Source organism: Euphorbia lathyris, chromosome 10 (assembly GCF_963576675.1).
Source record: "Euphorbia lathyris chromosome 10, ddEupLath1.1, whole genome shotgun sequence".
In the NCBI taxonomy this organism is placed as follows: Eukaryota; Viridiplantae; Streptophyta; class Magnoliopsida; order Malpighiales; family Euphorbiaceae; genus Euphorbia; species Euphorbia lathyris.
This window is the reverse complement of record NC_088919.1, coordinates 14952231-15024319: the sequence shown is the minus strand read 5'-3', so window position 1 is coordinate 15024319 and position 72089 is coordinate 14952231. Positions and strand designations below refer to the sequence as shown.

Here is a 72089-nt window from a genome sequence, read left to right as displayed (position 1 = left end):
ATCCTTGTGGTTTGTTAACACAAAAAAATGACTGTGGTTTGCGCTGTTACCCGAGAAATGGAAAATGACTTAACACTGTTAAACTGTTGATGTGGCACAGGGGTAAGGTTGGAAACGATTTTTTTTATTTCTTTTCCCTCTTCTTCTTCTTTTTCTTCTTCTTCTTCTTCTTCTTAATTTCCGATTTTCAGATTTCTTCGAAAATCTGGAAATTTTCTAGATTTCTTCGAAAATCTGGAAATTTTCCAGATTTCTTCGAAAACCTGGAAATTTTCCAGATTTCTTCGAAAACCTGGAAATTTTCCAGATTTCCGGCGGAAATTAATCTGGAAAATTTTCAGAAATCTGAAAATTTCCGAAACTTTAAAAAAAAGAAAAAAAAGAAGGAAGAAGAAGAATGAGGAAGAAGAAGAAGAAGGAAGAAGAAGGAGGAGGAGAGAAGAAGAAGAAGGAAGAATAAGAAGGAGGGGGAGAGAAGAAGGAGAAGGAAGAAGAGGAGAGAAGAAGAAGAAGGAAGAAGAAGCAGGAAGGAGAAGAAGAAGGAAGAATGAGAAGAAGAAGGAAGAAGAGGAGAGAAGAAGGAGAAGAAGAATGAGAGGAAGAAGGAAGAAGAAGAAGGAAGAAGAAGCAGGAAGGAGAAGAAGAAGGAAGAAGAAGAAGGAAGAAGAAGGAGAGGAGAGAGAGAGGGAAAAAAATAAAAAAATTCGATTTTCTGATTTTACCCTTGTGCCACGTCAGTACTTTAACGGTGTTAAGCCATTTTCCGTTTTTCGAGTAACGGCGCAAACCATAATCCTTTTTTTTGTATTAACAAACCACAAGAGTTTTTTTAGAAGAACATGAAACCACAGTTTTTTTTTTTGGAATTTACCCTTATAATTTTGACTCGATCAATAGTAAAAATGATCAAAATTAATGTCCGGTTTCGAAGTTTAGAAGAATACAATGAGGGCAATTCTAGAAAGTGAATTACTATACCCAGCCATGAATTCCCACCCCTAGCCCCGTGAAAAGACCAAACTACCCTTTACCCAAAATTTGAAAAAACACAAAACCTCTCAAACACTCTACACACTCTTTGATCAAATCCTGACTAATTTGTGAACCAAAACATGGAGTGTAACAACAACCGTAAAGGGAAAGCGAAAATGATAAGATTTACCGTTTTTGTTTTTTGATTTAAGCTTAAAAATGGAATCTGTGGGCGATTTTTTAAAAATGCCGGAATCGCAGTCGGGCGTATGAACATCACGCCCGACCTACGGTTCCGGCGTATGAATATCACGCCCGACCTGTGGTTCGGGCGTGAGGCTATCACGCCCGCACCATAGATCGGGCGTGATGTTCATACGTCCGACCTATGGTTCGGGCGTGATGTTCATACGCCCGAGGGGTTTTTGTAATTTTTTTAAAAAAAATTATATTTACATTTTAATTAAATTGTTAAATATTTAGATTAATTTGAGGTTTAATTTATATGTTAAATTTTGATATTAATTTGATTATAATTTATATGTTAAATTTTTTACGGGTTTAATTCAACAACGGACTAATTTTTTTTACGTAACAGGCATTTACAGGTTTAATTCAATAGCGGACTAGATTTTTTTTTCCTCCCGACACGCGGGCGTGTGGCTATCACGCCCCACCGTGAGGTCGGGCGTGTGGCTATCACGCCTCACCATGTGGTCGGGCGTGATAGCCCCACGCATCACCTTGTGGTCGGGCGTGTAGCTATCACGCCCGACCACACGGTGAGGCGTGGGGCTATCACGCCCGACCACATGGTGAGGCGTGATAGCCACACGCCCGAGTGTCGAGAGAGCAAAAAAAAATAGCTTTTTTCCACCCTTAACTTAGGAAAGGGCATTTTCATCATTTCACGGGACTAGGGGTGAGAATTTGAGGCTGGGTATAACAACACACTTCTAGAAATCATGTAAATTAAGGCCCCAACCTAAAGTTAAATGGGCGGATATTGGTATTAGAAGAATATAAGGAGGGCAATTCTGGAAAACATGTAAATTCTCAAGGAGGGGAAACCCTATTTTATGTGGAAATTACTAAAAGAACCAAAGCAAAGAGGAAAAAAGGGTTTTTATAGGGTTTAGGTTCCCTGCTCTTGACTATCGAAAAACTTCATAGTTTCTTCTGTTTCCATTTCATTTCGATTCAATCATTTAGGTTTTCTGTTTCTCATCAGCAAAACACCAGTCATTCCTCATGTGGGCTCTTCGTCGTGCTTCCAATCAGCTCAGGTAGTTCTTCTCTTTGTATCAAAATATGTATGTTTTAATTACTCGCTCTTGCTGTATCCTTCTCTGTGCTTATGTTCGTCTACTTAACTGGATTATACTTTATCTTTCTTTTGAAACGGGATAAATTAGAAGATAAAGTATATGGGATACTGATATTCTGAGGGGAGTTGGTGATGAGATTTTTTTTCAAGACATAAATGTTTTGGAGGGGTCCTTATGTTTTGATTTAACATAGCATGAATGGAATTTTTTCAAGATAATATAGAGTGGAAATAAAGCGCGGGATTTGGTTTGGACAGAATGCTTATCGGGGTTTGAGTTATGACACTTGTATTTTTTTTTTTAATTTTTTTTCAATTCGCAACAAGTATTTGCAGTGTAGAACAATTGTAAGGGCCTTATTATTGTTATTTGAATTTTCAAGTGTTTTTCTTATGGAAAGTTATGAACTTAGTCTATTGACATTTCTTGTGTTAGAAATGCATGCAGTCAGTTGTTATGCTGTGGTCCTTTGGCCTGTTCTCATTTTCTGTTTCTGCTTTCACAGTTTCTGAGGGATAATTATTGTTTGTTGCATTTTCAGGCTGCGAAGCTTGAATGTGGGGATTTCAAGAGTTTCTTTTGCTAAACTAGAAATTTCAGAAGCTGAAAGTGGTGTAATTTCTGATTCTTCCCAGGCATCACTTGAGAGATGCCTGTTTAACCAAACCAAAAATGTCTGTTCCAATATTTTCATGGGAGGGCGTAGTCTTTCTTCACAAGCTGGTGCAGAAACTAGCGAATCAGATTCAGAAGATGATTTGGAAGATGGGTTTTCTGAACTTGAATCACCAGCTGATGTCGATAAAATTGAAGTAAACAATGCACCAGCTGGAAATGAGGAGGAGTTAGTTTCTGAACCTGAGCTCAGTGATGATGAGGATGATGATGATGATGTTGTTTCTCAACTGGAAAAGGCAGATTCAGGTGAGAAAATCCAAAAGAGAAAGACCTCAGAATTGTTTCAGGCCATATTATCTGCAAATGTGCCTGTAAGTAATGTTCTGGATAAGTGGGTTGAAGAAGGAAAAACTTTGGATAGGTCAGTTATATCACTGGCTATGTTTAGTCTTCGTAAACGGCGAATGTATGGGAAAGCTCTACAGGTAAATTTACAAGATGCTTTGTTTGGCTGCCATATATTTTATCCAGGTAACAGTGTCAGTTGTATAAGGGTATTAACCACATTAGAAGTTTAATGGTGTTAGCCATAAAAATTTTTACTTATGATTTTAGTTGAAGTTAATGTTCATGTATTTGTATCCACACACATGCTAACTTTCAGTTTCAAATTCTGGTTTTTGTGATTGTCACTTATTTAGTTTCAAATATGATAAATTGATGTCAATTGTGGTAAATCTCTAAACGGCGAGAATGCTGTTGTAGTCAGGATATGAAAAGGAATTAATGATATTGCATGCACATTGATATTATATCTTAATCGGACCTTTTGTTTGGGAAAAAAAATATGTCAACAATAATTTTCAGGATTTTGTAGATGGAATTCGATATTTGTGTTGCACTTGATCTGTAAAATTTGCATAGACAGAAGTTCATTTTTATTTTTTTTATGGAAGTAAATAAAGAATGTGGTTTATTTGATGCTATTATGCTGTTTAAAATATAATATTCGTTACGAGCTTGTAACCAGCAATATCATGATACTAATACTACAATACTCTCCATGTCTCACCAATATAGGCATAATTCTTTATTATGGTTCAATCTCGTTGGAGATCTGAAAACCGCCTGACTTTTCCCTTTCATATATTGTTGGCGTATGCTTTTTTTTTTTTATCAACACGTAAATTTTCCCCTTAGAGTTAGTGATTAAACTGATTATTGAGAATGTTCTATTGTTATACTAATTCATATTCCAAGTCCTAAAAGCAATCTTACTAATACTTCTATAGTATTTTATAGTATTTTTAGTATTGGCGATGGAGTGAATTCTGCAGTAGAGTTACTGTATTTAGTTTTTGAATTATTATTGAGATTTTTAATTATATATTTACATAAAAGAATTGAAATTGGTATGTATTATTAACACCAATTTAAGTTAGAATTTATTAAGTTTACATCTATTTGTTATAACTTTTTGGGATGGAGACCTATTTATTGTATTTGTTCATAGTATTTTGAAATCATCATTGGAGAATTCTTTTCTAGCTTTACAAGATTGACTATTATATTAATGGTTTCTATGGTCTCTCTAATTTTATGGAGGATTTGTGATTAAGTTTTACATCACTAAGAAATGTCTGGTTCAGCATCTTTAGCTTACATGTCCTTTAGATCGGATGTAAAACTACGAACTTCCTATTACTGCTGTAGTGGCTAAATATTTGTGATCAGTTAGCGTGGCATTTTAAGTCTTTGCTCTTTAAGTTCTAAGTTATTTGCAGTGGCATTATATTTGTTAGATTGTTTTCATTAAATTTATGGTCCTTGTGTTTGTAGTTGTCAGAGTGGTTGGAGACCAGTAAGCAATTGGACTTTATTGAGAGAGATTATGCTTCTCGTCTTGATTTGATTAGCAAAGTGCGTGGTCTCCAGAAGGCAGAGCAGTACCTTGAGAAAGTTCCAAAATCCTTTAGAGAGGAAGTAATCTACAGAACTTTGTTGGCCAGTTGTGTTTCTGCTGGCAATTTGAAGAAAGCTGAAGAAGTATTCAACAAAATGAAAGACCTTGAATTCCCGATCACAGTATTTGCATGCAACCAGCTACTGCTCCTTTATAAGAGGCTTGACAAGAAGAAGATTGCTAATGTGTTATTATTAATGGAGAAAGAAAGCGTCAAGCCTTCCCTCTTTACTTACAAAATCTTGATAGACACCAAAGGCCAATCCAATGACCTAACTGGGATGGATCAAATTGTAGAGACAATGAAGGCTGAAGGCATTGAGCCTGATGTCAACACTCTTGCAATTATGGCTAGGCACTACGTTTCTGGTGGCCTCAAAGATAAAGCCGAGGCAATTTTGAAAGAGATGGAAGGAGGAAACTTGAAAGAGCATCGTTGGGCTTGTAAGTCATTGCTCCCTCTCTACGCTCAACTAGGAAAAGTTGAAGAAGTAGGGAGAGTTTGGAAGGCATGTGAGTCAAAACCCCGGATTGACGAGTGTGTTGCTGCCATTGAAGCTTGGGGAAAGGTGAATAAAATTGATGAAGCCGAGGCAGTTTTTGAAAGGATGCGAACAACATGGAAGAAGCTCAATTCAAAGCAATATTCTGCACTTCTCAAGGTTTACGCAAGCCATAAGATGCTGACCAAGGGTAAAGAACTAATCAAGCAAATGGCAGATAGTGGTTGCAGAATAGGACCATTAACTTGGGATGCTCTTGTTAAGCTTTATGTTGAAGCAGGGGAAGTGGAAAAAGCTGACTCGATGTTGCAGAAGGCAGCGCAGCAGAACCAGATGAAGCCGATGTTCAGTTCTTACATGTCTATTATGGATCAGTATGCAAAGCGGGGTGATATACATAATGCAGAAAAAATATTTCACAGGATGAGACAAGCTGGTTATGTGGCAAGACAGAGGCAGTTCCAAGCTCTAGTCGTGACATACATAAATGCCAAATCTCCAGCTTACGGGATTAGGGACAGGATGAAGGCAGATAACATATTTCCGAGCAAAGGTTTGGCTGGCCAACTGGCTCAGGTCGATGCATTTCGGAAAACAGCTGTGTCGGATTTGCTCGACTGATGATTTTAGGTGTTTTGTTACTTGAGGATTTGCTAGAGGGAATGATATGAGGTGGTATTCCAGACTATTATATGTATGGACAGCCATTATCTGTTATTAGTAGGTACAACGTTTCTGTTGCTAATGTAGCACTTGGATCCTCTTTATGGTATAAGGTTTATTTTTGGTTACTATTCATCACTTGTTTTCTTAAATTCTTCCTTTCCAAATGCTATCTTTTTTGAAGAAATAAATTGTGTAAATATAATACCTTCTGACTTCTTTAGAAAAATAAGAAAACGTATGATGAATATGTTCAGCTCTTGCAGTCGCATCGTAGGCATTACCACTAACTTTTAAGCTTTGTATTGCAGTCTTCTTTGTTTGTTCAATATTTTGGGCTTTGCTATTTGAATAGAAACAAAACTTGGTTAAAATGAGTTAGGTACAAAACTGGCATTGACATATACAGTAAAACTTCTGTAAATTAATACTCGATAAATTAATAAACTCTTTAAAATAATAATTTTTTCTGGTCCCGATTTGTATCAGTTCAAAAAATGATCAATTTTAATAAATTAATAAAATAATAATTTTTCGGAACAACCCTTTATAAATATATTGTATTATTACCTCTATAAATTAATAATTTCTCAAATACATATGCGAAATATATATATAGATATACATACTTAGGATAATTTAGCAAAATATGAATCTATAGTATTTTGTTTTTTCTTGAAATTTCAATCTAGTTGAATTTCATCTCTAACTATTCTCAGTTCATTCAAAAATTCCAGTGTATCATTGTCAAATTGTAACAAAAAAATTGTAAAGAGTGGATGATGCTATAATTGCTTCATTTCCTTTGATTGGTTTCAAAAGTACCGAATACGTTAGATTCTTTAATATAAGGATCTTCCTATTCTTTATACTTCACATTATTTATATAAAGATATATTTTTTAATAAAATAGTTATATGACAAGTCGATTTGAAACAACACTCCATATAAATTTATATATAGTAATTCATTAATTATGATACATCGAATATTTTTAACATTAATATAATGAACTTCCAAGTTCAATTAACTTATATAATGCATATGTAATTTTATTTGTTCATTGATTTTAGACAAAAACTTTATTTAAATTAGTAATTTAAAAATTATTTAAAATAAAAATAAAATCACTCTATAAATTAATAACTATTAATTTATCGATTAATTAATAACTCTATAAATTAATAAAATTTCATGGTCCCAACATTATTAATTTATAGAGATTCTACTGTATATATATATGTTTGTTTTGACAATATGTTTGTTTCGGAACATATGTTTGTTTCTTTAATTTGTTTTGACAATATGTTTGTTTCTGAACATATGTTTGCCGTTAATGATTTTGCTCTGCAGAATTGTAAACTGTAAAGGGTTTGGCTTCACAGAATCGTAAACTGCGAAATACAAGCCTTCGCAGTGCGGAGGTTGTAGGATTATGGAATAGGGTTTACATAATTGCAAAGTAATGTGAAACAAATTGTCTTCTCAGGTTTTTGGAGTTGTTTCGCAGTTGTTTGAACTACGAAAATGATATAATACTTTTGGCTGTTTTTCTTTAATTTGTTTTGACAATATGTTTGTTTCTGAACAGTAGTAGTATATCAACCGACCATGTTTTGTATGTGAGACGTGGAATGGTCAATGGAAAATGGAGGGAAAAGCCATGATATATGGGGGTGGTGAATCAAGTTGCTTCAGCTTTCAACAAAAATCAATTTCGAGATTTTACAAGAGAGAGTACACTTTTGCGTGTGTTGATTCAATCTCATTTGAGTGCTTCATATAGCATTGCCGAATGAATGCAAGCGATGTGATCCTACTATATGTTACTTTTCAACTGCGGACAAGATGCACAACTATTGCGAGTTATGAAGAAGAAGAATGTCGGGACGAGTAACCTCCCAGGACGAGTTCAATCAAGTTGTGATCCCACCATTGAAGTTGATACTCATCGGCTTGACAAAGAAAAGATCACGGATTTCAACCTCACATCCAATCCCGGTTTAGATGATATAAGCGAGAATCCATTTTTTGGTCCGAAAGAAACAATATATGAAGGAGATATTTGTGGTCATTATAACCCAATGATGATAATGATGATGATGATGATGATGATGATAATAATAATGATGATGAAGAATAATCTATCTGGCGGAAACAACCTCATCGTGAAGGTGTTCCCGAAACAAATGCACGAGTTGACCATGTCTCATTAAGTATCTATGAGATGGATGATGAAGAAAGAAGGAGGACTGATCCATTTTGATGGTTGCCAGAGGTTCATGATATACCTATGATTCCTATTGTATTGAGCGTATAAAAAGGGTGCTAGTTTAAAAGTGCATGATATATTCTCAAACAAATGAGAATTGCAAGGTACACTTGGAAGATAATAATATGTTCGAATGGAAAGTAAGTATACAAATCTAACAAGTCATTGTTTGAAGTTAGATGTAAGCATGATGATAAATGTAAATCTAACATTGTTTGAAGTTAGATGTAAATATTAAGTATCTATGACAAATCTAACTAGTCATTCAGACCCCCTTTTGTCTCTGCCTCTGATTTAAACATTGATTTTTTTTATTTTGATTTTCAATGTATTCATGTGTTCTGAACATTTCAAAACTTATTCTCCAACCATTATATGTGATGGTTTTTTTTTTTAAAATTAACCAGTGTAAATTCAATAATTTGATTCTATATTAATTGTATTTTTTTAATTTAAATGAAACACTTTAAAATTATTTATATAGTAGAACCGCATATAACACTTGTATATGTATAAAATATGGTTTAATGCATATTTACACTCTTGAACTTGACACGTTTTGTTTATTGGTACCCTGAACTTTTAAAATAACATATCACGCATCTATAGTTGGCTTTAAAAACCTATTGCACACCTATAGTTGGCCTTAAAAACCTATTACACACCTATTGTTGCCCTATTCGGACATTCTACACACAAAATCATTGATCTTTCGTCTTTAACGAACAAGATGGTATGCGTGTTATAGAAAAAAAGAAAAGCGCGGGAGTTCGTTCGATATGCCACCTCATCCGTCAAAGACGAAAAATCTACGATTTTGTGTGTGGGAGGTCCGAATGAGCCAACTATAGGTGTGTGATAGGTTTTTAAAGCCAACTATAGGTATGCGATAGGTTTTTAAAGACAACTATAGGTATGTGATAGGTTATTTTAAAAGTTCAGGGTGCCATTAGGCAAAACTTTGTGTATATATGCATTAAGCCTGTAAAAGATTGATGAAACTTGCAAGGATATGTATGACATACATGAATGGAGGCCATGATGACGACTATACATCCCTTGTATCCATAAACATGTCTTCATTCTTTATAATGAATCTATCCCTTTTGATAATCCAACATCCATTCTTCTGCTTCTGTTTTTCTCTCAATTTATTGTCTTGAACTATATTATTATATAATATAATATATATTTTATAATTCAATTTAAATTATGTAATTTATTACATTTTTAAATTTGTAGTGAAGCTCTTAATCTGTTGGTTGAGAGCTTACCTATGATCGTAGAGATCATGAGTTTGAATCATATGGGTGGGATGGATTGAGAGTTTCTCTGAGTTTTTAACGTAATTTTCCTTTTTTTAATATAAGTGCACTGCACATAATTTTTTAAAAATTACATTTTTAAATTTTATTTATGTATATTTAAAATTTAAATACCAATTAAAGTTCAAAAGATTAAATAGTTTTTTTTTATATCTATCGAAATATGAAAAAAATAAAAACAAATACTTTAAATATTTAATTTATGTTATATATATACACACTAACTAAATGGTGGTCCAATATAATGCATGCATACTTTCAACTTGAAGTCTAAAGGTTATTCAAAACTCTTATTTTTTTTTTTTTTAAGTAAATACGAGTGAAATCTAATAGGACCAAATTGCTCAGTCGGAATAGGGTCAATTAGTTAATTCGATCGTCAAATGGTTCTGATCGGTTTTTAAATGTGAAAAAACCGAACTACCTAAGGCCTAGAAATGAGACCAGTTTTAGTTGAATCGGGTTGACCTGATCGGTCCAGTTTTAAAAACAACAAATAAAATCACTATTTTTTTTTATTAAGTTTACCCCAACATACCAATACTTTCAAAAATATATTTATATTAGCTTATTATCTCAACAATAATAAAAAAACCTTGTAAAATCCAATATATGTATGTATATAATAATGTAGAATGTGTAATTCGGTGCGGTTGGATTTTTTACATTTTCTATTAAACCGAATACTGAATATGATGCGGACATCCTAACTGGGATCACTGATCACACGCGCTCTGGCGGATCCCCAGACATCAGACCCACGAAGGTTGTATCTAGGAGGGCGGATCCCCAGGACATACGCGCGGGGCGGATCTAGGAGTACACAAGGAGGCGAATCAACATCTTCCCCTGGGCGGATCTCTGTTTACTTCCTTCCGAAGTAATTCCCCTAACAACCCTGACAATCCGTACCTGTACCATTATACTAATTGTCGGGGCGTACTACCTATTTTACCCTTTTGCTGTTAGCCTTATTGTAACCCTAGTAGGGGTAGTTCCTGTCCTTGTTCTTATCTTTAGGGGAAGTATTTAAACCCCCATTTGTGTAAGGATAAACTAACTTTTATCAATCAACTCTTTCTCTTTGAGAATTCAAGGTTTAATACCTTTTATCTTGGGATTCACTCCTTCTAGTTTAGCTAGAGAAGAACATCTTTGTAGGTTTACGATTAAAACCTTCATTATCGCTTTCAATCTGTATCAGTTGGTATCAGAGCCGATCGTTTCCTGACCCGAAACTTCTTTTGGCAATGGTTCAACCCCGACAACCGCAAGATTCCATGGAAACCAGTGACCGGAGGTATGAGGAGCTGAGGGAGCACCTCGCGGAGCAGATCCAAGCCAGCCATGAACGGCAGAGGCAAACCGATCAACGGTTCCTGGAGCTAACCACCTCCTTAGAAAACTTCAAGCTGGAGGTTCTAGCGCTAACCCGACCAAGCGCGGGAGGATCGACCCAGAGAAAGGAAGGAGCCCTTGAACAACCGCTTCCACAAATGGGTCCTAGGGATCCTGAGGTAAGAAGACCCAACTTTGTCATTGTGCATAACGCTGATAGTGATAGTGATGACTTTGAGGGTATCGGGAATGATGATACCGTTAGAACTATGAGGGATGTTGGGCCTATTGACAACCGACGTGTAGAGGTTGCTAGGGGATACCCAGGTCTAGGGAACTTTGATAGAGATGATGCCTTTAAGCTAAAAATAGACTTACCATCTTTTGGAGGCGAACTGGATATAGAGGGGTTCTTAGACTGGCTATCGGAAGTTGAACGTTTCTTTGAGTATGCTGGGATTCCTGATGAGAGGAAAGTAAGGGTGGTGGCGTATCGCCTGAAGGGTGGCACATCAGTTTGGTGGGATCAGATGAGGGAAGAGAGAAGAAGAGGGGGCAGAGATCCGATTCAATCTTGGCTACGGATGAAGGCGATGTTGAGGGAGCGGTTCTTACCGCCGGATTATGAGCAGTATATCTACAGCTCCTACAGGGGATGCTCTCAAGGGACCCGAAGTGTCCATGAGTATACCTCAGAGTTCTTGAGGCTATCAGCAAGGGCCAAGTTGTCGGAAACTGAAAGCCAAAGGACCTCTAGGTATCTAGAAGGGTTGAGATACAACATCCAGGATCGTATTGGCACACAGATGGTGGTTCGAGTACAAGATGCTAGGAATTTAGCCCTCAAGGCTGAATCTCAACTAATCGGAAGATCCAGGAGATCCGCCACTACTGAGTATACGCCTGGAGGAAGAGATAACGTGAGGTCTTATGACAAAGGCAAGCAGGTGGCGAGTGCCAGTGGGGCCAAGGTTAACAGTGTGGGAAGGGGATTTGTTGGAGATACTAGGCCATACAAGGAAGCACCTATACCACCTAAGAGCAACAATCCGTATGCGAGGCCAGCACCTTTCAAATGTTTTCGGTGCAATGAGCCAGGCCATAGATCCAACGAATGTCCTAGGAGGAAGAGCGCCAACATGGTGGAGAGGTATGAGGATGACTATGACGAAGGGGATGAAGTATTTTGCGAACCATTAGGAGAAGATGATGATGAGGCGGATGAAGAGAGATACGCCATTCATTTGGTTCGACGTTTGTTAGTCTCCAGCCGGGTAGAGGGAGATCAGAGGCACCTCCTATTCAGGACCCGCTGTCTTGTGAAAGGTGGGCGATGCAATGTGATAATAGATAGTGGGAGCCAAGAGAACATTGTGAGCAGCAGCGCAGTTCAGAAGTTCGGATTGTTGGCGGAGGCGCATCCCGACCCCTATAGAGTGGGATGGATAAAAAACGTGGGTGAGCTTAGGGTAACCCAGAGATGCAGGGTACCTATTGTGGTTGGTGATTACAGTGATGAAGTTTGTTGTGATGTGGTCGATATGGATGCCTGCCACCTATTGTTGGGCCGACCCTGGCAGTTTGATAACGATGCCATCCATGCAGGAAGAGAGAACACTTACAGATTTGTGAAGAATGGGGTGAAGTTCGTCCTTACGCCAATGATGAGAGAGCCAAAGGCCGACGAGAAGTCTACCTTGGTAGTCTGTCCTACACACAAATCGTTTGTCAGCGAGTGTGAAGAGAGCCAAATGGTGTATGTGGTAATGGTTAAAGCGAATCACGAATCCGCCCAAGGGGTCGAAAGGGAGATGCCGAATGAAGTGACCCGCCTACTTGGCGAATATCAAGATTTGTTCCCTAACGAACTGCCGAGTGGGTTACCACCTTTGAGGGACATCCAGCATCATATTGTTCTTGTGCCCGGGGCTAGTTTGCCAAGCCTTCCCCACTATCGAATGAGTCCAAAGGAAAATGACATCATGAGGCAGAAAGTGGAAGAGCTCATTGAGATGGGATACGTTAGAGAAAGTATGAGCCCATGCGCCGTCCCAGCCCTACTTACGCCCAAGAAGGATGGATCTTGGCGGATGTGTGTGGACAGCAGGGCTATCAACAAGATCACTATCAAGTATAAGTTCCCTATTCCAAGGCTGGATGATATGCTAGACCAGCTTGGCGGATCCCGAGTTTTCTCCAAGATTGACCTCAGGAGCGGTTATCATCAGATACGAATTCGATCTGGGGATGAGTGGAAAACCGCCTTCAAAACCAGAGATGGATTGTATGAGTGGTTAGTTCTGCCATTTGGGATGACTAACTCCCCTAGTACTTTCATGAGGCTGATGAATCAGGTACTTCGCCCGGTGATTGGAAAATTTGTAGTTGTGTATTTTGATGACATCCTGATTCATAACGAGACCTTGGTGGAGCATGTGGAGCACTTACGGATAGTGTTTGACCTATTAAGGAAACACCAGTTATACGCCAACACTAAGAAGTATGACTTCGTCATGGAAAGTCTGGTTTTCTTTGGGTTCGTAGTTAGTGGCGAGGGGGTCCAAGTTGATGGGGAGAAGGTAAGAGCCATCTGAGAATGGCCTACTCCGAGGAATGTGGGGGATATCAGGAGTTTTTATGGGTTAGCAACGTTTTATCGCCGATTCATCAAGAACTTCAGTTCCATAGTGGCCCTGTTGACGGAATGTTTGAAGAAGGGAAGGGGGTTCGAGTGGGCGGATGCCCAAGAGAAGAGCTTCGCCCAAATCAAGGAAAGGTTGAGTACAGCGCCAGTGCTGGCGTATCCCAATTTTGATAAACTGTTCGAAGTTGAGTGTGATGCCAGTGGAGTTGGGATTGGTGGAGTCTTGATGCAAGAAAAGAGGCCCATTGCATATTTCAGGGAGAAACTTTGTGAGGCACGGCAAAAGTGGGCCACGTATGATCAAGAGTTTTATGCTGTAGTGAGGGCGTTGAAAGTTTGGGAACATTACTTGGTGGGGAAAGAATTCATCCTCTACACTGACCACCAAGCTCTCAAGTACCTGGGAAGTCAGAAGCAACTTCGGAGCTCCATGCATGCCCGGTGGTCCGCCTTTATAGATAAGTTCCCCTATAAGCTTATTCATAAGGCTGGAAAACAGAATAAGGTGGCGGACGCCTTGAGTCGAAGGGTGTCATTAATAAAAACAGTCAACCTGGAGACCGATTGTTTTGGACACATCAGAGGAGAATACTTGGCGGATCCTGACTTTGGCAGTATCTGGGAGAAGTGTCAACACCAGCATGGGGATGGGGCGTATCACCTGATGGATGAGTATCTCATAAGGGGCAACCAACTTTGCCTACCTTGCACTTCTATCCGTGAGAAGGTTATTCGTGATCTACATGGCGGATCCCTTGGAGGACACTTTAGGCGAGACAAGACATATGAAGCAGTGAGTTCCCGTTATTTCTGGCCTAAGATGAGGAGAGATGTTGCCTACTTGGTAGAACGATGCTATATTTGCCAGACCGCCAAGGGACGCACTACAAATACTGGATTGCAGTTACCTTTGCCTGTGCCAGAGACCATATGGGAGGATCTGTCCATAGACTTTGTCCTAGGGTTGCCCAGAACTCAGAGAGGCATGGATTCCATCTTTGTCGTGGTTGATCGGTTTTCAAAGATGGCCCACTTCATACCTTGTCGTAAAACTAATGATGCCTCAGCGGCGGCTAAGCTATTCTTCAAAGAGATTGTCAGGCTACATGGCGTACCTAAGAGCATTGTCTCGGATCGTGATACGAAGTTCCTCAGTCACTTCTGGCGAACGTTGTGGGCTCTGTTCGATACGTCTCTGAATTTTAGTACCACCGCCCACCCTCAAACAGACGGACAGACCGAGGTGGTCAATAGAACTTTGGGAAACTTACTGCGCAGCAAATGTAAAGATAAGCCCAGGATGTGGGATGTGGTTTTAGCCCAAGCTGAGTTCGCCTACAACGGCTCTGTACATTCGGGGACCGGGAGATCCCCATTTGAAGTAGTATACACAAAGACCCCAAATCACGTCCTTGATATAGCCCATCTTCCTAAAGGAAACGTGACTGCCAACCAGTTAGCTAAGGATTATGTGCAGATGCACCAAGAGGTGAGAGAGACTCTTGAGGAGAGAAATCAGAAATTAAAGGCTAAGGCGGATGAGCACCGTAGGGACCTGCAGTTTGAAGTTGGGGATGAGGTTATGGTATATTTGGGCAAAGAGAGACTCGCCAACGCCACAAGCAGCAAGCTTCGACCTAGGAAATACGGGCCATATAAGGTCACCAAGAAGATCAATGCCAATTCCTATCACATAGCATTGCCGAATTGGCTGGGTAAAATCTCAGCAGCGTTCAACATCCGTGACCTTAGCCCGTGGAAGTCGGATGGTCCGTTGGAGTTCAACACAGACAAACCAGTGCCGAACTCTTTTAAAGAAGGAGAGAATGATGCGGACATCCTAACTGGGATCGCTGATCACACGCGCTCTGGCGGATCCCCAGACATCAGACCCACGGAGGTTGTATCTAGGAGGGCGGATCCCCAGGACATACGCGCGGGGCGGATCTAGGAGTACACAAGGAGGCGAATCAACATCTTCCCCTGGGCGGATCTCTGTTTACTTCCTTCCGAAGTAATTCCCATAACAACCCTGACAATCCGTACCTGTACCATTGTACTGATTGTCGGAGCGTATTACCTATTTTACCCTTTTGATGTTAGCTTTATTGTAACCCTAGTAGGGGTAGTCCCTGTCCTTGTTCTTATCTTTAGGGGAAGTATTTAAACCCCCATTTTTGTAAGGATAAACTAACTTTTATCAATCAACTCTTTCTCTTTGAGAATTCAAGGTTTAATACCTTTTATCTTGGGATTCACTCCTTCTAGTTTAGCTAGAGAAGAACATCTTTGTGGGTTTACGATTAAAACCTTCATTATCGCTTTCAATCTGTATCAGAATACAAATAAATTTAAAATCGATGTCAAACTGAAGTGTCAAAAAAATAGAACAGAAAAACTGAATTCGGTCGATTTAGTTCGGTATGCGGTTTAAACCGAACCGATGTACTATTGTTAACAGGTCATTTCGCTCCTTCTTGTCAGGTGTTTTGTTAGTTCCCGAACTTGATGAATGCGGTATATTAGACATCTGAATCTGTTTAAAATGACATATTAGCTCATAAATTTGCTTATAGTAATCTATTATCCCCTTAACTTGCTTAAAATGCTATATTTTTTTAATTAAGGCGTGTAAAAATATTCCTAATGTTGACATTCAATAGCAATTTTACCCTCCAACATCTAAAATTGTATAAAATTTACCCATAATGTTAGCGTCCAAGAGCAATTTTACCTCTAACGTTGGTAAATTTGAAAAATAATTTATCAAGTTGTCATCTTAATCATGAATAATGAATATTATGATCTACACTTTATATGTGCATCGTTATATATATATATATATATATATAGGGGAGGGATCAAGTGAGAACCCTCCCCTAGGTGAGAACTCACCTTAGGTGAGAACCACCCCAAAACTACGTAGTTTTATACATTAAAAAAACAACAACCTGTCCCAATTACAAAACTACAGCGTTTCACTCTTGCAAATTGAGGACCAACAATCGCAGATCATTCTTCTATCATCGCAAAATCACAATCAACAATCGCACCTCCTCCATCACTTCGATCTTCATCATTTTTCTGTAATTCAACCTCAGATCTTCCTCATCATCCATCCTCCTTCGTTAATTAGATCAGCCTCCTTCCTCATCATCGTTCCTCATTCCTCATCGCTCTGTCATTCAACCTCAGATCATTTTTCTGTAATTCAACCTCAGATCTTCCTCATCATCCATCCTCCTTCGTTAATTAGATCAGCCTCCTTCCTCATCATCGTTCCTCCTTCCTCATGGCTCTGTCATTCAAAAATCGCAAATCAGATTAAAAAGACGATCTACATTCAAACAAAAAGATTGAAAGCAATTGATCTCAATAGCATCAATCAGGTAATGAAATATCCAACAACTATAAATGAATATTATTCTCTGTTCTGTTTCTTATGTTTATAATTATTCAGAAATTCGTTAAATCTGAAACAAATTGGAAATAATTCAGATTCTATCTAGATGGAAACAATGTATTTGCATGAAATAATAGACAATGATCTACAGCAGAATGATGATCATCAGCAAATTTCTCTGTCTTCAACTATAGAAAGAGGTACATTCCCAATTAACATTCTTCATAATCTAAAAAAGCTAGTTCCAAATAATTGGTCATATGTTCTATAGATAATAGTACATATTATTCGTTTCTTATTTATAATTACTTCTAAAAATTGTTGAAAAAATAAAATTGAGTATATTGAAATATATAGTTCAATACATTCTTCAAACTGTACCTAATGTTCTAAGAATTTGTTCATATGTTCTATATATTATCACATATGTTCAAAAATTCAACTTAAATGCAGTGTCAAATCAAGAGCAGCCTAATGATTCTACTACTGCAATTATATCCTACACTCAATAAGTAGAATTTGGGCAGACTCCTGAAGGAACAAAAGAATGGAAGCCATGTTGCTCTCCAGAAAAAATACCTACTGTAGGAACAAAATTTAATACTATTGATGAGGGTATTGAATTTTACAAAGCATATGCCACTGAAGCAAGATTTAATATTAGAAAATCTACAGTTAAAAAAAGAAAAAACTCAAATCTTGTCATTTTTCAATACTGTTTGTGCAATAAAGCAGGCCATAAGCAGAAAAAAATTATTGAAGAAATTGAAGGACACATACCAAGAAGAAGATTAATAACACGTGTTGGATGTCAAGCGCAAATTGTTTTAAAGTACAGCAATGATGGAAAATATATTGTCTTTCGTTTAAAAGAGGAACATACACACCCACTTTACAGTCCACGATGTATGAAATTTCAAAAACAGGGAAGAAATCTGACAATACTACACAAGAAGATGATTGTTGATAATTCTAAGGTGAGTCATATTCTAAATTTAAAATGTTTACAAACATCTTTACTTGTACATTTCTAACAGTTCATAATGAAACATAGAACATAACATCTACAATATTTCAAATTGTATTTACTTTCCTTATAAAATCTCTTAATGTCTTTTCTTTAGATGAATGTTGGACCCGTAAGAACATACAGACAAATAAAAGAAAATGTTGGAGGATACAACAATGTAGGTGCATCTAAGCAGGATTTTAAAAACTTCCACAGAGATTTAAAGGCTTACATTTATGAATCAGATGCTCAAATGTTTATTGACATTTTCAACAAGAAAAAACTTCTATGGTCTGCATTCTTTTTTGACTTTGATATGGATGAAGACGATCATCTCTGTAGAGCTTTATGGGCAGACCCAATTTGTAGAAAGAATTATGCTCTATTTGGTGATATGGTATCTTTTGACACAACATACCAAACAAACAGGTATTATATTATATGTACTGATTTCTTATTGCAATGTTCTAAATATTTATTAATGAATTTCAATATATTATTGGCATGTTCTAAAATCTTATTCTTATATTCTTAATAAGTTTTCTTATTTACAAATTTTTTTATACTATTTCCACAGATATAACATGATCTTTGGCCCCTTTACTGGAGTAGACCACCACAAAAAATGTGTTACGTTCGCTGCTTGTTTCATTGCTAAAGAAGATATTGCATCATTTGAGTGGGTTTTCAAAACGTTTCTTAATGCAATGGGAAGCAATGAACCTACATGCTTAATAACAGATCAAGACCCAGCAATGAAGATTGCAATAAAAAATGTTTTCAAAAAAACAGAACATAGATTCTGCATGTGGCACATTATGAAAAAGATGAATGATAAATTAGGTAAGCATTCAAAAACTTTGTTTACAATTAAATTTTTTACTGATTGACTGTTCTACTATATGTTTTGATCAGACATTAAATTGTATGTTCCAATATATTATTCGCATGTTCAAAATATTTGTATATTATGAAAATACTAACTCATTCTTTTAATAGGTCGTACAATTATGCAAGAAACCAATTTCTTAAAAAGGATTCAACCAATTGTTTGGAGTGTTGAGATAGAACCTGAAGAATTTGATGAAAAATGGAAAGCAATCCTTTCAGAGTTTAATTTGGAGAAACATGAATGGCTATGTCAAATATTTGAAATCAGAAAAATGTGGATTCCAGCGTATTTCAGGGACTTATTCCTAGGAGGAATTATGAGAACTACATCAAGGTCAGAGAGTGAGAACAACTTTTTCACTGCTTTTACAAATTCTCATCTAAGTCTTGTAGAATTTTATATGAGATTTGATAGTGCAATGGATGCACAAAGGCATAACCAAGCTCACAATGACAATGAAGCCAAACATAAAAGACTTGTATGCAAAACACCAATGGGTATTGAAACACATGGAGCTGATGTTTATACAACCACTGTCTTTTATGAGTTTCAGGAAGAGGTTTATAATGGATCTTTTTTTTTGTGGAATAGAAGGATTCTATAAACAACCTCCTTTTGAAATTTACACTATCAAAGAGCAAAGGACATCAAAAACCTTTCAGGTTACGTACAGCAACATTCAAGACGAAACAAAATGTTCGTGCAAGAAGTTTGAGAGACAGGGCTTACCATGCAGACACATGGTGTGGGTTTGGAAGGCAAAAATGCTTGAATCAATTCCAAAAAGGTATGTGCTTAACAGATGGACTACATCAGCAACAAGTCAAAAAAATATAAATCTGCAAGGAAATCTTATGGAAGAATGTACTGCTACAATTGATAAGAAAACATGGCTGAATCAACTATGGTCAGAGATTAATGTTTGTGTCTATTTAGCTCAAGGTAGTGAGGAAAATATAAAGGATCTTGTGAAGAAGTTTCAAGCAATCAGAATGGATTTAGAAGCTAAAAACACTCAAAAAGACAAAGAGAAAAACAAAACTCTTTCAAAAAATCAAGACATTGAGATATTGATTGGAACTAGTGTACCAACAGAAATTAATGTCAAAGCACCAAAAATATCAAAGAACAAAGGTACATGTGTACATATTCCAAAAGGAAACAGTGATAAAAGATTGAAGGGTGAAAGAGAGAAAGCTGTTGAGGAAAACCAGAAAAAAAAGAGGTTATGCAGAGTCTGTAAACAGCTTGCTAACCATGATAGCAGAAACTGTCCAGAAAAAGAGAACTGATCTCATATATTGATTAGAACATATCATATAATATTTAGAACATATGATATAAGGTTTAGAACATATGATACATGTTTTAGAACATACGATCTTTTTTTGGAACATACAATAATTTTTTTCCAATGTAAGAAGCTGAAACATAAATTTTTTCTTATATGGTACAATATTTTGATGACAAACTGGATCTAACATGTTTATATTGCATCTAAACATGTATAGCACTAAAATTTAACTTCAACCTTCTAATACTATTCTGATTAATTTACATATGATTACACATATTTTGTTAAACAAGCCACTAACCTACACAACTTTCCACTTTAAACAGATATATACAATCTACTCAAGAAATTCACAAATCCTACACATTCAGTTGAACAAAATCACAATTCAAGGTTTGGCTCAATAGACCTGATTCCACCATTAAATAGCTAACTTCCATTTCAACATTCTCTGTAAATTACAATATTCATCACCTGTACCCATTTCCAATCTTCATAATTATCACCCTAATCAATTTTACTGCTGTCATTTGGTTCTCATTATATCATTCATTCTCAAAACTGAGATATCACATCCAAGAAAAGAAACCACTAATTCATCCAATCTAATTCAAAATATGTGTTTCAAATACTTCATTACTGTTAACAAAATCGTGCATGTTACAAATAATATATTTCATGTTCCAAAATAATATATCTTACGTTCTAACATATATAATTACAACAATTGCAGAATATACAATTATTTTAATTGTTCATTCTTCCATTTTAAGGCCTTCTCATTTACAACAGCAACTTCTTTGTTTCCAGAATTTGACAGAATCTTCCAACAATATTCAATTCTGAAATTCTTCAACTGATCAACCTACAATATCCCATTCATTATTACTAACATTATCAAAATAATAACAACAGCCTATAATAAATAAGATTAAAAAAAAACTCACATTGTTATTTCGAACTCCAATATCCCATTCAGACTCCTCTTGTCCAAAATAGGATTCCATATGTTTCAAAAGGAAAACACCACAATCATCATTATTGCTTGACTCTTTCCACTTCAACTTCAAATGTTTTGAACCATATGAACTGATATCATTCAAGCAATTAGGGCTCTCTTTTTTTATATAAAGATAATATGCTTTCACCTGAAAAACATAGAACAACATCTTATCAATATTAAAACAAATCATCAACTACTCAGAACATACACTTAGATTTTCTGAACATGACAGTAAATATGTAGAACACAATAACAAAACTAAAAAACAGATAAGTAATATTACCAAAGCCTTTGCAAAACCCTTATATTTACTATGGACTGTTACGCCTTTATTAAGAGCCTTGTTATCAATGACGTCTATCTTTCCAGTAAAATGGTTAATAACGAAAACATAGAAATGGGCAGCATAAACAACTGGAAAGAATACCTACAAAAAAAACCATTAGCAATCATAATAATTACAAACAACAATTAAAGTAAAACACGATTTACTTTTAATATAATTACCAAGTGATAACTCTCTAAACTGTTTATTTTAGCCTCATGAAGTTCATAACTAATTCTCTCAAAAAAAGCATTATGTCTGTCGCTGTACTTGGTACTTCCAGGAACTCCTTTATTAGTACACAGTAAAATCTATACAAAAATACAACATTCATATTAATATAATCCAATTTCTTTTTAACAAAAAAATATATCAAAATGTAAAAACACATACAAATGGTAGAGTAGAGAAGAAGAATCTATGCACAGAAGTTGGACCCTTGCACTTTTCTTCAGAATTCAATATTCGAGACCACGCATCAACCACATTACTAACCAAATGATTGCTTCCTGACAAGCTCATAATCTCCTCTCTATTGATTATGGACAAACAATCACTATACAACAATTCACTTCAAAAAGAAAAATAAAATAAAATAAAAACAATCAGTATAACTTAAAGAAAATTTAAATTAACACAAACAACATTCAATTAAGATCTTACTGTGGGTCTTCATTAGAAAAAGCATATTCAACCAACATTCTCCGCGAACTAAGCATATTGTTTAGTAAATGCTCAGACTCAAGCAAAAATGGAGACTGTAAATATCCAGGCAACTTTGAAATCCTTTTTGAACGATTTCCAACACCAACTTCTTGCACTTCCTCAACTACATCTTTGCCTACTCTCCTATTAACAACACAAAGAAAATAACAAAAGGGAACAAAATTAACCAAATCCAAAAACAGAAACCACATAATCTTAAATTCTATTCTCATGTTCTAAAATATAAACCATATGTTCCAAACACACATACACATGATCTAAATTAAAAAACTTCTTAAATATCACTTACCTTGCATTACTATCAGAAACATCATCAGCAAAACATTCATCAAGCCCAGCAACCCCTACTCTAAACACTTCTTCAACAAACTCTTCCCGAACTTCATCCAAATCAAATTGACTATATTTCATACCACACCTACTTTTCCACTATAAAATATAAAAAAATTAAAACCATAAAACAAATTATAATTTCAAAATAATGCAACAAAACACATTTATTATAAATGGACTATACCTTTTCAGCAAACTTCAAATCCTTGTCCATCACAATATCTCTCATGAACCGCATTACAAAAAAAACCACATGTTTTGTGATCTTTTTGCTCTGGCACACCCTACAACACAACAACCACAACATTAAAATAATGTACATCAATCTAACCTTTATGTTCTAAAAAATTTCACACATGTACAAAACAAATATACAAGTTAAGAATTACCAAAAGTGCAGTCCATTTGACTTTAACTTCATCATTCTCATAGTATAATTGAACAGCCCTGTTAAAATAAAAATCATTAAAATCAGTAACATCATCTTAATATTCAAACATAGTTATATATCAAAATAAACTATAAACAAAATACAAACAAAAAACATACTCATTCACAACATCAATCCATACATCTCCCTTTGGCAAACGTCTTCTCAACGGATCCAACCAATAAGCTCTAAAATTCTTCAAATCAATAATTGACAACGTCCAATGTCCACTGAAAATAATACTATTATTATTTCAAAATACATAAAATTACTTAAAAAAATATTAAATAAAATAACTAAAACAATCATACCCTGTATTATATGGACACAAAAAGATAGACTTATCCATTCTGGACATCTTCAATCGATTCATCAACTCATTAGAGCGCTGGCTTACTGTTTTAGAACTTCCAATGGAATAAGTGTAATGAGGATCAACGAAATAAAACAATTTCTCCATTTCTCTTTTCTTCAACAAATTAAACAAGTAGCTACATAAAAACAAAAAAGAACATAGTAAGAATCAACTACAACTAATATAAATAAAACTATAACATTTCAAAAACAAAATACCTCATATAGAAAATTATAACGTTGCAAGTTATCTCTTCCATATAAACCATAGAATATATATCCTGCCTCAACAATAATGCTTTAGCAGAATGTCCAAACAACTCTTCACAAACAACATAGCTAACAAAATTCTCTTTCACCAACTCTGCATTTGCCCATTTGCACAACATCCGTAACTTATCTGGAATATTTCTAGGCAAAGCTTGCAAATCTACATCCAACACATCTTCTATCACCACGTTATCAACTTCATCATCAACAACAAACCTATTGACAAAACAAACAAACTTAAAAAATCAAATAGGAATAACATAATCAGAAACATAATACGTATGTTCTGAACAATAAAGCATATGTTCTAAAATATAACAAACATTAAAAAACATAAACAAAATATAAAATAATTATTTTCACATACATTACTTCAGGATCAGACTTATTCTTCATATCTGCATCATCTGATTTCTCGACAAAATTTTTTGCTTGTGTAGATCCACATTCATTTCCAACCAAATCAGACAACTCTTGACTCAACAAATTAAAATTCGGAGAAGAATTTTTTCCTTCAGAATTCTTCATTGGAGTTTTACTCTCTCTCTGATCTTTCTTCTCTCTTTTAATTCTTTCAACCAACGCATCTATCTCATCAAAAAAATCAGAATTAAAATAAAAATAACTATCTTGACTAGACAAATCACAATCAACATCTCCAGTTATTCCTGAATCTTTTTTACTTTCCGGTTTGTTCTCATTAACTACTTCTTCTTTCTCTCCTTCACTTTGAGAAACTGGATATTCATTGCCTCGAGAATATTTACTCCACAAGTTGTTGATCAGATTAGACATCTCAACACTTGTACCATCTTCACCAAAAACAACATTAGCTTCTTTCAACATAGAGTACATTTCATTAACTTTAGAACCCAATTCTTTAGCTAATGATTGGAACTTCGCAAGAAATTCCTGCATATACAAATCCATAATAAAAATCAGGGCATGTTATAAACAATATTAAGCATGTTCTAAATTTTCATAAACATGTTCTAAAATGTAATAAGCACGTTCTAAAATTTACAAACATAGATAAAGATGTAATAACATACAAAAATTTGACCAGGTCCACTAGAAGAAGCTTATCCACATTCCTTCCTATTCGCTCCTTCAACATCTTCATTATCTTCTCTTGGCACATTTCCTTCATCCATATCCACACTTTCTCTTACCAAATTTTCTCCCACCACTATTCTCTCTAACACAATCCCACTTCCAAAGCCCCTCATCTTTTCCAAAACCATCCTCTTTTGTATTCGTTCTTTATTCCAAACAACTATCAGTGGAAAATCTCTTGGATTAACAACATTAGCTCGTTGAAGCCTATCAAAATAACTTATCTACAAAAAAAATAACAAAAATGAACAAGTTATACACAGATTAATAAATAAACAACAAACAAATGTTATAAAACACATAATAAAAAAAAAGAAAATTAAACTTACCAACAAGAAAGGAAGGGGACCTGTAAAAAAAGTAGGACTCCTTTTCCATTCACTGACAGAATCCAACAAATGCTTATATGCAAAAGAACACCAATCCAAATTTGCAATCTCCTTAACATTCCTACAACTATAAAGAAACTTATAGTTCATAGACTGGTTCTTGGTAGAACGAATACAACAATTCACAACACAAAATACAAAATGCAACAAAAATTCATCACACAACGGTTTCGTCTTCAGATCATTCAACTTAGCAATCACAGTACTATTAATTGGACTCCCAATCTCAAGACCAAAATACGACCTCCATTGAGCAAAAAAATCTGAAGACTCGTCTTCACCAACATCTTGTGCCTCCTCAATCTCTACACCTCCACAAGGCAAGCTATAAACAGCCTTAAAATCATCCTTAACAAACTTCAATTCTTCACTATTATCTAGCATAAGGCTACACCTATCAACATTAAAACTATTCACAAGTTTTTCACAAAAAGTAGCATTATGAACATCTAAACTTAGATGCAAAAAACCACCAAAACCAATACGCTTAATTGCATCCTTATGAGTCTCCGGAATATCATGAAGAATACCCATAAATTGTTTAGGAGGTATTCTTTGACCAAGAGCAACCTTATTCCGTTTGGAAATATTTTCATCATCACCTACACTCAAAACATTCTTCCTCTTCTTTAAAAAACTAGAAGCAACAGACAAGTTCCTGGCAAACTTCACTTTCTTTACCTTCTTAACATCAACATCTTCATTTACCTTCTTAGCATTAACATCTTCCTTTAACGCATCAACCGAAGCTTCAGAAACTTGAGAAGAATCAACACCTTTACTAGATATACTCCTTGTTTGACGCTTAAATATACCTTTCCTAGATTCACTACTAGTTTGCTGAATAAACTCACCTTTCATAGATTGACTCCTGGTTTGCCGCCTCAACAAACTATTGGACGGAACGACATAACTAGACAGCAAATCATTGTCACCAGGAATGGCTGGCATTGAAGGTCTTTTAGACATTAAAGGTCTTTTCGAAGTCCTCTTAAATCTTTTAGAAGTATGTCTTTTTTCACTTCTATCTTCAACAGGAACAACAGGTTCACCTTTCTTCTTATTTTTTTTTATCTTCATCAGAACAATATTCTTCAATAATATCAGCCAACAATTTCTGATCAACCACATTCTTGGGAAAAATCTCTTCTCCATCATTCCTGCCCATTTTCTAAAAAACAGAACATATACTCAACATTTTAGAACAAACAAATGCAAATATAAAACAAATATACAACAAAACATAAAAGAAATGGAATAACTCATCAACCAAACATAAAGTAATTTAACAAAGCAATAACTCAACAACAGCATGTTTGATCAATATTTTAGAACAAAAAATGCAAAAACAGAAAACAATAACAGAACAAACTCAAAAACGTTCTAAAACTAACTACATTTGAATACAAAAAACATACAAAATCATACCACAACAAACTTTGAAAGTTCAAACAAGCGAAAACACCAAACAAACAAAAATAGTTTTAACAGAACAATAGTTCAATATTTTAGAACAAAACACAATTCAAATATAGAACATACGAACATAATTTTAGAACAACATAAAAACATTCTCAAACTAACTACATTTGAATACAAAAATAAAAAAAAAACATACAGGAACTTCTTTATAAAGATCATACAAACGAAACCCTAGAAAATCAAAAAATATACAAAATCGAACTCAAAATCAACAAAGAGTATAAAACAACAAAATAAACGAAACACATAAAGCAACAAACCTCCTTCAGACGAACAAATTCACAAAAAAAAAACAAAAAACGAAAAAATGCAAACAAAAACAATGAACAGAAAAAACGAAAAAGATATGAGCAACTAACCAGATTTAAGAGGAACAAATCCAAGGTAGAATCGATGAAATACAAAGCAGAAATCTTCTATAAAAACAAAAGTTGATCGACGCTAGATTAGAAAAGAAATGACAGAACATAGAAATGAGGAAGAAGAAGAGGAAGAAGTCGAGGAACGAAGAGACTCAACTCTTCAACTTCAGAAACGCGCGCAATCATATTACCAAAACACAACGTTTTGGTTAATGAAAAACCACCAAAACTACGTAGTTTTGGGTGGTTCTCACCTAAGGTGAGTTCTCACCTAGGAAAGGGTTCTCACAAGAGCCCTCTCCTATATATATATATATATATATAGTAATAGATCACAAATATATGAATAGATTTAAAAAAAAATTATATATAAAAAAATTATACTATGTTTTGTACGAGTTGGAAAAAAATTCAATTTTTTTACCGAATTTAAAAATATTAATCTCCAATTCTATTATTAATATTTTGAACCGTTTGAACTAAAAGCTCAAACTTATAGTTATAGATCTTATATTGATCTCTAATATACCCCCACACGCAAATGTCTATTGGGCTTGGGGCGTGTACAACACAAGTCCACCATGTGTTTTTAATTCCACAAATTAATGAGGTTTTTAGGATTCGAACCATCGACTGTTTGATCCTAGAGACTTCATATTAATATCTGACTAGGGATGGCAACGGGTACTCTACCTGCAGGTACCCGGCACTACCCGACCCTAATGGGACTACCCGTACCCTGTATAAAAGGGTATGAGACGGGTATAGGATCAAAACCATTACCCGTTAGGATAATGGGACGGGTATGGGAAGACCCCCTAGGGTACCCGGTACCCGTTACCCGTCATAACTTTTTTATATATTAAAAAGTGTTATTGTGTTTTAGATGTAAGATGTGAGATTTCAACACCAACCTTTTGTTCTTCGACCATTAAGTGATACTTTGTTAAATTTATTTTTATTGATTAAGATTCAATTTGTTCAATTTTTAGATTGATGATTTATTAAATTTATACTTTGTTAAATTTGTAATATTTTTTGTTTTATTTATTGATTCTTAACGGGTAAGGGTACCCGCGGGTACCCGTGAATTAAATGGGACGGGTATGGGATGCAAAACATATACCCGTTATGGTAATGAGAAGGGTACGGGTAGTTAAAAAATAAACGGGTAAGGGTATGGGATTGACACTACCCGCGGGTACCCTCCCGTTGCCATCCCTATATCTGACATCCTATACTTGTTATCTGAACCTATAAGGATGAAAGAGCAAAATGAATTTAGACATACATATTCATAGATATTCATTTATGCAAAATGAATATAGACATACATGTCTATACATATTCATTTATGCAAAATAAACTTAGACATACATATCTATAAATATACATTTATGCAAATGTATCTAGACATGCATGTCAACTAAATTAATTTTTCTCTTGTATATCTCTCCATTTGACTTTTAATTAACACATTTATAAGTTTAAAATTTTACCTGAGATGGTAAGGTTTAATAATTGTTACCTTTTTTTTTTTTTTTATAATAATAATTGTTACCTTAATTAGATGTATCTTGATATTTCTTTTTTAATAATCAGTTTCTTTTTTATAAAGTAAAAAAAACTAATAGTATAAAACAGCTAATATCAAACAATAATAACTATCCGCTGATAAGTATGTTTTAAATTAATGTGTCACTTTGTCAATTTTGTTCATTCTAAATTTATAAAAACTACTTACTTCGTTTCATAATACATAACGTTTTGATTCAATTCATATACATTAATTATCTTTTAGTAGATATTAGTGGATGCAGAATTGTGAAATTAACCCACCTCATATGATTCGAACCCATGACATCTTTAGTTATAGGTAAATTCTCAATCACCTAAGGGTCTGCTTGGATTGAGGTTAGTGGAGGTTAATTAAAGGGAGATTATTTTTGTAACCTTGCTTGGAAAGGAGTTTAAATGGAGGTTATTTTTCTAACATTGCTTAACCTTGTTTGGGAAGGAGTTTAAGTTTAAATGAAGGTTAAATGATGGTTAAATGGAGGTTCAAAAACCTTCAATTTCAGTCCCACCAAGTTGGTGGGATGGAGGTTCTCTAACCTCCCTTCCCTTTAATTAACTTCCCATCCCTTCCCCTCCCTTTAAGGGTTTCAATATAAATATTATTGAAAATTATAATAGTTTTATACTCATTCACACTTAGACCCGGCAAAGCGACACACGACCCGATGACACGACACGAACACGACATGCTTTTTTAGTGTTAGTGTTTAGAGTTTTATGACACGACACGAAAGTTGACACGACACGAAATGATATGTTAATTTTCGTGTCATTTCCGTGTCAACCCGAAAACACGAAACTGACACGGATATTGAAAATTATTGTTATATTCTCTCGTGTTTTTATCTCACTTTATTAATAAAGATAATAAAATTATAATTATTAATTGCAAATATTGATTTGAATTTCCTAAATTGTTATAAACACATTACATGACCCTCTAACATGATATTATCGAACTTTTCGATAATTATTGTTAACATACTAATCTAAAAATGATATAAAACGCTTAAAACCAGTACCATATCTTTTTATATTTTTAAGAGTTATTATTAATATATATGCATAACAAAATTACATGTAACCCGAAAACACGACACGAAATCGACACTAACCCGAACAGGTTAACACGACTTTGACACGAAGGTTTTTGGGTTGGGTTTGGGTTTACTCTTTTGTGACACGAACCCGAAATGACACGACACGAACATGACTCGAACACGATAATTGCTAGGTCTATTCACACTTATATTAGTAAGTTAAATAAGAATGAGTTAGAAAATTTATATGAAAAAATATTGAATTATCTAAATTATATTTTATAATTAAACCTTTTTTTTTTGAAACAATATTTTATAATTAAACCTAAAGGCTGAAAATAGTAATATAATTTAGACTGTGAGAGTATTTATTTTTTCCTTTTTCTTGAGAGTATTTATTAAGAAAATTTCAAAGTAGGATGGCCAGTCAGATTCAGATCCATTCGAGGTCAAGAGTTTTAGTAGACCTTGCGACAGCGACTCAACATAATTAAAAGGACAAAAAAGTAATTTTATCCCGATATTTTTTTTTTTGAGAATTATACCCGATATTTAAAGTGGTGCAATTTTATTTTAAATGTTAGTAGTCGGTGAATTTTAGAAATCATTAAAAAAAATCACAGTTATTTTTATTTTCATATTCTGTATCAGTTAGTTCTAAAAAAAAAGATTTTATTTCATGATAGAATTTGAGATTAGTATATTATAAATTTGACAAAATATTTAAATTTTTAATTTTTTTTGTCCAATTAGTACATAACACAGTATAATTTTTTAATTTTCTTCATTTTTTTTCATGTATATGCATATATTTGTGATCTGTTACTGATAAGTGATAAAAAAACGCACATGTACAGTGAATATGACAAAATTAATAGTTGAGAAGACAATTTGATAAATTATTTATCAATTTGACTCAAACAGTCAAATATTATTGGTAAAATTGATCTTAACTATCAGTTTACCTCCTAATATTGACAAGTTAGATTAATTTGAGAAACAATTTATCAAACTGTTTTCTCATTCGTAAATTTTGTCATCTTACTGTACATATGTGTGTTATTTTATCACTAATAATTAATAAATCAGAAACTTATTCATACACATGGAAAAAAAGACTTACAAAATTATAGCCTTATGTACAAGTTGAAAAAAAATTTCAAATATTTTGTTAAATTTAAAAATATATTAATCTTTAATTTTATTATGAAATTAAAAAGAAGAAAAATATTTTTTTTAGAACAAATTGACATGTAACTAGTGCATAACATAAAAACATAATATATATGTTTTTTTAACGTTGTCTAAAATTGACTAAATTTGTTCATGTTAAGAATAAATTTACTCTTACTTTCAATGTTAAAGATAAAATTGTATCACATTAAGCATAAAATTTCTCTTAATTATCAATGTTAGGGATGCTTTGAATCTCCACCCTAATTTAAAATTATATCATATTAAGAATAAAATTGTATCACATTAAGAATAAAATTTCTCTTAATTATTAATGTGAACACTACTGCTAAACATATATTTACAGTGTATCCCTTAAAATTAAGGGTAAATAATTTATTAGTCTCTCAATTTTTACCTAACACACTGTTTAGTCCTTCTGTTTTGGAAAACACATTATAAGGTTCTTATCTTTTGTCATTATTAACCCTTTTGGTCCTTTTGTCTATTTTTAGATTTTTAACCGTTATATTTGGTAGAAACAGACAGACAGAAAATAACATAGTAACATAGACATTTTGTATTATACTATGACTATCTTGGAATCTAAGATATGTTCGATTAAAAATCTAAAAAAATAAACAAAATGACCAAATGGTTAATATTAACAAAAATTATGGACTTTATAATATGTTTTTCAAAATAGAAAAACTAAACAGCGTGTTACATAAAAAGGTAGGGACTAATGAATTATTTACCGTAAAATTAATTCATTCTAATCGATTTTTGTTTTTTTACTCAAATATAAGTTGCGCTTGAAACAATAAAAAACTTTTCTAAGCAGAGAAAACATTTACTAGCATAAATAAATAAATTTTAGGTAAATAATTTATTAATTCTTTTCTTTTTACTTAAAATACTGTTAATTTCTATTTAAAAAAATGTATTATAAGGTTTTTTTTGATACAGATCGGATTTATCTGAAAGTGACGTGTTAGTTTTAATCGTAAACTAACAAAGATATTCCAATTCTCTAGCTAAACTAGAAGGAGTGAATCCCAATTCATGGACTAAATCCATAGGAAATCAAGATTCCCCATTGTTGAAGGATAAACCTTAACAAGCTTCACAAAGAAGTTTAATATTTGATTGATAAAAAGTTAAAGAAACATTACAAGAAAGAGATGAATTTATATCATCTCAAAACCCTACTTGCCTAATTACATAAAGGGTAAAGAGCTTAGCTAATTAGAACATAAAGATAAGGGGTAAATGGGGTAAAGGTGAGTGGAGGGGGTTGATTTGAAGGAGGGAGAGGAGCTGAGGGACCAAAGGTGTAAATAACCAGGAACCTAGAGTAAGGAGCAAGTTCCTGAAAAGTAAAAGTACACGGGGCGTATCCAAAAGTATGCGGGGCGTACTTTGGCTGATGAGCCATTCTCTGGATCAGGAGCCATTTTACACGGAGCGTACTCAGAAGTACGCGGGGCGTACTTTGGCTGTTGAACTCTTCTCCGGGATTACTTTCCTTCACGCGGGGCGTACCGTTAGACACGCGGAGCGTGTCTGAGTTGTTGGGACTCCCTCCGGATCATTTCTTCCCATATGAGGGGTGTGCTTGCTCTATACGCGGAGCGTGTTTGATCTACGCCTCGCGTGGATGACCTCCTGGGCTTTTCTTTGGCTCAATTCCTCAAGTACGCGGGGCGTGTACTAGACCACGCGGAGCGTTCCCACTTGTTGTGTGGCACAGTTTGGCCTTCTTGCTTGCTTATTGCTTGTACTTGATTCTTTCCCCGACTTCCCTCGTTCGGACTCGATCCTAGGGAAAGATGCCCCGCATCATTCACTCTCTCTTAAAAAGAACTTGACCCCAAGTTGCTTGCTATATATTGGTGAGACGTGTTCGATGTGAATGAACCCAAGCCCTCAAATCGAACCAAGGTGTTGTTCGAGATGAATTCAAGGAGTCCACTCCAAATATTACCGGACTCACCTTCTCCTCACGAGCCTTTCCCCATACCTCAACAAGTGCTCCACCCCGGACTTCATCTTCCGTGGTGCTCACCTCCCAATCTCCACCAATATCGGATGTTCTACCAACATCAAATGGTATGTCTTGGCGAAGCTTGTCAAACCACTTCCCATTGAATGCTTGGATGGTCTTCCAACGCCCCTCATTTGGTTGCATGGACCACCCATAGACCCTCTTGATCTTCCCATCACGAACTTGAGGAATCAACGCAACCTTCTTCCACTCATGGCCTACCTCGAATGGAATATCCCGACGACACATATCGACCCAACTAGAATCAATCTCACAAGTATTCTTCAAAACCCCAACATGATCTTGAGTCGAATATGCCCGGACCCCAATGTACCTCACGCCATCAACCCAGATGCTAGGCTCAACCTCCACTCGCACATAGCCAACCTCACATGACATGTCCCGACGCCATATATCAACCCAAATTGGAGCGATCCCTTGAGTACTCTTCACAACCCAAACATGACTTTGAATTGAATATGCCCGGACTTTGCTATCACTCATTCCACTAACTTGGCTATCATGCTCATTATCTCCTTGCCCATGGCCCACATCAAACGGAATATCCCGGTGACATTTGTCAGCCCACATTATAGTGAACCCAAGCTCACACAAAGTAGCTCCTCCCTCACCTTGGGTCAACCATCCCGGAACTTCAAGACTTGCCACTTTACTAACTTGGCCATGGTTCTTCAAGTCTTGAATCCCGTCCATCTCCTCAACATCTCTCGAGCGGCTATTCCCATTCATCAAAGACTTCATAAACCCCACTCTCTTCATCATAAGGTCACTTCTCATTGACTCCTCATAGGGTTGATGCTTCTTCAACAAGCACCACATATACCCCCACACATACATAGCAATAAAGCGCAAAGTAATGAGCTCCGAGTTTACCAAGTCTTGACCTCCTTCCATCCTTTCTATGTTCCACGGGAAGCCATTCCCCTTCAACAAACAATCACCCAAGCCCATAACAAGATCAACCCCCATGGTCCCATCATAGGAAGTGTTCTCCCTCAACACAAAGCTCACATCCCTCACAACAAGCTTGCCTCTCATAGGCTTATCATAGGGAAGGTTCTCAGTCAACATAGAGTCCACATTCCTCACAACAAGATCATCTCTTATGGGCTCATCATAGGGAATGTTCTCCCTCAACATGAAGTTCACACTCCTCACAACAAGATCACCTCTCATAGGCTCATCATAGGAAAGATCCTCCCTCAATATAAAACTCTCACTTCTCATGACAAGACCACCCCTCATGGGCTCATCATAGGAAATGTCCTCCCTCAACAATAAACTCCCATGCCTCATGATAAGATCACCCCTCATGGGCTCCTCATAGGAAAGCTTCTCCCTCAACATACACAACCAAGATTCCAACACATACATTTCAACAAAGCACAAAAGAATAAGTTCAGATTTTACCCAATGAGTGACTCGATTCTTTTACATGTAGCATATGCTAGGCATCTCGGTGCTATCACTAGGCTTCATAGAACAACCTTCCTCTTCCTCTCTAGATCTCAACTCACCATTTGTAGAGCTAGGTGCACGATCTTCCGGATCCCATGCTATGTCTCGTGGTAGCTTTCTCAAAGGTGGCAGCCCTTTAGGAAGCCCTATAGGTGGCTCGTTGAAAGACACGTGCTTGTCACCCTTGAGCATCGGCTCTACTTCCCCACTTCCAACTTTGCTACTCCCCGTCTCAACTTCATTCCCCTCTTGGGATTTGACTTCATTAGGAGAGTGGCTAGCTATTTCAGCCATGGAACCCAAATCAAGATGACTCAATGTCTCACCCGTTCCACCAATGCACCCATTCACATTCAACTCCCGAGTTGGACAATCTCCTAAAGTGGTCTCCATTTTCTTACTAGGAGAACTCTTCAAAGGTATAAGGACATATCGGATTCCGCCTTTGCGTATGGTGTAGGTGTTGCTTCTTCCCGCATGTGAGGAATCACAATCAAATTGCCATGGCCTACCAAGTAGCACATCACAAGCACCCATCTCCACAACATCACACATAGCTTCATCCCCATAAGCTCCAATAGTGAAAGGAACCTTACACCAATGAGTAACTTGAAGCTTTTCCACCTCGTTGACCCAACCAAGGCGGTAAGGTCTAGGATGTGGCTCGGGAACCAACCCAAACTTGCTCATGGCGGACCGACTAATGATATTCACTTGGCTTCCTCCGTCGATCACCATCTCACACTTCTTCCCACGGACTAAGCATCGAGTTCTAAATAATCGATGACGTTGGCTAGGCTCTTCTTCACTAGGCATTGGCACCCTAGTCACCAAATACACATTGTGCTCATTGCCATCATCATCAACTTCATATGTGTCTTCATACTCAACACTTCCCGACTCATCCTCATCTTGGAACCGACCTTCTTCTTCATTGTAAGCATTTTCATTTCGGCTCCACTCTACATTTCCTGTCTCATAGTCATCTCGGAACCGACCTTCCTCATCATAGGCTTCTTCTCTTCGGCTCCACTCTACATTCCCCAACTCATCATCATGATGGAACCTACCTCCACCATACTCATAGATATCTTCATTATAGGACCGTTCAACATCCTCCAACTCATCATCACAATGGAATCTACCTTCATTATCTTCATAGGGAGCCCCATGTCGATTCCACTCAACACACCGACGCCCATTCTCATCATAGTAGATCTCATCTTCGTCTTCTTCATAAGCAGTCCCATATTGGTTCCACTCAATCCGTTGACATTCATCCTCCTCATGGTAAACTCTACCATCTTCATCATAATCAAATTCATATGCACTATGACAAAGTTCACCATCTTCACATATTTCATCTTCGGAAGCGTGCTCTCTCTCTTCAACCTCATCCTCGAATTCGCCTTCACAATAGTCATGTTCAACATTTCTTTCTAGCTCATTCTTGGATTGGTTCTCCTCTTCATCAATCTCCTCTACTAACTCCTCTTCTCCATGATCATGCTCAAATTCATTTCCCTCTTCATCCACGATCCGTTTTTTCCCATGACCTTTCGTTTCCTCCCACTCCTCTTCATAATTCGAACCGACTAATTCACGTGCCAAGTCGCCCGACTCAAAAGGCATGCTACAACCCAACATGGTAGAACCACCAACATCTCTCCCATCTCCATAGTCATCAATCTCCACACATAAATTAATTTCATCCTTCTCCTTAAAGAGATTAATAAGCCCAAGCTCCGTCTCCCCCTCTTGAAGACAAATATCCTCAATGCCCTTAAGCATACATATGTGGCTATGCCTAAGGGGCATTTCATCAAACACTTGGGGAGCATCACTTGCTACATTGTTTTCCCCAACATCCTCCCCTATCAACACTCCTTCCTCCTCATCCACACATAAATCCACATTCTCATTCACAACATCATTATCAAATAACCCAAAATGAGAATCTAGTTCACAAATAACATCACCAACATCCAATCCCTCACTAGAAATAAATTCATCCATAACTTCCAAATGAGAATTTGAAAATGTTGGGTTTACCTCTTTCTTGTATAATGGAGGAAAGATTTGGGATGAACCTTGAGGAGACAACATGGAGGTTTCTTCATCCTTTTCCCGTTGGGCCCGACGTTGTCGCCTACGTTTGTTTCGGTTGCCTCTTTGTAGCCTTTCTAGCCTTTCTTGCTCCAAGTTCTCTATAGTCTTCCTCCTCATCTCGGCAAGCTCAACATCCATCTCCCTTGCTTCGGTTTGGAGTACTTCAAGGCTCTTGGCGGCATAATCTCTAATGGCTTGTAGAAAACTCGGTTGAATCATTGTCGAAAGAAGTCTCCGTTCAAGGAAAACGATCGGCTCTGATACCAACTGATACAGATCGGATTTATCTGAAAGTGACGTGTTAGTTTTAATCGTAAACTAACAAAGATATTCCAATTCTCTAGCTAAACTAGAAGGAGTGAATCCCAATTCATGGACTAAATCCATAGGAAATCAAGATTCCCCATTGTTGAAGGATAAACCTTAACAAGCTTCACAAAGAAGTTTAATATTTGATTGATAAAAAGTTAAAGAAACATTACAAGAAAGAGATGAATTTATATCATCTCAAAACCCTACTTGCCTAATTACATAAAGGGTAAAGAGCTTAGCTAATTAGAACATAAAGATAAGGGGTAAATGGGGGTAAAGGTGAGTGGAGGAGGTTGATTTGAAGGAGGGAGAGGAGCTGAGGGACCAAAGGTGTAAATAACCAGGAAGCTAGAGTAAGGAGCAAGTTCCTGAAAAGTAAAAGTACACGTGGTGTATCCAAAAGTACGCGGGGCGTACTTTGGCTGATGAGCCATTCTCTGGATCAGGAGCCATTTTACACGGGGCGTACTTTGGCTGTTGAACTCTTCTCCGGGATTACTTTCCTTCACGCGGGGCGTACCGTTAGACACGCGGAGCGTGTCTGAGTTGTTGGGACTCCCTCCGGATCATTTCTTCCCATATGAGGGGTGTGCTTGCTCTATACGCGGAGCGTGTTTGATCTACGCCTCGCGTGGATGACCTCCTGGGCTTTTCTTTGGCTCAATTCCTCAAGTACGCGGGGCGTGTACTAGACCACGCGGAGCGTTCCCACTTGTTGTGTGGCACAGTTTGGCCTTCTTGCTTGCTTATTGCTTGTACTTGATTCTTTCCCCGACTTCCCTTGTTCGGACTCGATCCTAGGGAAAGATGCCCCGCATCATTTTTTGTTACTATTAACTTTTTGATTATTTTTTTTAAATTTTTAACCGTTATATTTGACATGAATAACGCGGTAACATGATTATTTTATATAGCACTGTATCTGTCTTACAAACTAAAATATGTTTAGTTAAAAATCTAGATAAAATAATTAAAAATTAATGATGATAAAAATAAAAACTTTATAATATTTTTTTAAAATAAAAAATTAAACAAATACAATAAAAAAACTAATAAATTATTTATCCTAAGCCTTAACTTTTGTAATAAAAGGGGTTAAGGTACAAAAATGCCCCTAACGTTTTGGGCCAGGAACAATTTTACCCTTAACGTCTAAAATGGTGCAATTTTATCCCTAACGTTGGAAGCCAAGAGCAATTTTACCCCTAACGCTGATAAATTTGGTCAATTTCAGACACTATTATAAAACACATATATTTTTGTTCATTATTCTGCACCAATTGCATAATAATTCGTTCTAAAAAAAGAATTTCATATTTTTTATAATTTAATAATAGAATTTGAGATTAATATTTATAAATTCGGTGGATTTTTTGAATTTTTTATCTAATCCGTACAAAAAGACAGTATATTTTTTTTTTTCACATCCCAACGAATGTTTGTGATTTGTTACTGATAAAATGACACACGTATGAAGTGTAGATAACAAGATTTATGACCGAGAAGACAGTTTGATGAATTATTTTTCAAATTGACCCAATTTATTAACGTTAGGGGTAAAATTGCGCTTGGCTTCCAACGTTAGGGGTAAAATTGAACCATTTTAGACGTTAGGGATAAAATTGCTCCTGGCTCAAAACGTTAGGGGTATTTTTGCAACTTAACCCTAATAAAAGGGATGTCTTTTTCTTATTTAGTACTACTACAACACTATCCCCAAAAGAAACATATAAACAAAGACGAAGCTTAATAAAAGTGAAGAAGATAAGAACAATAAATTTAATTAATTAACAAAAAGTGACAACTGACAACCATATTTCTTCCCATCAGAACTACTTCATTACTATTTTTCCTGCATTTTTGTTTTTATTTATTTATTACTCACGACTTTTCCTCCGTTTACACATAAAAGAATTTTCAATGGAAAAAGAAAATAAAAAAATTCACAAAATTCACGTTTTTGTCCTTGAATCTATAAATAGGTAAAATATGGTTTCAAAATCAGAGAATTCCAATATTCCAAATATGACAACCCTCAAAATCACCAAAAAGCACCATAAGCATTTAAATAACCCATTCCCTTCCCCACCTAAATCTCTTCCTTACCTCGAAGGATCTCTCTTGTTCAATCCTGAAACACAAATATTCAGGTTAGGTACTGATTTCCAGTTTCTTTGGAGCACAAAAAATGGTGGCTATATCTCAATTTCTCACCACTCTCACCCAACCAAGTCCCTCTGGTCCACCTTACCTGGCCAAGCCTTTGTCTCTGCAGCAGTGGCTGAAACAGAGGTTGAAGAAAGCAGAGGATCATTTGTTATAAATGATACTAATCTTCTTCTTCTTTGTGATCATCAAACAATTGAAGATATAAAACTCATTCCTAAACTGGATCAGGATTTTGATTCCCCTTTTGATTTCAAAGATACCCAGTTTCCTGCTTTGATCATAACAGGGAAGTTATTCAGCAATAATGTAAGGAAGAAGAGGGTTATTGATAAAGACAAAAACTTTCAAAAAATAAAGGGACCGGGACCAGGACCATCTACTTATGCAAGGTATTGGATTCTGTTTGATCAAAAGAACCTTCACCAAATTGGATTTCAAGTGAGACTTGGACAACCCCAGATCCAGCTTCAACCGAAAATTTCACCAGGAAAATACCAGAGATTAAGGAAGAAGCTGCAAAGGATTGGAAAACGGAAGCTCAGATTGTGCAGCTTCTTTACTAGGCCAAGAGGGTTCGTTGCTGTTTCTTCATCAGAGGAAACAGAAAAGAAGGTTGAGAGATTGACAGAATTCAACAGAATTTGCCTTACCTATGCAAGTGATGCCAATGAAAGCTTCTTTGGTTTTGGAGAGCAGTTCTCTCATATGGATTTCAAAGGCAAAAGAGTGCCTATTTTGGTTCAAGAGCAGGGAATTGGCAGAGGAGATCAACCTATCACTTTTGCTGCCAATTTGGTTAGCTACAGGTAAATTTGCTACTATTTTATGAACAATGGTGAATTTAGCAACAGGAATCTAAAAGCTTTTTTGTATTATATTGCAGAGCTGGGGGTGATTGGAGCACAACTTATGCTCCTTCACCGTTCTACATGACATCAAAGATGAAGTCTCTCTATTTAGATGGATATAACTACTCCGTCTTCGATTTAACTAAACATGATAAAGTTCAGATACAGGTAAGAAATACAGTTTGTCTGAAAGAATAAAATAGAAGCTCATTCAAAGTTTAACCATATAGTTTCCATTTTCTTTATAATGGAGCTGGCAGATACACAGCAATTCAGCTCAAGGAAGAATATTGTATGGGGACTCACCCTCTGAGCTTATTGAATGCTTCACAGAAACTATTGGAAGGCCACCTGAGCTTCCTAAGTGGATCATATCAGGAGCTGTTGTAGGAATGCAAGGCGGTACAGAAGCTGTACATCATATCTGGAATGAACTAAAGTCTTACAAGGTTCCAATTTCAGCATTTTGGTTGCAGGTAGTCCTGTCTGTACCTATCCAAATTATCAATAGTAAATTGAAGCTCATTGCTATCTGCACAAACAATGAATACTTTGCTTAAAGTTGTATTTCTGGACCATGTAGGATTGGGTAGGACAAAGGGAGACATTCATTGGATCACAACTGTGGTGGAATTGGGAAGTGGATACAACAAGGTACAACGGATGGAAGCAACTGATTAATGATCTTGGTGCCCAACATATAAAAGTGATGGCATATTGCAACCCTTGTCTTGCTCCGGTAAAATCCCTTTAGTGAATTCATATATTATCATCAAGCATAAATATCGTTTCAGTAGAAAGAATTTATGTTTGCTGAGCATGATCTCATTAGAATTGTTGTAGTTGGAGGTTGAAACTATGTTTTGAAGCTCTCATTTCCGTACACAGACAGATGAGAAACCAAACAGAAGGAGAAATCATTTTCAGGAGGCAAAAGAGTTGGATATCTTAGTGAAAGACAAGAATGGAGACCCATATATGGTTCCAAATACAGCTTTTGATGTGGGTATGTTGGATCTGACACATCCAAATACTGCATGTTGGTTCAAGCAAATTTTACAGGAAATGGTTGATGATGGTGTCAGAGGTTGGATGGCTGATTTTGGAGAAGGTCTTCCAGTGGATGCAGTCCTTTACTCAGGTATAAGGTCTTTGCTTTGTTAGAGCTCCTATAACAAATAACTTGACAAATTAAAAGAACTAGGAGTCCGAGTTTATATAATCACAGGGCTTAATGTGTCTGCCATGAAATCATACTGAGGTCTTTATTTTTGATGCAGAGATATTCAGAATACAAAATGAAATATGCGCTGTAATCAATACCCAAGCATAAAACAACAACTTAAGTTAGAGGATTAGTTATGTAAGTCTCATTAATTAGGATTCAATAAAGGGCGGCCCGGTCGCATTACGCGTCCCCGCTGAGCGAGGGTCCGGGGAGGGGTCCCACCACAAGGGTGTATTGGGGGCAAGCCTTCCCTTGCCAATTTAATTGGCAAGAGGCCGCTCCTAAGACTCGAACCCGTGACCTCTGGTCACACGACAACAACGTTTTACCGTTGCGCCAAGGCTCGCCCTCTATGGCATTAGGATTCAATATATAAAAAAAAAAATGTTGCATTCTTAGTCTCCCTATGGCATGACCGTTCATATGCATCTGTTATAGCTTTTGGCAAGTGTAGTGGACAATTGGGTTCTCCATTTCTGCCTCCATATTCTTTTCTCAAATTGTTCTTCTAGATGTCAAGTGAAAGTATCTCAAAAGGTAGACAAAGTGTTTCACCATTTGAATCCTAAGGGACCAAGACACTTGCTTTTTTTTTAATTCATAATACATACTTTGACATATAACAACAAAAAATGAAAAAGAAAAGAAAATCAAAGCAGCAACTTTTCTTTTGTCATCACGCTCTTTTCTTTGTGCATTCATGTTTATCTACATAGCTAGAGGACCACATGGAAATCTTACATAGAAACAATGGATCCATTATTTTAGGTGAAGATCCTATCTCTGCCCATAACAGATACCCAGAGCTATGGGCCCAACTAAACAGAGAGTTTGTGGAACATTGGAAAAAAAACCGTGTAGGAAAGGAGAAAGAAGACCCAGAAGAGGCTTTAGTTTTCTTCATGAGAGCCGGTTTCAGGGATAGTCCAAAATGGGGGATGCTATTTTGGGAAGGAGATCAAATGGTCAGTTGGCAGGCTAATGATGGAATAAAAAGTGCTGTTGTTGGCCTACTGAGCAGTGGACTTTCTGGATATGCTCTCAACCACAGTGATATTGGAGGATATTGTGCAGTAAGCATGCCTTTTATCAAGTACCATAGAAGTGAAGAGTTGCTTATGCGATGGATGGAATTAAATGCTTTCACAACTGTTTTCCGCACCCATGAAGTAAGTTTAAAGACCCTCCATTTATTAAAATTGATCATAATCATCAAGTTGAAAATAAGAGAAATGTATACTGTTTTAATCACTAATTTGTGCCAAATATGTAACACCCCCATCCAATACCATGTAGATATTGTCCGCTCTGGCCCAATTCCAACACATTGGGCCTCACGGCTTTAAAACGCGTCTGCATGTATTGGATTCACATCTTACTAATAAGTCCCAATCACTCCCTCTCCATTTCCGATGTGGGATTCAGTTCATTCCTGCCCCCATCGCCATCCCTTAGGGCCGCTCCTTGCTCAGGCCTTCTTACCCCGGCGCCACCCACTCCGGACCGGGTCGTTACAAAATATCATTAACATCCTCCTGCCTTCTGATTTTTTTCCTACTTAATAATGTTATCAAAGCCGAGTTCCGCAACAGTAATGACATGAATTTGTTAATTCACATCTGATAAATATGTGTTTCATTTTGATTCCAATTATTTCTCCAAACAGGGAAACAAACCATCTTGCAACAGTCAATTCTATTCAAACCACAAGACTTTGTCCCATTTTGCACACTGTGCAAAAATGTATAAAGCTTGGTATTTCTACAGAATCCAACTAGTGAAGGTGATACCAGAAACTCTATGCATATAAATTCTACTCAAATATAGTTAAATTTCTTGGAGGGTCTAACAATTCTCTATCTATATATGTTCTTTTTAAACAGGAAGCATCCCAGAAAGGCCTCCCTGTTTGCCGCCACCTATTTCTCCACTACCCAAATGATAGACATGTCCACAGGTTGAGTTACCAGCAGTTCTTAATTGGTACTGAGATACTAGTGGTACCAGTATTGGACAAGGGGAAGCAAAATGTCAAAGCGTATTTTCCAGAAGGTGAAACCTGTTCCTGGAAACATGTCTGGTCAGGAAAGCTATTTACAGAAGAAGGTTCTGAAGTATGGGTAGAAGCACCAGTTGGCTATCCTGCAATATTCATTAAGGCTGGCTCTCTTGTTGGAGAAACATTTCTAAAAAACTTGAGAAATTTAGGTGTTTTATGATTAATGGGAACTGAAAACATACTAACTAATGATCAACATTCATTTTGTATAGGTCTAATTCTAATTTTGGGATCTGTAGTTTGTGAAGCTTCTTTAGTAATTAGTAGGCATTTTCAGAGTCAACTTGCCTCTAAGACTTGCATTGATCATACAATTCCTTGAAAATTCGACTCAATCAACACCAAATATAATCAATGGTTGAATGAAACAACAAATCTATGTGCTACCGCATAAACTATACACCAAATATTAAAGTTAGCAAATCCCAAATTGAAACACTAAGAGAAGAAACATCATTAAATTTCAGTCCTCAGTAACAAAGAACAATATAAAACATGCGTGAAAAATGAAAATCCTCTTTGAGGCACTCAATCAAACAAGTGATATACAACGAAAATCTAAAACTGACCTTACAAGGAGAGATGAGATTGGGATGAGTTGAGTTTAAAGAAATGAAAGACGAGAGAGATGCTTGCATAAATAAATAAATATAAGCATTTGGAATGGATATTCTATCTTGCGCGCGCATAATGCCTTCTGATTTCCATTGGCTTTTTTAACCTCCAACTTTCTTTAACAAAATCCCCCCTTCATATGATTACATTTACATTCTAACACTAATTTTGGGACAACGTGCAATCTTACTCCTAAATTCTAAAATCGTGCAATTTTACCCTTAACATTAGCGATTAATAGCAATTTTATTCCTAACATTGACAGATTTTGTCAATTTGAGAAATAATTCATCAAACTAACTATGTGTATACATATGTAAAAAAATTATATTGTTAAGAACGAGTTGAATAAAATAAAAGTAAGAATTCAAATATTTCATTAAATTTAAAAATATATTAATCTCTAATTCTATTATGAAATTATAAAAAGCGTAATTTTTTTTGAACCAATTCATATCCGGCCGATGCAAAATACAAAAATAGAATACATGTGTTTTTAATAATGTGTGAAATAGATCCATCTTGCCAACATTAGTGGTAAAGTTGTCTTTGGCTGCCAACGTGTTAAGGGTAAAATCGTATCGCTTTAGATGTTATGAGTAAAGCTGCTCCTAACCGTTAATGTTAAATGTATTTGTTGAAACACCTTTCCACATAATTTTGATTTGACAAAATTGTTTAAGTATAAATTAAAATACATATTCTAAACACACTAAGTTTAAATGCTTTGATTTATTCTACTAATGTGTTTGTTCAATATTGAGTATAAATGTTATAAGTCATAAGGATTGGAAGGCCCAAGCCCAATACGGAAGCCAAGGCCCAAGTCAAACAACTCAGTACACTCGGCCCGCGTATGTCAAGACGTTGCCGTTTTGAACAAAACGCAACTCAGCAAACGGAAGGATCTAGAAGACCTTCAGGAACAACTTCACAATGAAGCTGCTGAGTAGTCTCGACAAAGCGTACAAGACAGCAGCTGTCAAAGGAAAACTTCCAGACAAAGTGTTTCCTCTTTTGGCAAAGTTCAGACGACACAGTATGCTGTCCAGTTGACTTTACTATAAAAGGAGAGACCATCTGCTGAGCTGACCGAGGACAGAAGATACACGATTGTGATTGGCCGAGAGCTCTGTGCAAGTCAGGATGACAACGACACATAGCCGTTTCCCTCCAACGGTTATTTCGAAATTCAAAATGACCGAATGACCAGACGTCTCTATAAATAGTGCCATCACAAGCTTCACAATAGACAGAACTTTATCAAGCCATTACGCTGACCAAATCTCTACAAGTTCTGCAAGCAAGAAGCAAAGCAAAATTCTTACACTACATTTTCATATCTGTGTAAAAGTCTAGAGTGATTGTAAATCGTCTAAAGTGTCTTAGCACATCTTTGTATTAGGACAAAAACACTTATCATTTCTAGAGATAGAAAGGAGAGGCTGAGTACTCGGTTTTAAGTACTCAGCGGAGAGATTAGGATTGAGTAGAAGTATAGAGGAAGGTACTCTTGTCATACTCAATTGCTGATATTGTAAAAGGTTTGAGGCTCTACCTTTAAAGAGCTCAGTAGAGTATTTGAAATCTCGGAACGTGTTCCGGGGACAGGACGTAGGCTTAGAAGAAGCCGAACCTGGATAAATCTGCTGAGTGAAGTATTTCTTACCTTAACTCCTTATTTATATTGCTTGCTTTAAATAATCAAAATTGACCAAGTAAAGAGGTCAAGTTGAGTTGTGCGCGTTGAACGTCTGAGCTCAGGAGTAGACTCTAAGTGCTATTTCCTGACTCAAGCTAAGAAACTGACCTAGTCACCTGTTGACTAAGCCAGTATCTTATTGTTTACTCAGCGCCGCTGTTCAAATCTTTTTTTTAGAAAAAGAAGTCTGCCTAAATCGAGAAAAGTTTAAATAGTTCCTAACCCCCCCCCCTTGGAACTATACTTGCAACTAAACAAGGGACCAACAAGTGGTATCAGAGCCACAAAAGCGCACTGTAAAAGGTCTAACAACCTTGAGCTGATCCCTACCATGGGCGAAAACAGCACTCGGTTTCTCCCTGGAAACCAAACAACTCAAATACTGCCTGAGGGGCTGTCCATTACTAGGTCTCCCCTATTCTTCGGGTCAAACTATACCTTTTGGAAGAATAGGATGAAAAACTTCATTCAGGCTACAAACATGAGTGCCTGGCTATCTATAGTCCAAGGGCCGTTTGTACCTGTTGAGGTTGTGGCTGGCCAAACAGTTATAAAAGCTGAGGCCAAATGGACAGAGGATGATCTTAAGAAGCTTCAAAACCATGCTTCGGCTATCAATATGCTTCATTGTGCGCTCGATGCTGCAGAATATAACAAAATCTCAGGTTGTGAGTCGGCACAAGAGATCTGGAAGAAGCTGGAAGTCACCTACGAGGGAACAAACAAAGTAAAAGAATCCAAGGTGAATCAGCAGATGAGACTGTACGAGCTGTTCGAGATGAACAATGATGAGGGCATTTCAGACATGAACGCAAGGTTCACCAACATCATTAATGAGCTCAAGAGACTTGGAAAAATCTTCACTGAGGAAGAACAAGTCAAAAAGATACTCAGGAGTCTTCCAAAAGACTGGCAAGCAAAGAAGACAGCAGTTGAGGAAGCTCATGATTTAACCACCTACAAATATGACGAACTCATCGGTTCATCGCTGACCCATGAGATATCCATGAAAAACTTTGAGGTGAAGGAAAAATCTGATGACAAGAAGCAGAAGTCACTTGTCATGAAGGCTGACTCCACTGACGGGAGTTCAACTGATGATGAGGAGATGGCCATGTTCACAAGAAAGATGAAGAGGCTGTTCAGGAAAAACGACAAATATTCTAAAAAGCCTTACAAAAAGTTTGATAAGTATAAGGCTGACTCAAGCGACAGCAAATACAGAAAGGACAGCTCAAAGCCCATTACATGCTTTGAGTGCCATCAAGCTGGCCATATTAAGTCAAACTGCCCCACGCTGAGGAAAGACAAGAAGAGTGGGAAGAAGGCAATGGTGGCTACTTGGAGTGACAGTGATGAATCTTCATCAACAGAAACTGAGGCCACCGAGTCAGCGAAGATATGCTTTATGGCTGACGAACTTGCTGAGCCATGCGTCTCTGAGCATGCTGACCCATCCATCGCATCAGATGATGAAGAGCAATCAAATGAGGTAATTTCTCTTCCCCAGCTCAGAAACGATATGGTTAATGCCCTGAGTGATCTCTATACACTTGTTAAGAAGTGTAATAAAAAGGTTAGAGCACTCAGCAGGCGCTGTGACGAAGTGGAAGAGGTCAAACTGAGTGACCTCAGATACCTTCTTCAGGACAATTCGACTCTGCATGATAACATGAAGATCATGCATGAGTATGTGTCTGAAGTCCAGTCAGTTTCAAAGAAACTGAGGAAGGACATCACAACCATCCAGAACCAACTAAAGGTTCCTAAGAAAAATAACATTCCTCTGAGAACTCAGTACCACGGTACTCAACAGAGATGGAATCCCCAGCGAAAAGTCCAGTGTGACTTTTGTGGGAAGTTAGGACACACTACTAAAGTGTGCTGGCACGCTCAGCACTGGGGTTCTGACAAGTCAGTAAAAAATCCTAAACAGAAGGTCAATTGTGACTTCTGTGGAAAGAATGGCCATACTGTCCATGTATGTCGCCATAAAATAAAATATGATGTTATACCTGTTGCACCTAACAAGTCAGGACCCAAAAAGAATTGGGTACCTAAAAGTAACTAGTTACAATGCAGGTAAGCCTGAGATGTGCCGAGAAGTCAAAGATGTGGTATATTGACAGCGCATGCTCAAGGCATATGACGGGTGATGAAACTCAGTTCATCACGTTTGAACGTAAACGAGGAGGGAACGTAAGTTTTGGAGACAACAAGAAGGGTAAGATAGTAGGCTCAGGAACCATCGGAGGTAATCCTATTATTGATTCTGTCTCCCTAGTCAGCGGACTCAAATATAACTTACTCAGCGTAGCTCAGCTATGTGACAATGGGAGAAAAGTTATATTTGATGCTACTGGATGTAAAATATACGAGGGTAAAACAAATGAGTTAATTTTAACTGCCCCTCGGATAGATAATGTCTTTATGCTAGACTTAGAGAAAAAGTTTTCAAAAACTGTGTGCTTAGTAACAAAGGAAGAAAATTCCTGGCTATGGCACAGGAGACTTGGTCATGTAAGCATGGACCTCCTGGCCAAACTAGCAAGAAAGCAATTGGTTGAGGGACTGCCCGAACTTAAATTTTAAAAAGATCAATTATGCCACGCTTGCCAAGCTGGAAAACAAACCAAACAATCTTTTCACAGTAAAAACATTGTCTCAACTAAACGTCTGTTAGAGTTGCTACACTTGGATCTCTTTGGTCTAGTCCAGCCGCTGAGTCTGGGTGGAAGAAGATTTTCCTTGGTCATTGTAGATGACTTCTCTCGGTATACGTGGGTTATCTTGCTGACCAGCAAGGATGAGACCTTTGAGACATTTTCAAATTTGGTTAGAAAAATTGAAAATGAAAAAGACCTAAAATTAGCTCATATCCGTAGTGATAACGGTGGAGAATTCAAAAACCAAAAGTTTGTTGAATTCTGTGAAGCCAGCGGCATTGACCACAATTTTTCTGCTCCTAGAACACCTCAGCAAAATGGGGTTGTGGAAAGGAAGAACAGAACTCTAGTTGAAATAGCCAGGACAATGCTGGATGAGCATAGGCTTCCAAAGTATTTTTGGGGAGAGGCTGTTAACACAGCATGCTATATTCTTAATAGGGCTCTAGTTAGACCTATATTAAAGAAAACCCCTATGAACTTTGGAAAGGACGAAAGCCCAATATTGGATACAATCATGCCTTTGGCTGTAGATGTTTTATTTTAAATACCAAAGATAGCTTAGCAAAGTTTGATTCAAAAGCTGATGAGGCTATCTTTTTGGGCTACTCAACAAACAGCAAAGCATATAGAGTTTTTAATAAGCGAACTCAAGTGTTAGAAGAGTCAATACATGTAGAGTTCGATGAAACTGACCCTGTAGGTAGATACCAGCCGTTGACCGAAGATGATCCAAACTCAGTAACCATCGCTGACCCAGAACCAGCTACTGAGTCATTCACGAAAAGGCTGACCAAGAGTAAGAGTGAACCTAAGATTACTTTTACTGACCCATCTACTTCTGCAGAGATTGTTGAAATAGGAACAGCACAAGACATAAATCTACCCAAAGAAATAAGGATTCCAAGAGGGCACTCTGAAAGTGCAATCCTTGATTCTGCTGGGAATACCCTGATGACGAGGAATCAACTCAGGAAGTACCTCAGCAATGTTGCTTTCGTCTCAGTACAAGAACCGAAGAATTTCGCTGAAGCTGAGTACGATGAATTCTGGATGAACGCAATGCAAGAGGAGCTCGATCAATTTCAAAGAAATGATGTATGGGAGTTAGTGCCTCATCCAAAGAGTCAAAAGACCATCGGAACAAGATGGGTCTTCAGGAACAAGATGGACGAACAAGGAAACGTAGTCAGGAACAAAGCAAGGCTTGTAGCTCAGGGCTACAGTCAGCAAGAAGGTATAGACTACGATGAGACCTTTGCCCCAGTGGCAAGGCTAGAGGCAATTAGAATATTATGTGCATATGCATCTTACATGAATTTTAAATTATTCCAAATGGATATCAAAAGTGCATTTCTTAATGGAGTTATAAACGAGGAGGTTTATGTAAATCAACCTCTAGGTTTTGAGGACCCTAAGTTCCCAAACCATGTTTACAAACTCAAAAAGGCTCTGTATGGCCTCAAGCAAGCACCACGTGCTTGGTATGAGAGGCTGACCAGTTTCCTGCTGACTAGAAATTACGTCAGGGGTAAAGCTGATACAACCTTATTCATTAAGAAAAAGGGTAAAGATACCCTGCTGGCCCAAATTTATGTTGATGATATAATATTTGGTGCAACTAACGAATCAATGTGCAAGGAGTTTAGCAAACAAATGCAGACTGAGTTTGAAATGTCCATGATGGGAGAACTCAACTTCTTCCTCGGTCTTCAAATTAAACAAGGAAAGAATGGCATCTTCATCAGTCAAGCCAAATATGCCAAGGAGATCTTAAAGAAATATGACTTGGAAAATTGCAAGCCAATATCCACTCATATGGGCACTGACACTGTCCTCTGCGCTGATGAGAATGGTAAGTCAGTAGACAGCAAGTTATATCAAGGTATGATAGGCTCTCTACTTTACTTAACAGCCAGTAGACCGGACATTCAGTTTTCAGTATGCTACTGTGCTAGATATCAATCTAACCCTAAGGAATCTCATTACATTGCTGTAAAAAGGATCCTTAGATATTTGCAAAGCTCAGTGAACGCAGGTTTGTGGTATCCAAACACTCATGATTTTACACTCATCGGATACACTGACGCTGACTATGGACGAGATAAGCTGGAACGAAAAAGCACCTCTGGAGGATGCCACTTCTTAGGAAGCTGTCTTGTATCCTGGTTCAGCAAAAAGCAGGCGTCAGTAGCCTTGTCCACCACTGAAGCTGAGTACATTGCTGCTGGTCATTGTGTTGCTCAAGTCCTATGGATCAAGCAACAGGTTGAAGACTATGGTGTTCAAACGAAAACAATTGAAGTCAAATGTGACAACAAAAGCGCAATTGATCTTTCCAAGAACCCAATTCAACACAGCAGAATGAAGCATGTCAGCATCAGACATCACTTCATTAGAGACCATGTACTCAAGGGTGAGATCAAGCTGACCTTTGTCCCAACGGACGAACAACTTGCTGATATCTTCACGAAGCCACTGGCCCATGAGCAGTTCAGCATGCTGAGAGAAGCAATTGGTATGTTTAATCCTCTTCAGTAAATTCCTGTGCTAAATGAATATGAATACTGAGTGAATTACATGCTGAATGATTTTTTTTGTTTGCTGAGTATCTCATTGAAACTGACTGAATATACAATACTGAGTAAACTTGCACACTGAGTAAATTAGTTTAGAACTTGAAGTTAAAATCATCCTTAAATACTGCACTGACCACTCAGAATATCAAACGCTTGACATTCTAAATACTGAGTGATTAATCCGTTAGCATAAATGCAAAGCACGCGTATAGCCTAGGATGACGTATTCGCCGTAATGTGTCATAAATGCCAGGATCGTTGTCGGTACATGATCCCAAGGCAAAACTGACACATGGATTCGATTAAGATCCACACCGTTCAAATCGTCTATAAATTATGGGTATTTCCCCATCTTTTACTCTTTACGCTTAATCAATTCTTAAGGCAAAGAAATCACTTAGAACTTCTTTTCTTTCAAATTCCTCTAATTCCTCCATCTCCGAAGAATGACTAAGTTATCTTTCAAAGTCTCCGGTGCCGGCCACCAAAAGTCCAGCTCCGATGAACCTTCACAAAACCCTTCTACACCAAGCAAGGGTAAAACTGGCCAAACTTCTGGCAAAGAGAAAGCTGTTAAGATCAGGACCTACTCCAAGGTCTTCGACAATATATCTGAATGGAAGGTAGAACCCTCCAGATGGGTTTCGGAGCACTTTGTACAGAACGAACAGCCATTTGCCGAATGGATAGCAAAGAACGAATGGACTGGGCTGTTCTCGGTCAGGGATGAGACCTATCCTGACCTAGTAAGAGAATTTTACCACAACCTCAAGGTTGCCAGTGACTCCGCCGACTACCTAAGCACTGAAGTAAAAGGGAAAACCATCTTCATCAACCCTCTGTACATAGGAAATCTCCTCCAGCTCAAAACTGAGGGAGTAAGGCTGAGGAAGTCAGGAGATCAGGACAAAACCAACTACGTCCATACCTTCTGCAAACCTGAGGGTCACTCAGGAGAGATCTCAGCATCTTCAATGGGACAGCACCAGAAGATGGCTCACTACCTGCTGAGCTATTTCATTTACCCAAAGATCAACTGCACTACATCAGCAACCAACTTTGAACAGTGCTTCATATGGCACATGCTGACGTACACCCCCATCAACATGCCGGTCTTCTTAGTTGCTGGGTTCTTACGCAGCACGGGTACGATGAGACTTGGGTCACTCATAACTCGAATTCTTCTTGATCACAAGATTGACCTTGAAGGTGAGGAATCTTTCAGAGGAACCGAGATCACAGCTGCTTCGCTAAGGGCACTGAAGTTTGGACAGCCTTTGAAGAAAGGTAAAGCTGCTACTGATGCTGGCCAAGCTGAGGAAACTTCTGAGCCAAAGAAAGGACGAAGAACTAAGACCCCAGTTTCTCGCAAGAGGAAATCTGCTGAGACTCCTTCTAAAAACGTTGAGTCTCCAGCGAAGAGGCAAAGGTCAGCTGGTAAGTCAGCTGAAAAGAGACACAGGCAAGATAAGCCTGTAACTGAGAAAGCTGCTGAGCTACCTCAGAAGAAGCAAAAGACTTCAACACTGGCACCTCTGGACGTTATACCAACCGACTTTATTGTACCGAGTGATTCTCATTTCACTCAATGCCAGGGTACTGATGCTGAGGAAACTGAGGTCCAGTTAGATGACCACTTCATCTCCCAAGTTGAGGAAGAACTTGATGGAGACAGCACTGCTGAAGAAGAAGCTGAAGCCAGCGGTCAGGATGACACTGAGGAGTCTGAAGAGTATGACAGCGAAATCGAGGTTGAAAATGCTAACACTGGGTTAGAGTGTGGAGCTGTGCTAACTGACACCGAGTTAGCTGCTAGAGTTGAGCAAGTTGAGCAAGTTGATCAAGCTGACCAGACCAATACTGAGGAAAAGGAAACTACTTCCACTCACTCAGAAGAAGCTGCTCCTACTTCCACTCCACCACGTAGAAGGAGGAAGCTGGTTAAGGCCAGTGAGGTGTCGGTCAGTGAACGTCATGAGCAATCACCGACTATTCCTGAACTTGTCCTCTCCAAGACAACAAAGGATCCTTCTACCGTCAAATTAAAAATTTTCAAACGGCCCTCAACTTCCTCTACTACAACGCCGTTGGAAAAACAAGCCTCTGTTTCTTCTCAACAGGAACATGCCGAGCATACCACTTCCACCACTTCAACAAGTCAGGTTGAACCAAGCACTGCTCATGCTGTTTCCTCAAGCATGGTGCTGACTCCCCATCTTTCTGCTGTCAGCACAGACAGTGTTCGGGTTATGACTTCCATCACCAACCTCTCTGCTGATCATCAACCTTACCTCCAACTCAAGTGCAGATTGAGCCAAGTCATCCAGTCACTGACCAGGGTACTCCTTTCACTCCACTTTCTTCTGGTCATACTGATGTACATCGGGATGCCACTGAGTCCGGCAAAAAGCTCCTTGACTCAGTGCAAGCACTCATCCATGATCTTCAACATTCTGCTTCGCCTGCTGCTGGATCTTCAATTCCTAACGCAACTCAACTCTCCCAAGTCACTCTACTTCTCAATGAAGTCAAGGGACTCAAGGATCTGCTGAATGTCGTCCTGTCATTACAAGCCCAGCAAGCTAAGCAGGATTCAATTGCCAAGTTGGCAGAGATACAGCTGTCAACAATTCAACATCTGAACTCACTCCATCAGCAAGTTCAGAAGTTGTCTGCTGTGAACACTGACTACGCTACTTCCTTAGAACTCAAGATGCTCTTTGCTCAGCTTCATACCGAGCAACTTAAGACAAATGAGCAAATGATATCCTATAGTCAGTGCTCAGTCGAGCAAATTGGTGAGGCCATACGACTACTTAATCTCAACAAGCAAGAGATGGATACTGACGCGATGAAGCAAAATGAGTTGTTATCTCTTGCACAGCAATCCTTCAATCACATCCGTCATAACAATATCCAGCGTCATCATTATGACTCAGCACTCTTGAAAACCTTCCACCAAGTCTTTGCTGGTCTCACTGAAGCTCTCATTTGGCAAGCCAAAGCACAAGCTTTCAGTGTAAATATGCTCAGTGCTGCTGATCTTCATATACCAGTCGAAGTATCAGCTGATGGAGTTGCCATTTTTGATGGGGTCAATGAAAGTGCTGACAAACTAAAAGAGCTTTCACAAGAACTGACTCGAGCTGTCTTAACCGATGCGTTTAAGCTCCCTGAAGTTGACAAAACGGGGGAGAAAGCGCAAGCTGCTAAAGCTCAGCATGAGCAACGTCAATACGAGAAAAGTCAGTCACAGGGCAAGAAAAAGAAATAGATAGGCTAGGTCTTAACTTTTGTAATATGTGCTATGTTTATTTCTTTTGCTGTGTAACTGCTAACTTCTATCAATATATCATACTTACTTCTCTTATTCAAATCTTGAGTTATGATATATGCTTTTATGTACTGAGTTATTATGTATCTTCATCAGCTTTGTTTAACACTTATAATATTTATTGACTAAATGATATGCTGACAACATGTTTGACATGATCCTATACACTTATGAAATATTTTGATAAGAACTCATTGAACAATAAATTACTCAGCGCACTCTATATGACTAAACCTTCCGTTTTATACTGAGTAAATAGAATATGTTGAAATAGCTGACCTATATCTGAAAACTGACCTTAGACTTACTCATTTAAATCCTTAAATGTCTTAAGTAAAACTAAGTCAGTAGCTCAACCCTTACGGGGGAGTTTGCTAAATTATACTAGGTCAACTATCATGGGGGAGCTCATACTGAGATCCTTGCTGAATAGTTTTTCCAACATCAAAATGGGGGAGTTTGTTGAAACACCTTTCCACATAATTTTGATTTGACAAAATTGTTTAAGTATAAATTAAAATACATATTCTAAACACACTAAGTTTAAATGCTTTGATTTATTCTACTAATGTGTTTGTTCAATATTGAGTATAAATGTTATAAGTCATAAGGATTGGAAGGCCCAAGCCCAATACGGAAGCCAAGGCCCAAGTCAAACAACTCAGTACACTCGGCCCGCGTATGTCAAGACGTTGCCGTTTTGAACAAAACGCAACTCAGCAAACGGAAGGATCTAGAAGACCTTCAGGAACAACTTCACAATGAAGCTGCTGAGTAGTCTCGACAAAGCGTACAAGACAGCAGCTGTCAAAGGAAAACTTCCAGACAAAGTGTTTCCTCTTTTGGCAAAGTTCAGACGACACAGTATGCTGTCCAGTTGACTTTACCATAAAAGGAGAGACCATCTGCTGAGCTGACCGAGGACAGAAGATACACGATTGTGATTGGCCGAGAGCTCTGTGCAAGTCAGGATGACAACGATACATAGTCGTTTCCCTCCAACGGTTATTTCGAAATTCGAAATGACCGAATGACCAGACGTCTCTATAAATAGTGTCATCACAAGCTTCACAATAGACAGAACTTTATCAAGCCATTACGCTGACCAAATCTCTACAAGTTCTGCAAGCAAGAAGCAAAGCAAAATTCTTACACTACATTTTCATATCTGTGTAAAAGTCTAGAGTGATTGTAAATCGTCTAAAGTGTCTTAGCACATCTTTGTATTAGGACAAAAACACTTATCATTTCTAGAGATAGAAAGGAGAGGCTGAGTACTCGGTTTTAAGTACTCAGCGAAGAGATTAGGATTGAGTAGAAGTATAGAGGAAGGTACTCTTGTCATACTCAATTGCTGATATTATAAAAGGTTTGAGGCTCTACCTTTAAAGAGCTCAGTAGAGTATTTGAAATCTCGGAACGTGTTCCGAGGACAGGACGTAGGCTTAGAAGAAGCCGAACCTGGATAAATCTGCTGAGTGAAGTATTTCTTACCTTAACTCCTTATTTATATTGCTTGCTTTAAATAATCAAAACTGACCAAGTAAAGAGGTCAAGTTGAGTTGTGCGCGTTGAACGTCTGAGCTCAGGAGTAGACTCTAAGTGCTATTTCCTGACTCAAGCTAAGAAACTGACCTAGTCACCTGTTGACTAAGCCAGTATCTTATTGTTTACTCAGCGCTGCTGTTCAAATCTTTTTTTTAGAAAAAGAAGTCTGCCTAAATCGAGAAAAGTTTAAATAGTTCCTAACCCCCCCTTGGAACTATACTTGCAACTAAACAAGGGACCAACAGTATTTTCACACCTTATCCCTTAATTTTACCTAAATTATTATTTTCTCCCACAAAATGAGGAATTTGAAAATCTAAAGTGCGTAATTTTATATAGCATAGTCTGTCCAATTCGCTTCCTATCCTCTATGCTCTTCATCGGCGTCATGTTCCTGTTTTCACAAATTGTCCGTTTTGTTCTTGTTGTTGAAGAAGACTCATTCCATGCTCTCGTTGGTTGTATTAAAGTTCGTCAAGTTTGGAGGTTTTTGGAGATTAGAGATGTCAGTGGCTCATTCAACACCTTTCACAATTTTTGTCTTTATATTGTTAGTTCTAAAAACTCTAATTTAATTTGCTTAGCAGCTATGATTTCATGGAGCATCTGGTCTTATTGAAACAATATAGTTTGAAACAATAAGAACATTCCAGTTGGTCTAATTTCAGTCCCGCATGTTCGACGGCCGCTAGCTCGTCTTCTATGACTGCCTGTCCAGCTGCTAAGTAATGTCTGCTTTCGCCTAGTATGTTGAAATGTAATATTGATGCTACGATTTTCCCTATTCAAGACACTGCTAGTTTTGGTCAGCTGAGCTTTATCTTGTTCTTTATTATTGAGTGTCTTAATATGCAAAAAACGTTGAGTTGGTTGAAATAGTACAATTACAAAGATATTATCCTAAAATTTGATTCACAAACATTTGTTAATACTTTTCATAGTATAGATGAGATATATTTTATGTTTGCTTTTATTATCTCTGTTTGTAAATCCCTTTATACAGATATCATTAACTGTCGTATCAGTTTTATTAGTATACCACAAATCATGTGGCACTCTAATTGTAAAGTTTGGGATTATGTTCACCTCCTTTTCTTTGTAACATTTTGTTTAAAGATTCTTAGAATTTTTTTTTTCTGTCACTTTGGAATCCATTGTGTAATTTAACTATAAATGTTCCGAGTCTGATAACATATTTTGCAAATAATTCAGCTAATTATATATATATATATATATATATATATAAATAGTATTTCCGTGGAGATTTAATTTTAAGATTTGGGTAAGAGTTTGAATAGGATTAAACAGAATGGTCTGGGTTGGACTGAACCCAGATTAGAATTTTTTTTAGATGTCATCTTAATTAAAAAAAATCTAGCTTAACTTGAGTTTTAACCCAATAATAAGTTTAATATGAGTGAATACAAGTAATTAATGCTAAATTCTCAAACTATTTTCTTTTCCTTTCCAAAATGGTATGGTAGACTAAAATTGCTGGTTTTAAAGTCAAAAATAGACATAATGTGAATTAATTCATAATAATTTACCGATCAAGAGGGAAGATAGATGAGTTCTCAGGATTTGTAACCATAAAAAAAAAAAAAATTCCCCCCTTTACACCCTAAGCAATACACATGTACAGGTGTTGCTGCGACTGACGAATGCGAATGCCATTCAAAAATCCTTCTTACTTGCTTTTCCAATGCAGCAGCAGCAGCAACATCAACAGTATTGAAATGTCAATCTGGTGCAGTTTTACAGTAGGCAACAAAACTTTCCCTCTCATAACTAAGCTGCTATCAAATGTCGAGTTGATCAATGTCAATCATTCGTGCAGAATTCTCGATAAGTTTCTTCCGGCCATCCACCTAAAACAACAAGAGTACAACATAAGCCAAATTGAAACTGCAAAAGGAAATTTTGCTAAACCCGCTTTGCCAATATTAGTTGTGGAAAAATTGGACAAAATCAGCTACATGAGACGAATGCAACACAAATATGAAAATGACACCTTACTGTAAAATTATTATGCACTTCTCAATTCATCAAGTTCTTACAAACTTATAAAAGCAACTTGTTATGATTTTAAATCATGTCAACAGGTTGGATCATATACTGAATTGGTTGCGAGGACATATGAATCCAACATAATTCATTACGGATTCAGTCGTGTTATCCGTGTATAAATTGTCTTATTCGAATTGAAATTTAACACTGATCCAAAAGTTAACATGATGTGAACATGTCAAGTTATCGAGAATTGTCGCCACTAGTGATTAATATTATGAGAACTTTATAAATTCACCAGCTATATGACACCTTGAAACTAGATAATACGAAACAGGCTTGATCCGCATACCTTAGCACCCATTAGGGAAGAAAAAACATTATGAGCCTCTGATGCATCCTCAACTACTAATTGCTTGAGCACCCTTCTTTCAGGGTCCATTGTTGTTTCCCATAGTTGTACAGGCATCATTTCTCCCAACCCTAAAAATATTCAAAATATTCATAATTGTCAAATGCTCTTCACCTTCAAGGGTGTTCATGTCCCTATCCATCTATCTACCCATAGAGAGAGAGAGAGAAAACACAAATAGGTGTCATGTCATATGATCTATATATTCCATTTGATTATATATGATATAAATGCAACAAAACTAATATTCATGTCAGGTGGATTGTCTCTGTAAATCGTGTCCACGTGTTACAAATTGACAACTCTAAAGAAAACCTCCATTTATTTTTATTCTATCCGTGTCCAAACAGAGAACAATAATATTTTCTTCACATATTTACCCTTCCATTTTCTATACATATAACCCAATACAAAGTATAGCATACAAACATTACACTGCAATGCCTCAAGCCAAAGGTAAACATTTCAAAGAATAATATAAAAAGAAAAATAATAGTTCAGATAAATATATTTACCTAAAAGAAACAACCAATAATGTGGTGAGAGGAATTTTGCTTTTTTTTTTTAAGAAAAAATATGGCAAAAGGCTGCTAATGAAATTCTATTTATTATTAAATAGAATTCACAGATTTTGAAGATGAGCACTGCATGCAGATCCATAATATACATTCATCTTAGGATAATGTCAGACATTCAGATACATCAGCATGAAAATAGAAGGAAACTGGATAGATTAGGTCTGCTGCAGTAGATTATATCAGATCAGACTTACTGATTGCTTAACTATTTGCTTTTATCTCCTTAGGGTTGTACTTTCCATAAAAGGAGGAACTTGAATGGAACAAAGCAAGCTATCTCATACAATTCTAATTCTCTGAGATCATGGAGTTCTCTCTTCTTGAGAACTTGAGCGAAAACTCAACCCAAAGGGTACGTCTAAGGAGAAGGATTGCCTCGTATAAATAGTTTTATGCATCACTGAACTAGATTTTGTCATACCTTTGAACCTTTGGATGTTATATGATGCATTTGAAGGGAATGAGCGCTGAATCTTTTTGAGTTCTGCCTCACCATAACAATAGTATGCTTGTTTTCCCCTCTCAACCTGATCATTTGAGGGGCAATGATGAAAATAAAGCAGAACAAAAAAGAAAAGAAAAAAAAAAAAGTGAACTACGAGAATTGTTATTTGGAATAGACAGTGCCAAGCTTTTCATAGTGCCAAATCCAACCTTGTAAAGAGGGGGAACACCAACATATATGCAACCTTCATCGAATAAGCCTTTCTACAAGATAGAATTATCCATAATTATAATCCACATTCAATTTTTATTCAAGCAATATTGAATTTCACAATTTTCTCAGTTATCTACCTGATATCTAAAGAAAAAGGTCAGCAAAAGAGTTCGGATGTGTGCACCATCAACATCAGCATCTGTTAATATGATGATCTTATGATACCGTAGAGCCTCTTTTTTGAAAATTTCTCCCTGTAAAGAAGAATATTCTATGCCTTAAAAACAATTAGCAGCTAGAAGGCTTATTGCCATTATTATTTTGGGAAGCTAGGATCAAAGGGCAAAAGCAATGAGAGAAAAGAAAAGAAAACCTTCACTCCAAGTCCAAGGGCAAGTATAAGATTTTGAATTTCTTCATTCTTGTACATTGCAGCCTCATCTTTCCTTTCTATGTTCAAAATTTTACCCCTCAGGGGGAGAATAGCCTGCAACAACATCTTGGAAATCAAGATTCTGTGGGCAGCAAGACTTTTATGAAAATGGCAGATAGTGATCGGAAAAGCCAAGAACATTTTAAAAAAAAAAATCCAGCGAATGGTACTATTATAAAAAGAAGTCCACTAGGACATATAATATATTTTAAAGTTAACTGTGCAATCCAGAAGTTACACCACTAATACAGAAGATATTGCATGATGAAAATACTAAAACTAAGACTATGGGCTTAAAAAAGGGGTACAAAATGCAGTCACACAGAACTCATACATTAAACATGTCTTAGAACTTTAAGAGCTGCATTTACTTCAAGTCTTCAACAAAAGTAGATTCTATATTCCCTCCATAATTTCAACTTTATTGTCCATAAGAAGAGCAAAAGACATGTTCACCTCATAAGCACACAAAAGGCCTAAAATTGACATTTGAAAGATGTCCATTTTCTTCTACTTTTCTGAAAACAAGGGGTTTCAACATTTTTCTGGATTAAAAAAAAAAGGCTTCAGAAACCCGATTTACCCACATACTTAACTTTTCTTTAAAAAAAATAGAAGGAGCTTGATGTTTCAAGAAAACAGGTTTTTTTTTCCTAGATGACAAAGTAATATCTGGTACTCTTCTATCTATTTCTTGGGACAACTAGAAATCTTAGCATTTGTAAAGCAAAACTGCTTTGAGCACAAAACTATTTTAGCATCTCTTGAACACAATGAACGAGCTATCTCTATTATTGTTTATTGGATAAGCTAGCATCTGCAGTTGCTTGCAGATCAAAACATATCAATTTGGCCCAATACCTGGAACCGCCTATCACGACCCTGTTTTGCACTTCCACCAGCGGAATCTCCTTCAACTATAAAAATTTCTGCAAGGATCAAATGATAAAGATCAAATATCTAGATTTCAATTAATAATGCCAGTCAAGTGAGCTAACTGTAATTCCGGACTTCTCTAAAAAAACCAAAATTCAATTAGGGGAAAAATATATCATTGCCTGCACAGGAAATTTCACATTGTAATGAAATAAACAACCAACAAATGTCAACATTTAGTCAAAGTAACCATTGGAGAATTCACCATATAGAATGAATACCAACTTTGCATCACTTGAATTTGTCCAAGAGAGAGATTGGAGCTTCATGATAACCAACCACCAAGAAAAATTTCATAAGCAAAATAACAAACAAACCATAATAAGAGGTCTAACACAATCCCGAAAGGAACTTTGTACATTTCTTTGTAACAACATCTAATTTACATGCTACACTATCTCTAAGTATCATTTTCCATTTGTGAACTAGTTGGCAGTTTCTGTATTGAATATTTATCTAATAGAATTTCTGGATTAGGGAATTAAGTCCCTTTACATCAAAATAGTTTCACAGAACTGAGGTTCTGTCTAATAAACCTCAACTAATTAACAAGTGTCAGATATTAATATGAATTGGGCCTTTAACTATCAGCTTAAGCTTAGTTCATTGTCCCATATATATCACAGACATTGGTTCATAACAAAAATTTAACATATAACACCAACCAGATTCTTCAGGATTTGAAGATGAGCAATCAGCTAGTTTTCCTGGTAGAGTTGATGTCCGCAAGACACTCTTTTGTCTCACCAACTCTCTTGCCCTCTTTGCTGCCAAAGCTGCCTAGATAAGACACATACAATCGGGTCAATTTTTTTTATCTAACTGTCAGGCAGCCTATGTGACAGAATTAGTCATACAATGGGAAGTGGAAAGAAAGGAAAACAAAATAATTAGAAGGGTACCTTGAGAGCATTTAGAGACTTTGAAAGGATTAAATCAAGAACCTCAGGATGCAATTCTAAATATTCAGTAAGAGACTCTTGCAAAGATTGATCCACCACTTTCCGCACTTCTGGATTCCCTAACCTTGTCTTTCGATGAGCAATGAGAAAGCCAAGACGTATATTATTGGAAATGAAGAAAAGGAAAAAATTGCAAAATGAGAGTTGGCTCGAGCATGACTAGTATTCTGGGAATTTGAGAGTAAGTAACCAAACATTACCTTAGTTTGACCTTCAAATTCTGGACTAGGAACTTTAACCGATATGATTGCTGTTAAACCCTCCCTTACATGCTCACCACTTAAATTAATATCTTTATCCTGAAAGAGCAATTGATTCAGAATAACTAAAGCTATTTGAATAAGTAATCCACTGATAAATAACATTTAAAATTGCTTTTGATCAACCAGAAAATTGTTTTGCCTGATATGTAGTGTGGTGTCTCTCTAACTAGTCCCAAGACTTTGGATCTTATACAATTATATTAGCCTTTTGTTTTATTCTCAAATAATATAGTGCATGCATAAAATTTATTAATTCAACAAACAAATGTAAAATTCTCAAAAGAGGGAATAAGAGAAGAAAAAGTGGATACGGTGGACATGGTGAGGCAGAAGATAGGAAATCATATTATTGTAAACAAGCTATTTGTTGTGCTGAAGTGATAAAATGAGAGCACACATTCGGCATGCATATCAACTTTAAATAAATAATATCCCATGATTAGTAAGAACTAAAATTAGAAGTCCTTGGCCACAAAGGACCAAAGGACTCTAGTGATGGGCATTCAAATTGAACAGAAATACACTGAGAATTTTGCTAAAATGAACACACCTTCATGATCTTTGACTTTTTCCCAAGGTTATTGAGAATTCTGGTTAATGATGCTTTGAAACCATCTATATGAGTGCCACCATCAATAGTACGTATGCTATTGGCATATCCCAGTACTGTATCTGAGTATGCATCAGAAGACCTAGTAAAGAATGAATGAACAAACGGTCACAAATTGAAGGAAGGGCCATCAAGATCGGGAACAATTCCATATAATATTTTAGACACAACAATGTGTGGTGCAAAAATTTATACATAAGTTGCAACATGAACTAGTACAAAGTAAATTACCATTGTAGAGCCACATCAACTGTGACCCCCTCAATTTCTTTGCTGAAACTCACAACATCATGAAGCGGGTCCTGGACAAAATAAGTTATTTTTCATTCAATTATTACTAGAACCCAAAAAATTAAATATATACACACACACACACACATATATGCAAGACAAATAAAGATGCTGTTAAATACGAGCTGCATATCTACAAAGATCAAGCTCGTAGGTGAGATCTCTAATAATTGTTTTAAATACATCCAAGAATATTCTATTTTAATAAAAATAGGAATTCAATTGTTCAGTGATCGCTACGCTTGATTGGGCTAGGAACCTGAGAAAGGGAGGACAACCAATCTGCGACATCCCCCTCCAACACATGCCTCACATGAATATCCATTGGATTGAAGCGTGCATAAAAACAGATATTCCTCATACTTAAAAAAAATTCCATTAAAAACAATGACAGCCTAGGATCTGCACTGTAGACCTTTTGTCCAAGACACTTTGACAGCATGTCACTAAATCATTGAGCCTAAAACTCAAACTTGTAAAAGTTACAATTGCCTACTTGATCGGAAATTTGTGGGGATAAAGCCCTTTAAGCTCGGGTGAAATAGCATAACCTTTCAAGAGTTATAATAAACCCAAATGTAGTTATCAGTATGAATAATCAGGTAGACTTTCCTCAAGAAAAAATAATCAAATCAAATTTTACAACTTATCATCTTGATATATTGTAAAAACTTATCAGTCCGTGAGCTTTGGAGCTGGGAAACCTTTACATATGATGCACATGCAGATATATAATCAGTACACAAAATCCTAACTGTATAATATTTAAACAACTAATCTCATGGTCTAATTGCCAAACAGAAAGTCTAATTGACAAAGGAAGATCTAACTCTGAAGATAATAATACATTCTCCAAGAATCAATCATAGGAGGAAGCCACAAGCACAACAAGGCAGTCAAAGAAAACTAGATCTACGATATATTTTATCACATCCTTGTTGCCAAACATTTTCCATTTTAGGAATTTCCATTTTATTAGGCATATTCAGGAAGTCTTGGATTCAATCAGAGAAATGTGAGAATTAAGTCTTTGACAAACCCATATAACTAGCCATTTTTTTATTTTTTAAGAAAATGGACTGTGAGATTTGATTTGGTTTAAACTTAAAGTCTAGACTTACTACAAAATGAATTCCAATATTTTGATTTGGTTCGAAACCAAATAGATATTTTAGCACTCTGTCTGGCCGGTCTAGTCCCTAGGCCCATAGTTACTTAAGGCGCAGTCGCACGCCTGAGAGACACAAGGCGTACTATATATATATATAGCAACAATTAACAATTCTAAAATACAACAAATAGTCAAATAAAAACAATTTTAATCATAAAATGCACGAAACAAGTTTCAAATTAACTAGTAACTCTTCCATAATTATAATTCCAAATAAAATTCTTAATTTAAGAACTCTGACTTGCAGCAGAGCTTCCTCACAGTTAAAAAAAAAAAAAGGCACTGGAAGTGTAGAATATTCAATACTGTATGTATGATATGTATCGGTTCAGATCTTAATCTTCTTTCCTTTGCGTCATGTTTGCCTTGCTATCTTGATTTTCGTTCTTTTTTCTATTTATTTCTTTCTTATTCTAATTGAGGTTCTTTCCATTTTTAGTTTCTTTCTTTCTTATTCTAATTGATGTTCTTTCCTTTTTCTATTTATTTCTCTTATTCTAACCACTGCCTTCAGATCTTCATCTTCTTTCCTTTTCTTTTTTATTTATCTCTTTCAAACTTAATCTCAGCCCTTGATCATAAAGATATCATATGGCTGAGATTAGAACAATTTATTCTAATTCAAAACCCAAAAGAATCATATACCTGCACTAGGAACGCTTCAGCCAAGGCAACAGGCTCCACAAGGCACACCCTAGGCGCGCGCCCGGTAAACATTGACCGCCTGTCTGCTACAGAGGCTAAGCCCTGAGCCTAGGGTCAGGTGCGCCTTTAACAACTATGGCTAGGCCCATCACCATGTCTAGAGATTTAACCTAGCTTTGCGCCATTCAGCATAAAATCTCAAAACTATCTGTTCTACAGTTCTAGGCTTCTAGCAGTACATAAAAACCCACAAAAAGAGAAAGGGAAACATGTTTGCAAAGTCTAGACTGAATTAGAAGAACAGTACTTTAAATCTCTGATGCACGGACACGCCATAGACCCAGTGTATCCCGTGCATAGTTATTAAAGGCGCATGGCGCACTAAGGCGCAAGGGCTCCTGGAGCCTTGGCGCATGGCGCACGGCGATGGCGCGCGCCATAGCGAGACAAGGCGCACTTACAAAAATAAAAATTATAAAACCATAAAAATAACATAAAAATGCAATGAATACTAAGTCATGAAAATATCTTAAGCATAAATAAATTTAAAATGCAAAATAAACCCCATATTAGCAAACTTTAAAGTTGAATACTAATTCCTAAGTTCTACTCCTAATCAAAACTCTCCAAATCCATCACTCCTCATCATCACTATCACACTCCTCATCTAAAGCATCATCATCAAACTGATCCTCTTCATCCTCATCAACAAACTCAGTTTCTTCTTCCTCCTCATCTTGAAAAACTACATGGGCTTTTCCTCGATCCTTGGAAGATGATACTTTAGCCTTTTTTCCTACTCTTCTAGTGTTATATGCAATCTCTTCAACTCCAACAGCCTTACCAACTAAACCCCATGTTAGAGTATCGTTTTCAAACACGAGTTCATCTTCAACTCTTCAAATGACTCCGTCTCTTCGTCTTCTAATTAGTTTAAAACGTATAATTTCTCTCCTCTTTAATACTTTTTGTTAATAGAACATGTTCTCCATCCCAGATATATGAAAAAACTGCACATAACTGCCTCTAACTGCCAAGGCGCGCCTTTGCGCCTTTGGCAATTGCATTTGGCGCAAAATGGCGCGCCATGGCGATTGCGCCTCGCCATGGGGCTGCCATGGCGCTAAGGCCTGCGCCTGGTGCGCCATGCGCCTGGTGCGCCATGCGCCTGGTGCGCCATGCGCCTGGTGCGCCATGCGCCATAGGCGCGCCTCAGGTGCGCCTTTAATAACTATGATCCCGTGTCGGATACGTATCCGATACGGACACGGCCGGAAACGCCAGGGACACGGTGTCGGGGCCGTGTCTGTAATATCGGAAAGTTGGACACGCGTATCAGTGAAGGATACGCGTGTCCCAGGAAAAAAAAAACCTGCGCTTCTTCAAATGTCAAATTAAAACCTGCGATTCTTCAAATTCAAATTACAGCCGTTCAACTTCACCGATCGTTGTTATAGTTGATAGATTTGGAGAGCCAGAAACTCCAAAGGACAGGGGGAATTAATGCCAGAAGAAACTCCTAATTAATACAAAAACTCTCAAACTTCTCCATCCATCTATATAAATAGGGCTCCTAATTATTTAGTTATATTACAAAAAATCATATATATAAATATATTTTTAATATTTATAAATGTGCCCCAATATTTTTAATATTTACACGTGTCCCCCACGTATCCGTGTCCTGTGTTTTATAGAAACGACGTTTCCCGTATCCGTGTCCGTGTCCGGGCAACATAGCTTTAAATAAAACTGGAAGAACAAAATAGACTGGACAACTTAAAAGAAAACAAAAATGATAACCTTATCTGTATTTAGCCACTTCGCATATTCAACCAGCCCCCCGGCAAAAAAATATTCCTTATATTGGAGTTTCTCTGGATCATCATCTTCCTTCTTCAGAGTGATAGTAAGCTGTTTGACAAAATAGCTAAATTTAATTATAAACTTGCCAGCCAAAGGTTGATAATAGATAGTTACCCTGCTTCCAATTAATAATAAATGAAAGTTTAAGACATGATCATTTCATTAAAATCAGAGCATGTTACCTTTGGGTTTAAGAAAGCAAGCTCCCTAACTCTTGCAGCTATGGTGTTGTGATCAAACTCAATTGCAGTAGTAAATACTGCAGAGAAGTACCAAAGGAAACAAATAAAACAAAGAATGCCAACCACAGAATATAATTAAGATCGGGTATGAGAGTGTAAATTGATAACCATCTGATGCATGGAGCTTAAGAAATTAGGAGAACCTTCTTTGTCAGGCCAAAATCTAATGCAAGTCCCTGTAGGATGCTTTGATTCAGCTGTGAGTGAAGAACATGTAAGAGTTGATACTGGATTTCCACGACAATATCTCTGTTTGTATTCCATTCCATTACGCCACACAGTAACTTCTAGCCCCTGTGAACCAGTATAAAAGTTAAAATAAAAAGTGAACAAAGACAAAGAAAACAAGAAAGGTGTCTCTGTGATGTTAAAAACTATCAAACTTCTATTTATTATCCATTACCAGTGTGTTACTATATCAGTCAATTACAATATGATTAGCCATTAGCATTGCCTTTAGTTGGGTATACTTCAAAATGAACAAGTTATGTCAAACGATTAAATACGGTAAAGAATGAAGTTCTCATATCCAACTTCTTGGAAGGCATGGCATCTTCAAATTCTGTTTCTTTTCAATTAATACGCCTAAGATCAGTTGAAAGTTATAGCATGCAGCAGCAAAATCAAGCAAATAACATACAAAAAGCCAAGGCATTAATCTCCCAACTTGAAAATAAAATAAGTAAAAAGATGTCCACGGTCATAGTGAGGGAGTTGTTGGATAGAGTTTAAGATGGGAACATAAACACACCTCGGACAACGCATTCACAACGGACAAGCCCACACCATGTAATCCACCAGAGACACTGTAACCACTGTTATTACCACCAAATTTTCCACCAGCATGCAAGACCTGCCCAACAGAATGCATGATATTTAAATCAAAAACTTGATAATAATAACAGCAATAATATAAGAGAACAGAAGAGATGGAAATTATCAATTTATATGTTACAGTAGTTATCTGAATCAATGAAGACATATAAGAGTGAAATTTCATCAAACTTTCAAGTTTATTACCTGACATTTCTACAACGAATGGAATTTATTTAATACTTTGAAAGCTTTTAAGAAAATTTCAAATATCTATTAGTGAATGGAAATTCTACAACCCTCTCAGTTATTTTGCAAAATATTCTTTGTGACAATCGTGAAAACTGCAAAAGGATTCTCTAAGAAATTTACATGAGAGAGAGTTAAAAAAATAAAAATAAATTGAATACTACATTCTCAATAATGACTCCGGAGTGCAGTACAGCTGTTTCAAGGATTCCAAAAATCAAATGCAATTCTTTATCAAGTTTCTGACAATATTTTTTCAGACTTGTGACTTCATATGAACAGAAAAACAATTCAAACAACAACCCTCTTATGTCATTAAAGAAAGAAACTGAACTATTACACACTAGAAAAGGTCCACATTTTTCAGGATTCCCTTTAATGTACTTAATTGTGCAGAAAGCCTAGTGGTTGATCATAAGGTGTTCTATAAACAAATCCGTGATCTCCAGAAATTTAAAAGCAGGCAGTAGACAAAACCTTAACCGCCATACGCATAACTACAATGGAAACAGTTTGATAGTAGTATTACCGTCAAGACGGTCTCTAAAGAAGACTTCTTAGTCACCGGATGCAGGTCAGTGGGAATCTACACAGAGAGAAACAGAGAAGCATGTAAGTAAATAATAAACTATTTATAGATCAAAGATAACCCACTACTCATTTCTAAAGCAATGAGAACAGAAAAGTGATATTTCCTTCCTTGAAATTGATGAATAAGCAGAACATAACAGAAAGCATTAGATGCATACGAATAAATCCAACATTCATAAAGCAGAAGGCTTAAGATAACATATTGTCACAAAATTATGCTGTACTTCATGTCCATAGAGAGCAAATTATCATGATAGCACATCCTACTCCACTTGTTTAGGCTGTGCCTCAAGAAGTACAATATAATACCTATTTCATCACAATATGCATTGAGTTCTTATATGTAAAACAATATAATGAAGAGGCTCATGTAAACAATGCCCATGCACTTCACAAAGTTGATAATGTTTCTATCAAAATCTTTATCCTATGATCACAACCCCTTGAATGCATATTTCCAGAACATGCATTTCTTTGTTGGGGCAAAAAAAGATAGTACAACATATTAGTACTGGTCAAAGAACAATAAATTTTCTATCCCAAATACACACACACATACATGATAATATGAAGAAATAAGAATTCCTCTACATTGTCTTGAAAGAGAAGAGAAAAAGAGCACCATACCCCACGCCCATCGTCAGTGATGCTGACAGAATTATCAGAATGCAAAACAACATTTACTGTCGAAGCAAATCCTGCTTGGGCCTCGTCAATAGCATTATCCAATATCTCATAAACCTATAAAAGCAGAAAACTTGATTATTATAATAATAATAAACAGATTTCTGATTCATTTATGGTACACTTAAACTAGAAACGATCCTCTAGAAATAAAGTAGCGACAGAATTACCAAATGGTGCAAGCCACGAGGTCCAGTGCTCCCAATATACATCCCAGGCCTTTTCCTAACAGGGTCCAGTCCTTTCAGCACCTTCATAGCATTGAATAATAGAGGGATTGATAGAAGAACAGAAAATAGTGCATTACCACCCAAAAATGTCTGATTTATATTCAAATGCAAGTAAAAATTCCCAATAAGGATAAGCACCTTATTTTAACAGCACACTACAGAAAATAAAATTTTTTTTTTTTCAAAAAGACTAAATTTGAACGATGCTCTGAGATCCCAGCTGGCTAATGCATTGGCATAAACAGGTACAGGCCTATCTTGATGAGCAACTAAGAGCACAAGTCATCGGGTCCCCCTTTAAAGTTTAAACTCATTGATCGAGCATATCACATGAAGTTCAGCTTGTTTTGGGCTCTCATAAGCTGGTTCAACTTTGGACTCTTCAAACAAACTCATGTATAAGTTCAATGATAATCTGATGTTGACTTTAATTTCCTTGCATCATTAATAATTATATGCATATAAATACTTATTTGTATTTGGTTTCTCAATACAATGTAGAAAGTTATATGTTTTAGAATAACAAATGTACACATAAATTTTAAAAAAAATAGTAAAGTGAACAATATTAACGAAGAGCACTGGAAGCTTTCAATGAATATCTAAATAGCTTTTATTCTTTGAAAAAAAAATCCAGCTTGCCTTAGGCGCATTTAACAACTTAATTACAGATTGCCTTGAAAACCAACCAAGCCTATACAAAAAGTGGAGCTAGCTTCCTAAATGAGCCAAACAGGATCTTAGCTCATTTTCACCCCTAAAGAATGACTAAGACAAGATGACACATTCCTAAAGAAAAATCTGAGGCATAATAGAGATTAAATCCATACTCCAAAAATTCACCTGAATTTGATCAGAACCATAAGCCTTTGAACTTGCACTTTCTTGAGTCGACTCTGTTGCAGTGGTAGTTGACATGAAGGCCCTCAGTGAACCTGTACATTTTACAGAAAATCGACTAGCAACCAACCTCGAGGTAGAACTCACTCTGTCATACATAGCCAACAACTCAAAATCATTAACTTACGTTATAAACCCAAAACCATGAATATCACTGCACTAGACAGAACAAAACCTCTTTTCCATTTTCTGTTTTAAATGAATTGAGGATTAGACTTGGCTGCAGAGGCCATGTAGCGAACTAAGGGAATTAACTTTTAGTGTGTAAAACCCAATGTTATTTCTAACCCATGTCAGGTCGTATTTTCAATTCCAGAAGGGGCCTGAGGGGCTTATAAACCAGCATTAAAAAAAAATTAAAACCAAAATCATTGAAATTGAAAGTTTTCCGAACTCAACACTTAAGCAGATACAAACATAGTAATTCTAATTCATGCTCTAGCATCTAATTATCCTGCAGTCATCTAGTAAAGCAACTAAAGAAACAATCCTCGTTCAGCGATTCAACTAAAATAGTTAAATCCTTCCATTGAAGCCTATAACTATCCAAGCATGAGATTATGTCACAAATAAAACTCAGCATTTTCCACTTTTTTTTCAAATTCTCTAAAAATGCACTAAAGGCAGAAGGATAAGCGAAACAGAACATGAAACTAGCTTCCTATCCTCTACGCGTTTTCCAGGGAAACAGACAGAAACTACGCAAGAAATAAAGGGGGAAAACATAAAAGGAGGAAGACAATGGAGGAAAAACCTGGGGTTGAAGGAAAGCGAAGGGCGGGGGAGATAGGAAAGAGAAGAGGAGTGGAAATGAAGGGAAAAAGAAGAAGTGGGAGAGGAACAACGAGAGGCCATGATTGCACTACGAAGAAGAGGAGGGAGAGTTCGGGGTTTTAGCAGAAGAGCCATAAGGAAATATTGGGGTTTTGTGTCTTTCGTTCACCTGAGCCAAAAGGCACAAATACTGAAATTCGAAAGCAGAAAAACAAAAGACGGAACTCCAAAATCTCAGTTGGATATTTTTCCCTCCATCAATATTAGGGCTTTGGAGTCACCATATGATAGAGTAGCCCAACAAGAACATAGGCCCACCTCCATTTCCCTATAAGGAATTTAGGTAAAAAAAAAAATTGAAACCTAAATTTTTTTCTTACCATTGATTCATCTTGTATTGTTTTGGTATTCTTTTCTTTTGACTTGTTTCGTTTTCAGTGTTGATTTGTTTAGTTTTTCCATTTTTCTTATTGGATTGTGACTTTTGTACCAAATATTTTATTTCTCTTACATTCTATTATTTCTTTTTGTATTTGTTGTTCATTTATTTTATGGTTAAAGGTGGGAAGAAATTGGTTTTTAGTATTTCTTTTGACAAAGAGAAATCTTCTACTTCTTCTAATTTTGAGGGTTATGAAGAAAAATCTTTGGTTGAATTGATCATGACGTGAATATAATGAGGGAAAATATTGTGGAGGTTAATAAATCTATGAAAAAACAGAAGAAATGTTTAGGGAAGAAGTTACATAATGAGGAAAAGAAATAAGTTTCTATGAAAAATATTATCGAAAAGAATGTTGAGTCTGCTCATAAGAAGGAGAAAAACGATAATGGAAAGATCGGTCAAAAGAAGATAATAAAGAAGTTACGATATAAATCATCAAAAAAGTTAGTGAAAAATCTCCCCGTCAATCTGATTTGGAGTAAATCTTGCATGTTCGAAAATTGCACGTGTGTTGGTTTTTTTCACTTTATTTTAATCCATGTCATAACTTATGGATATTACATCCCTTTGTTTTGTTGTTTTTAGTTTTTTTTTTTTTTTGAATTTGTATAATTTTTTAGTAGAGGTCAAATTTGATTAAATTGGTAGAAATTATTAGAAATTCAATGGAATGGTATGAAATGCAATGAAATTGGGTGAAATTGAATAATATCATATGAAATTCATTTTATTGTGTTTTAAATTTTTGTGAAATTACGATTAAATTGGTTAACTACATTTAATTGAATTTCATTCACTTTCATTTTAGCCATTATTCTTCTTATTTATC

General features: G+C 36.6%; 3 protein-coding genes and 1 long non-coding RNA gene across 4 annotated transcripts; 2 read left to right on the top strand and 2 right to left on the bottom strand.

The window, feature by feature from the left end:
- Positions 1-2090: 2090 nt before the first annotated feature.
- LOC136208696 (pentatricopeptide repeat-containing protein At1g80270, mitochondrial-like) lies at positions 2091-6182 on the top strand. The gene is made up of 3 exons (XM_065999806.1): positions 2091-2258; positions 2842-3403; positions 4758-6182. The coding sequence occupies exons 1-3, from the start codon at positions 2224-2226 to the stop codon at positions 6003-6005; spliced, it is 1845 nt and encodes a 614-aa protein (XP_065855878.1). The 5' UTR covers positions 2091-2223; the 3' UTR covers positions 6006-6182.
- A 32570-nt stretch (positions 6183-38752) lies between these two features.
- LOC136209086 (uncharacterized) lies at positions 38753-43877 on the bottom strand. The gene is made up of 3 exons (XR_010677389.1): positions 43626-43877; positions 39004-39189; positions 38753-38883 (listed from the first exon to the last, which is right to left on the bottom strand). It is a non-coding gene; the product is annotated as an uncharacterized lncRNA (long non-coding RNA).
- On the top strand, positions 38772-43288 carry LOC136209085 (uncharacterized). Its single transcript, XM_066000457.1, has 8 exons — positions 38772-39727; positions 39805-39937; positions 40030-40245; positions 40353-40508; positions 40658-40910; positions 41766-42166; positions 42664-42780; positions 42881-43288. The coding sequence occupies exons 1-8, from the start codon at positions 38778-38780 to the stop codon at positions 43214-43216; spliced, it is 2562 nt and encodes an 853-aa protein (XP_065856529.1). The 5' UTR covers positions 38772-38777; the 3' UTR covers positions 43217-43288.
- Positions 43878-57013: 13136 nt separating the features above from the next.
- On the bottom strand, positions 57014-71020 carry LOC136208870 (DNA gyrase subunit B, chloroplastic/mitochondrial-like). Its single transcript, XM_066000130.1, has 21 exons — positions 70796-71020; positions 69985-70129; positions 69082-69162; positions 68855-68968; positions 68166-68222; positions 67326-67427; positions 66718-66868; positions 66515-66591; positions 66270-66380; positions 62591-62661; positions 62300-62441; positions 61687-61785; positions 61427-61555; positions 61190-61304; positions 60450-60517; positions 59529-59642; positions 59293-59409; positions 59152-59205; positions 58919-59024; positions 57860-57990; positions 57014-57368 (listed from the first exon to the last, which is right to left on the bottom strand). The coding sequence occupies exons 1-21, from the start codon at positions 70948-70950 to the stop codon at positions 57300-57302; spliced, it is 2208 nt and encodes a 735-aa protein (XP_065856202.1). The 5' UTR covers positions 70951-71020; the 3' UTR covers positions 57014-57299.
- Between the last annotated feature and the right edge of the window lie 1069 nt (positions 71021-72089).

Coding starts and splice junctions, on each gene's coding strand:
- LOC136208696 (XM_065999806.1), top strand. CDS start 2,224: ATGTGGGCTCTTCGTCGTGCTTCCAATCAGCTCAG. Junction 2,259..2,841: donor CGTGCTTCCAATCAGCTCAG/GTAGTTCTTCTC, acceptor TTGCATTTTCAG/GCTGCGAAGCTTGAATGTGG. Junction 3,404..4,757: donor TGTATGGGAAAGCTCTACAG/GTAAATTTACAA, acceptor TTGTGTTTGTAG/TTGTCAGAGTGGTTGGAGAC.
- LOC136208870 (XM_066000130.1), bottom strand. CDS start 70,950: ATGGCTCTTCTGCTAAAACCCCGAACTCTCCCTCCTCTTCTTCGTAGT. Junction 67,428..68,165: donor CTTTAGAGACCGTCTTGACG/GTAATACTACTA, acceptor TCTGTTGGGCAG/GTCTTGCATGCTGGTGGAAA. Junction 61,305..61,426: donor AGTCTCTAAATGCTCTCAAG/GTACCCTTCTAA, acceptor TGTCTTATCTAG/GCAGCTTTGGCAGCAAAGAG.
- LOC136209085 (XM_066000457.1), top strand. CDS start 38,778: ATGACAACCCTCAAAATCACCAAAAAGCACCATAAGCATTTAAATAAC. Junction 39,728..39,804: donor GCCAATTTGGTTAGCTACAG/GTAAATTTGCTA, acceptor ATTATATTGCAG/AGCTGGGGGTGATTGGAGCA. Junction 39,938..40,029: donor ATGATAAAGTTCAGATACAG/GTAAGAAATACA, acceptor TGGAGCTGGCAG/ATACACAGCAATTCAGCTCA.